Below are 71811 nucleotides of genomic sequence, written 5' to 3' on the forward strand. Positions count from 1 at the left end.
ACCGACAATCCAAATTTTCAACAAGGGTCATATCAACCATATCAAGGCCAACATAATACTTGTCCACCTTATGGTCAACCCCAATATTATAATCCACCACCACTTAGTCAATCTCACCAACCACCTCAAGGACCAACTTTGGAAGAAATTGTTGCTTCAATGGTTAGACACACAGATAGTTTCATCATGCAGAGGAATGACACCCATATGCAGAGGAATGATACCCACATGCAGAAAATGGTTAAGGCCATTGCCAATCTAGAAAATCAAGTGGGGCAAATTGTCACATCTTTGAGTCAAAGGGAAGCTAGGATAATGTCTAGCCAAACAGTGATACAAAATGGGCGTGAGCATGTTCAAGCAGTTACCTTGAGAACTGGTAAGGTAATTGGTGAAATTGATGGTTCTAAAAATTTGATTCACAATGTTGATGAAATGCAGGTTGAGCAAGTGATTGGGCCTAAGGAAAAGGATGAAATCAACAAGGGGGAAGATAAACAAGCAGCATCTTCACCTGAGTGGATCCCAAAGCATGAACTTGCAAGAAGGGCAAGAAAGGAGAAGGTAAGTCGTGAACTTACTGATGAAGATATCTTACATGCTCCTTTTCCTCACAGGTTGATGAGTTCTAGGAAAAATCAACATGCCAAGGACATATTGGAAACTTTCAAGCAAGTGCAAGTCAATATTCCTTCCTTGGATGCAAACAAGCTCAAGGAATGCGAAACTGTTGCATTAACGGAAGAGGTTTCTGCTGTTTTGCAAAGGAAGCTTCCTCCCAATTTGCAAGATCCAGGAAGTTTCACAATTCCTTGTATAGTTGGTGATAAATTGTTTGAGGAACCTTTAATTGATTTCGGTGCTTCAATTAATCTAATGCCATATTCTGTTTTTGAAGTACTAAAGGAAGACAAGCTGAACATCCATGTTCCAAGCACCAATCATATGTTCAATGTCACTCCTTCTACTCAAATGAGAAGGCCACCCGACCCTAAATATGTGCCTCCTTCATCTAATCCACGTATTGAAGAGCGCTTAAAATTGCTTTTGAAACCTACTCATGTGCATAAAAAGAAAAGAATACGAAATGGGTTGATTAGATGGCAAAGGGATTTGAAGAAACTTCATGTTCGGCACAAGGAGGCGATTGAGCCAAAACCCCCCAAGTGACCCAAGTATGTTGGAAGTCCGGCAAAAGACTTTAAACTTAGCGCTTCTTGGGAGGCAACCCAAGGTGAATAGAAGAAGTTTGTTGTCGTCCTAATCGCTTCAAAGTGGAGTTTCTCTAGACTCAAACTTACTTTTATTTTACTTTATTTATTTATTTTCCTTTTGAGTTAGGATTTCAATCTCCAACCAAGGTAATTTCGATTTTCTTGTTGTTTCTCTTTGTTTTTCTTACTTTTACTTTCCTTTACTTGTTTGTGTTTCTATTTTGTTGTTAAGTTTGGGAAGTAAATTGCTTCATGATTGCACACACTGAACTTTGGCTCAAATGTTTATTTCATTCCATACATGTGATTCCAAACACAAACTTGAAAAAAAAAAAAAAAAAAAAAAAAAAAAAAACATAAATTTCTCAATCACATGTTCATTGTTGCATTTTGCACCACCTGAGGCTTCTACTAATTGCCTCTGTCTGTTCTTGCTTGTAGAACCTGCAACAGCTCTACATGATCTTCATTCCTCTTTTGCAGCATCTCTACATGCTGGCTGGCACTGTAGAGCCGCTTCTGCAGGTCCGCCACCAGAGCTTTCAGGGCCGCCACCTCCTCACTCAGTGCCCCGCACTCTCGTGTTCTCGCCAGTAGGCGCATGCCCAAATTTGTGGCCGAGACCGCGTTGAGCACGGTTAGATTGTGGGACTCGTCCACTGCCATCTGGTCAGACCTCTGCGCCACATGCAGATGATCTGCAACTGTAAGTCTGCTGACAGTCATGCCCTCCGGCATTACTGCCCTTCGCGGCACCACCTCAGAGAAGTTTGAGGCCGAGCCATGATGGTATGAGGAGTTTGGGAAGATAGGGTTTGGAGGAGCCCGTATCTGGGCATTTGGTGGTGCAAGCGACAACTCAAGGTTAAGGTCATCAACAAGCATATCTGGGGATGCCATTGATTTTTCTGTCTGGGCTTTTTGATGGTTTTTCTTGAGTTTGCAGGTTGAAATGCAGGATGCTCATTCTTTCAACCGAGAAGTGGTTTAAATAGACTTATTCTCATAGGGGAGCAGACACCACTTTGTATTTCCGGAGCAATTTGCGGATGAGTCAAGTTAAACAGGGAAGCATTTCTGCTTTCACTTTACTTTCTTTCCCTCCCTGTTTTCTGGTTCATTGTGTTTTGATTTCTTTTTAGTTTGTCGTCTTTGTTTTATTTCCGTTGGGGAAGTGTGCTTTGTTTCTTTTTAGTTTGTCGCATTCCCTTTATTCAAGTTTGGGAAGTGTGTTTTGTTTTTCTTCTTTGTCTTTTGCAACTTTCTTTTCTTTTATTTCCAAAAACGAGAAATTGAAAAAAAAAAAAATAATAAAAATAAAAATTTCACCGAAAGGCAAAGACAAACAGGCACACCAATAATACACTAGAATCATTTTTTTCCAGTGCTCGGTGTCTTGACCATAGGACCCTTGAGTTTAGCCCTTTGGCTATCCACTTCCGGGGCTTCACGCACAGCCTCTTGGGGCTCATCACTCGAGCTCCCAAAGATTGCATTCTTAGCTTGAGCGTAACCACTCTCGCGGTCTGTTTTCTTGCGTTTTCCCGGTCGGTCTATGTCCTCCAGCTGCTTTCTCATGTCATGGGCGTAAACACTTACCATCTTTGAGAGATTTTTGTTCTCTTCCCGCAACGCCTCCAGCTGGTGTCGATTTACCTCTAGTATCCTTGCCCTTTCTGTTTTTAAACTTTTAATAATACTCTGGCACTCTTCAACCATACTTCGCTCTGCCGCCAACTGACCTCTTAGCACCTCCACCTCATGGGACTTCGCAATTAGGCGATGACCCACACTTGCGACTGTTGCTGTGCTTTGCACGCTTAGTGCCAGAGCATCGCTCACGACCCGGTTGTCATCCCTTGATCCCAGCACCCGTATATCCTTGGGAGTCACTAGATTTCTAGCAACTCCAAGGGCAACATCGTTGTCCAGCAGTATCGAGTCATTCACTGTCACGTGCCCCCGTGCTGAGGCAAAGTAGGGCATCCACACTGGTGCCACTGCTTGGCCCTGAGTCTGAGTTGGTTGAGCTAGGTTGAGATCCAGCGAGAATGGGTAGGAAGAGGCCATTTGAACTTTCTTTTCTTTTGTTCTTGCTTTTCTCTTTTGTGTGTTTCTGAGTTTTGTGTGTTTTGCCCCAACTCTTTCTCTTCTTCTTTTATAGAGTTAGTTTCTACGTAACCCTAGCCACTGCGCTTTTGGTTTGGCGCGGCCCTTGCGGCCTATCCCCCTCTATCGCCTCACCTGTTCCCCAACCCCTTTAATTGCATTTCCGCCTTTCAGCGCTTTCAAGAAACGAAAGTCGTCACGCCTTCCTATGAAGGCAATAATTCTGGCTTGGGACCGTGAGAGAGACCTCTGCTTGTCGGCACGTCTCTCACTTTGTATCCCGTGACTCACAGGAGCCGAGACATCAGGGCCCACCTTTTTTTTATTTTTCTGAGTCCTCGCTCTTTGTGTTTCTGACTCAGTTTCTTTGTTTTATATACTTCCTTCGCTTTTGGGCTTTCCTTTGGGTTGGGCTTTCATTTTGGTTTGTGCGTTTCTTTGGGTTGGATTTCTGCGTGCGTAGGACTGTTGTTAGGGCTTACTGTTCTGCTTGTTTTGTTTTCTTTTGTTTGGTTCAGTTTGGTTTTGTTTTGTTTTGTTTCGTTTTGTTTTGCAGCCGTGTTGTAGTTGTATTTCTTGTTTGTTCTTGTTTTTACTTGCTTTATTCCCTTTATTTCTTGTTATAACATTGTTGATGCCTAAGTTCTTTAACATTGAGGACAATGTTTATTTTTAAGTTTGGGAAGGGATAGCAAGTCTTTTTCGTTTCACTTAAACTCTTGCTTTCTTTTATTTTGTTTTCTTTTCTGTTTTGAATCTTTTTGTTTTCAAGTCACTTTCCGGACATATACGATGAAATGGCATCGTTCTAGCATGATATGTTTGAAACCCTCTATGCACTTGCCATTTGTTTCATAATTCTCCAGTTGAGGGATTTGCATGATCCAAAGAATTGTATCAAGCATGAATTAGACTTGTATAACCATATAATGTGAGCTTTGAGCCTTTTGCTTCAATTCATGAGTGTTATACACATATTCTTATTTTCTTGTCATCCGAGTTGTTGTTTGATCTCATTATTCATTGATTTGGTTGAGCACTTAAAAGTCACTCATTCTTGTGCAATTTGATTACATGACATTTGAGAAATGATATTGAGGCCCTCTTTGGACCGTTTGTGCCTTTCAAGCTAACCGTATGCATGCTTAAGCATGATTTTCCATTGTTAACCACCTTGAGCCTATATGTATGTAAGCCTTTTCTTTCAAGTAACCAATTTTTACTTCTAGCCTTAGCCTGAAAAACAAGAATATACCTTTCTAAGGAACTCATGAGCTTTAATTTAGATATGTTTTTCATGCTAAGTTTGGGAAGGGTTATTACATTTCAAAAAAAAAAAAAAAAAAAAAAAAAAAAAGAGTACTTCACTCAAAGGGTGAAAGAAAAGAGAAAAGTTGTGGTTAAGTGGCAATGGTTTCAAATCCAATTCCATGTTTCTTGGTTGTTCGAATGGAAGGAAGGAGTGTGAATCATAATTAGTGGAGGTACAAGGCTTTGTGGTCTATTTGATCACCCCTAAAAAAAAAAAAAAAAAAAAAAAATTTGAAAATCTTAAGCGTGATGTTTCAAAGTCTTTTAGTCAACGATTATATGCTCTTACATTGTGAGTTCCTTGGACTTTGTTGTATCCATATCCTTCATTTCTTACTCACCTTGCACCCTTAGCCCCATTACAACCTATAATAAAGACCTAAATTGATCCTAAATGTCATGTGGTTGATTTGCACACATTTTTCAGCTTTTGAGTGTTTAGCATCCTTCTTGAGATCATATTCATGCATGTTTTTCAGCTTGCTAATTTTGAGTTAAGTCCCTTATGGTTTAACTCTATTCTCATGTCTATTATTGAGTGATGCATTGTAACCCTCTCCCGAGTGATTCATTTGTGAGAGGACAACTTTGGTGAGATTTGAAGTTACATTTATGCTTGGTATGATTTTTTGAAGTTGTGTGAAAACTGAAATTGGAGAATGAGTTTCATTTGGCCATCACACTACTACACTTGAGCATGTTGTGTTCTGAACTTTGCCGCCTTGTGACTAATGTCTAAACTAAGTTTTTCTTGTGAAAATTTTTGAGTCATTTGCATAAGTCACTCTCTCTTTGGAAAGTGTTCGAAAAGTTTTGTTTCGAGTCTTGTTTTAGTTTCTGTTTTGCTCGAGGACTAGCAAAAGATAAGTTTGGGAAGTTTGTTCGGTTCATTTTTACACATGATTTTTCATGTTATTCACCCACTATTTTGAGTTAGTTCTTGACATTTTATAGCTTTTTACTTCCTTTTTGTGTTTTCTTAGATTTTGCCTTGGTTGGGATGAAAATGAGCTAAAAGTGCATTATTAGTTATAAATTCTGTTTTTGTTCATTTTCGTAGGTCAACTTCTTGGCCTGGGATCAACATGCTCTGTTGCTCGGATGAGGTCATGATCTTCATGAGACTTGTTCCAATGGATGTTAACTACAACATATCCAAATTTGAGCTTCATTGGACAAGTATTGCCTATCCAACCAATCCATCATGTTACCACAGTTCTGGAAATCCGGATTTGGCCAGCTTTTACCTCCCTTGTGTCATCTTAACTTCTTGTTACCATAACTCTTGGTAACAAGGAATTACATTTGTAAAATAGATATTTTCTGAGCTTTTGGCATCTTTGTGAAGTCAAAGCTCCATCATGGCAAGGGGACAATGGGCTAAGGCTTTATCAAAGGTGGTAGTTTTATATTAAAAGGTAAAAGCTGGAAAGGAGGAGAGAGGGAGGAGAAGTCAAAATTGCAATCTGATATTGGGAGCCTTTTGATCGTGGGAAATCAGGCTATTCCACATTCTACACAACTTGAGAGCAGCTTTTGGGGAGCTAAGAGCAAGGAAGGAGAAGGAGGTGCAGCCAAGGAAGAAAGGAGAAGACTTCCACCATTGAAGACTTCAAGCTTTCATCATTTCCAAATCTGTAAACTCCTTCTAGTTATATTTCGAGTTTGTATTTGGAATAAGTATGAGCAACTAAACTCCATAGCTAGGGCTTAGGTTGAAGCCCTAAACATGATTACCTTATTGTTTTGATGCTTGAGTGTATGAATTTCTAGATGTTGTTGATGAACCCCATTCACTAATTGAATTTTATGATATGTGTTTGCTTCCTTTGCTTAATCACCTTAGGTTGTATGCATGTAGCTAAAGTTGAGAAGTTGTGTAAGATAACCAAGAACACAATTTCTAATTAGCAACAAATGATTGAACTTGTTTAAGTGAGCATCATGTGAATTGGTTTCTTGACAACAATTGATGAATTCCAATTCACCAAATTAATCTATCCTTGATGTGTGTTTTCCTTGATTGATTACCTTTGAAAGCATGCTTCTTGAGGTTGTTGGGATTATGTGTATCTTCATGTTTTCCTAAGCAATAGATGGATGGAGTAAGAACCATCCATGTGAATTGGTTTCTTGAATACCTAATGTAAACACCATGCTATTAGGGTTCTTGTGATGTTCATATTCTCTTTGAACTTAATGGGTTTTCCTTGCAATCGAATTGAAGTACGAACCATACCTAGGTTCGGTTATGAGGAGGGCACAAGTATTGTAGCACGAACCATGCACTTTACGTACATTAGAGAGAATCAATGCGTCTTGAGCCACGACCCATGGTCTTGATTGCGAACATCTTCATCAATACATTTAGAGTTCATCACTTGAGTATCCATGAACATGGGTAGAATTGTTTAGGGTGGATTCCGAAACCCTAGTGTTTGTTACATTTTAATTTCACATTTTGATAATTCATCTCTGCCATTCACATTTAAATTCAAAGTCCATTTACTTTCATGCAATAGAAATAGGTCACTTGAACCAAATCAAAAAACCCCCCCAATGTGTGTGTGAGTTGCGTGTTTGACACGTTTTGTGTCTTTGTCACTGAATTTTGTTTGTTTCCGTAATTGTTTTGGACTTTTGGTCCGCGTTGTGTTCTTGCATTTTCTGTGCTGATTCCAACCGTATAAAGAACGTGAATTTTGGATAAACGGTTGGAAAGTTATAGGTCAAAAACTGGACAGAGGTCGAAACTGAAAAACAGAGAAACGAATCTGTCCAAATGGTGATAAACGGGTGATAGAAAGTGCTGTTTGTGTTTTTCTTTGTTTTCTTGTGTTGTTTCATTTCTTTTATCTTCCTTACTTCATTTTTAGTTTCCAATTTGTATTGTGTTTGTGTGTTGTGTAAAATTAGTGTTCTTTACGTACTCAAATTAGAACTTATAGGAAACCGACAAGTTCTTCGTGGGATCGACCCCGTACTTACATAATCTATACTTCATTAGATTCGTGCACTTGCGGGTATTTTTAATTGGTTGTTTGCACATTAATTTGTGTCCTTTTAGGAATGCAACACCAATCCCCACAAGGAAACTAGGTTAAAATAAAATAATACTAGGATATAAAGTCCAAATTGGATTAGGAGAATCTGCCCCCAATCTGCCCAGCCACATTTTGGCTTCAAATCTGCTCCAAATCCTGCCCAAGACAGCTCGTTTTAAAGATAAAAACATTCTGAACACTTCTCCAGAAGGCCACAAACCCATCCGAGGTCATCTTGGGCTCCAAAAACGCATTAAAGGCCCAAAACGTCACTATTCCAGTACTGCACACTGCTCCTTTATTTTATCGCCAGAAAATAACCGCTTGGTAGAAAAGTCTGAAATTTTGATACGATCAAACCAAGTGACTCACGAACGTCCTCCAACTGGAATTACTCCAAAATTCGTCCATTTGATTATGTTTTGCTTCAGAGGAAGTCGAAAGTCCTATATTGGAAATATAATTCAAAATATCAAAATTCTTCCAAAATATTAACCAAAATATTTTAAGAATGGGGCTAAATATATAATATAAAATATGCCCATCAGTTACAAACGCATTAATAACCTATGATCAGACACATAATGGGCAATAGCATATCTTGCTTTGCCTTGCGTTGATTTAGTTGCACCAAAATCAATTCAGTTGCATCCTCAACTTGTGATACTCGCGCACGAGCTGTTGGTAGTTTAGCATATGTAAGTGCGAGGTCGATTCCACAGGGATTGATGATTAAATGATCCAATTCAGTTTCCCTAAACAAAACAGAAATGAAAACAAAAGAACACAAAACAAGAAAGAAAGAAAAGAACTAAGACAAGATGGTGAGGTTTTAGAATCCACCCTAATTGTTCTAATCATGTTATGGAAGCAAGTAAACAATTTGATTCGCTCATGACGATGCTCACAAATAAGTACATGGTGTTTGGATCAGATTACATTAAACACAAGGACCCCAAGGCATGGTGTTTGCATTAGGAGTCCTAGAAACCAAATCACATGTAGTTCATGAATTGCTAATGGATGGAATATGAAGATGATCCCCAAACCTTCCCAACAAGAGCATAATACATAAAACCTTAGGTGATAAATCAAAGGATGCAAAACAGCTCCATTAAAACAGAGAAGAAGAATTCATTAATGAAATCAAACTTTATAAACTCAAACCATGATACAAGACTAGCAAGATGTTTATTACAACTAATGACAGAAAAACAAAGAAAAGATAAGAAATACAAGAAGAAAATAAAAGGCAAAGGGAAGAGAATAAGATAGGGACAACATGGTAGAGATGGAAAAGCTTCTTCTCCATCGCTGCCAAGGGCCCAAAGCCTCCCAGCTGCTGCCTTCTCTCTTCTCTCCCTTTGTGACTCTCAACTCTCCCTCTCTTTGTGTACAATGTAAGTGTAAATGATGGCTATGAATTTCTGATTCCCTTTAGCTCTTTGGAGACTCTCTTCTCTTTAGGCTTACTGCTGCAGCTCCCACTTCATCTTCTTTTATTTCCTTTGGCTGCTGCAAAACTCCACTTCAATTATAAGTAATGAATTTGCTTCACCTAACTTCCCCACAATCAATAACACCACATGCTCAGGTCAGAATGACCAATCACACTTAGCTCATCTTTAGGTCAGCATGACCAGAAATTTCAAGGGCTCACAAATTAGGCTTTCCTTAAGCAAATGATGACTTTGAGCCCTTCATCTTGAAGTTCAGAATGTCATCTTTCCAACCACATGTCATTTGGGCCAATCTAAGGTCAGAGGAAGAAGTTAAGGCCGAAACAAATTGCTAACTCATTTGGCAGCGCACACAAAATTCATCCTGAGCATGGTTTTGTGTTTGATGGGTGACGAACTTCAGATTTATCCAATGAGACTGTATTTTGGATATGTTATAATGGACACCCATTGGAACAACTTCCATGAAGGATGTTGCCTATTCCGAGCTGTCTAGGTTGCTAAAATAGGGCTGGCAATGTGACCTACGAAACTGTACTAACAAGGGAGTGTAGCCCAAAATGGGTTTGTCTTTAAGCTTTTCTTCCATTCATCCAAATCAGGCCTTAACATGCTTAAATTGCATGAATTATGCTATCTTGCTCTATTGACTTACAAAACACACAAAGAGAGGTAAATGACTCAGAATTCTAAGAAACTAAGCAAAAGGAGTAAGTAAATAGGGCATGTATATGTATGAAATTATGAGTTTAACAACCTTCTGGTCAGTAACGATCATGTGGAACCCCACGGTTCTGTCTAGGTGGTAAAATATAAGAATTTCCAATAATAGAAATAGAAGTGCGTACCTCAGGAATATAGAAGGGAGCTTGATTGGGTACTATTTGAGAATGAGGGGCGGAATCGGTTCAGCACCATTAGTAAAACTAACAGGTTCTTTTGCCAAAGTAGTAGTGTCGGCCAAATCAGGAGTTTTGGCCAAAGTAGTAGTTTCGGGCAAATCAGTAGTCTCGACCAAAACAGTAGGCTTAGTTGGTTCAACCATTGGCCTCCCTTGTATCAAACCATCCACCACAACTTCTCCTTGTAAATCTAGCTAGTCATGTCCTGTACTACTAGTCTCCCTATGAAGAACATGCTCGGGTATATCAAAGAAGAACATCTCATCCTCAATGAAGGTAACATCCATGGAGACATACAGATGTTGAGTAGCAGGATGATAGCACTAGTAGCCTTTCTGGTGAGGAGAGAAACTCAGAAAGACATAGCGGAAAGCATAAGGGCCCAACTTGATCCTCTGATTCTTATGGAGGTGAACATAGACGACACACCCAAACACTTTTGGAGACAGAGTCAGCATAAAACAGATTGAAACATGGTGAGTTAGTACCTACATAGGAGTTCGAAAATCCAGAACTCATGAAGGAAGATGATTCAAGAGATAGACTGCATACGTACATAACAGCATCCATCTAGAACTGCTTTGGAACTAACGCACCAAACAGCAAAGCATGAGCAGTGACAAGGATTTGCCCATTTTTACGTTCAACAACTCCATTATGTTGTGGTGTCTGAGGACAAGTAGTCTCATGAAGAACACCCTGAGTATGAAAAAATTAAGATACAACTGAATTTACAAATTCTCCACCATTATCGAATCAGAAAAGTTTGATAGGGAGCATAAATTGAGTTTGAATCATCTTATAAAAATGTGGAAAGATAGTGACCACATCACTTTTATGTTTCATCCCATATAACCACATCATACGAGTGCAATTATCCACAAATAACATAAACCAGCTTATACCCAAGGAAGTAGAAATAGGGGAAGGACCCCAAACATCAGAATGAACTAAATCAAATGGCATAAGGCGTTTATTACAACTAAGAGGGTAGGATACTCGATGACTCTTAGCTAAAATATAAGTCTAACATTGGAAGGCATAGTCAGAGACTTCACTAAATAATGCAGGAAACAAATGTTGTAAATAACCAAAGGAGGCATGACCAAAACGGCAATGTAGCAACAAAATCTAACGATGGTGAGAAGGCGATACCAGCACGAAGAACCTGAGTAGTGGCCACATCATCCACATAATAAAGCCCCCACATTTTAGTACCACTAACAAAGATATCCCGAGTTTGGAAATCCTCTAGTAAAAGAAAAGATGGATACATTAGCACAACACAATTTAACTGCTTAGTAACTTGGGGCATAGATAATAGATTGCTAGAAAAAGATGGAACCAGTAACACTTTGTCTAATGGTAAAGTAGGTGTCAAAATTATAGCCCCCGTGACAGAAGCAGTAGCATTATTAACAATCAGAACATGATCACGATGAGGCAGCATAGTAATAGAGAATAAATTAGAATTATACGTCATATGGTTAGTAGCACCAGAGTCAATAATCCAACCTGTATCTCGTGGATCATGAGCAAGGAAAGCATTGCCAAAGTTACATGGAGACGACGAAGGTGCAAGAGATGGTGGGGTACTGGAGACTGTCGGCATGGCTGGCGCAGAGGCAGCGGCCAGGTGGCTGTGCCCAGTAGAGAAAGTGGCTGCAAGGGTGGTGGCATCAGCCACATGAGCTTTGCCGCCCAGTTGTTCCTTTTTAAAGCACCTTTGTTCCTTTTCCCACTCTGGGACCCCTATGCAAAGCCCAGCAGGTGTAGATAGTATACGCCTTCAATCACCACAGTGATCACACTTCAGTTTGTCTTTTTCTGTAGAAGTTAGGCGATGAGGAAAAACATCAGAAGAGCCAGATCTTGAAAGCCGAGAAACCAGAGCAGTGTTTTTGGAAGCAAACACAACAACAGGTTCCCCATGCTTGGTACTGAATCCAAGCATAGTAATCTTACGTTGAGCCTCACAATGGACCATAAAAAATACATTCTCAATACTCGGAACCATATCACTTCGTAGAATATCACTGTGCACCTTATCATAAGTATCATCAAGGCCAGCCAAAAAATCATACACATGATCTGCCATAACAGCAACCTGAAAAGTCTTCATATCATCAACACACTTTATCTGAAAGGACATCACTTGTCCAATTCAAGCCAGATCGCCTTGAGTTCGGCAAAATAGGTGGATACAGGATTCCCCCTTGCTTGAGATGGGTAGCCTAGCACCACAGTTCATGGAGCTAGGATATGTTAGAGCCATCATAAAACATATGATTAATAGCATCCCAAATATCCTTGGCAGTAGGGAGAGTATGAAACATACTCAACAAATTGGGTTCCATAGTTCGCAGTGTCCATCTTTTCACAGTAGCATCAACAATCTTCCACTTCCCAAATTGTGGGTCTTGGGAATCCGGGGCATCAGTGTTGCTAGTCATGTAACCCAATTTGCCTTGTGTAGTAGCATGAAGTTCGATCATCGAAGCCCATATCTCATAATTGGATCCATTCAATTTGAATTCCATTCATAGATTAGGGGACAACTTAGTGTGAACCTTCACAATAGGAATAGTAGTAGCAGTAGGTGAATTAGGTGAGAGGATGAAGTCATTGACATCAAGCATGGTTACAAGTGACAGCGATGGAGAGCGATGCGGCGACGACGACAATGGTGGAGTAAAGTGCGGCTAGGTGTGGTAGCGGCGGAAATAGGAGTAGAGCGGCTAGGTATATATTACACAAAATAACAGCGATGTAGAGACGGATCGAAACCCGCTATAATACCAACTCAAAATAATTAGGGTTTAAACTAATGTGTTTATTCTTTTATCTTGGAGGGATATATATACTTATATAAGGAGATACAAAGAAAAATAAAATATATACAAAATCTCCTAATTCTACTCAAATTAGGTAATTACAATAAAATAAAATAATTACATAAGTCTATTCGTAATAGGATAGTTGACTCACGCCAACACAAACTACATGGATATATTATTATATAGCTCTTCAGTCCTTCAAAGTCAACTTTTCCCTAGAAGATGTGTCTTGTTTCTTTGTGTTGTTTGCATCACATATTTGGTTGACTCGTTGATTGGGCGCATGATAAGAAGATAATTCAATTCAAAGCAGCTTCAATTTCCAATTAAAATGGTAATTTCCCTACCCATCATAAATATAAAATTTCTTCGCCGAAATTTTTATTCACCCCGACAAAATGAACTACGGTCATCTAATAGGTTAATTGCAGTGTAAACAGCTACACAGAGATATAGAACACTAGACAAACAGAGAGCATGCATATGTGTATCTATGTGGTTTAAACTGGTCTACATATAAAAAGCGCATAGATTCTTCTTACATTTCCTGCAGCTCTTTGTTGCAAAGCCCTGCACGCAGCATTCGCACTCAAAGTCGCGCATAATCTCATCCACGGCAGCGGGGATGTCCATCTCTATTTTCAAATCCAAAGATTTCATGGCATCCCCCACTTCTTCCATCTTCCTTTTCTGATCCATCTTTTATTTGCCGCATTTGAAATAATATATTAATTGAGTCATTATTTAAGCACCAGCAGCAATGTGATTACAGTATAAGGGAATCTGCAAACCTGATAACAAGTACAAAGGTAAGGCATCTACCATGTTAACAAACTGTTTGGCTAAGAGCTCTTCTATTTTCCTTATCTGTTTCCTGGAAAATAAGTTTGAATTGAGTCATTAAAGCAATCTGATAACAGTAAAAGGCAATTTAAAAACATAAAGACATGAAGCATGCATATATATATATATGTATGTATGTAGGCAGAATCTTTAGTTCCTTTGTTTTACCTCAACCTCATAGTGAAGACGCCTGAGCAACGGCATGCGATGACCATCAAATTGCGTAGCACCGGCCTCACAAGCAACACGTGAATATCGTGGGTCTGTCCTTGTGGCGATCCCAACCGAGCACTGGGTACAATTGAAGAAAAACATGGATTGTTCAATCCCAAAATACCCCTGAAGAACTAGAAAACACCAAAGCTTTCAAAAATAAACAAACCCTAAACCTTCGAAAGAGAAAGCAAAATGAGAGACGAACTGGGCAATTAAGCTTCAAAATCAAAACCCAAACAAGATTAAGATTAAAGAATAATAACCCAAGTACCTAGTCGGAGGTTTCTTTGCAGGAATTGACCTTGGTAGCTTTGGCCATTTCATTGGCACACAGTCTTGTTGCAGCGAATGCTCATGGGAAGCATATAAAAAACGTTCCGGCGCCATCACAACTTTTATGTAATATTTCGAAATCGATTGGGTGTGTATGATGAATTCTGGTATGAGGAGAAGGGAAGAGGTCTGATCTGTTTCTCCATTCCTTCATAGATCTGCCATGGCCTTCCTCCCTCTCCGAATCTGCCATTGCCTCACTTCCCAAATCTTACCATGGTTTTAGTTAATATTCTGGCCATCTGCCATATTTTTGTTGGTATGACCCGTTTCCTCATTTTTATTAGTTTGAGCCATCTTCCACATCAAGCAATATTCGACTTCTCTTGAAATCGAGGAGTTCACACAACCCTTCAATGCTGCAACAGTTTTGCAATACTGACCAAGGAATTCTCTTCTCATTTATATATCGGTGTCGTGGCCATGTACCGATTTTGCACCATTCACAAACACCTCATCATACATTCTGGCTGAGTGAGGCAATCTTCCTAAAGCAAGGGAAACAAACAATGGTTAGCACTCAAGCATTCAAAGATAAGAAAGGCTTCAGGGGATTGGTAAAAATATGTCACACCCCGAAAGCCAAATTCAATGTGTGTAATAGTAAGGGCATACAAGTTGGGGAGGAAGGAGGCCATGGTAGATCTGAGAAGGAAGGGAGGCATGGAGCAGAATTTATTTACTTAGAACTAAATAATTAAGTTAATTCTGGCAAAAAAAAAGGTTTAAAACTTAACTAATAAAAAAAATTATGTGGCATATGACATAAATTGTCATGTCATGTGCCACATAGGTTGGTATCATTAAATTGGTATTTAAGTTGGTGCCCGTAGCAGCACTCATCTGGTCGAATAGGTGCTTGAGATATATATGAAATGTTATGAAATCCATATTAAATGCGGCTATCCAGTTAGAGATATATTCCTTGTAAAACAAGGGATTTTTTGGGCCATCTGTGTAACCCTATAATAGATGTGGTAATTCAACTACAGAGTTTGCCGAACCTTGTGCCTTTATATCACACTTCTAGGCCTATAGAGGATGTCATACCACCCAAGCTTTATTGCCGACTTGATTATTCCTATGTGACCCATATGGGTTGTAAATTTCCACAGTAACTCAATAAATGTGAAAATATGTCTCAATTTTCTTGTTAATTCGAAAAACACAGTTATCAATCTAATTCCCAAGAACTTTTATTGTACACTTATTTGATCACTTGTACCTCGATTTGACATTTACCACTACCACTACCCACCACCTCTACCACCAACTCCACCTCCACCTCCACCTATACCACGATCACCACCTCCACCTCAACCACTACAACCACCACCACATGCAGTAACATCACTACCCCCACCACCCACCACCACCTTCACCACCGTCAGCACATCCACCAACTCAACCTCCACCTATACCACCACCATCACCTCCACCACCACCAATAGACTTATATTAAAATTTACCAAACGGTTTTGACACTGCTTTTTATACTAACAACACTTTAAAAATATTATTTAACAAGCATGGAACTACTTTACTTTACTGCTCATTATTTCCAAAGCTAGCATAAGCATCTTTTTTAAAAAGTGACAACAATCCCAAACTAGCCCTTATTATTGATGAATATCTTCTGTATGACAAAGTGCACCACTTAACATATGCAATCCCAAAAAGAATCCAAAAACATAAAAATAAAACCAAAGAGCCACTTAACAAAGTTGTAGTGGTTAGAAACACAAGCACACCAAATCGCCGATTGACAGAACAACTTATTCATGCAGAGATGTCAACTACTTGTTTTCCGAAGTTAAGACCCTTAAAAAGTCCAACCAGCGCTCTTGGACCACTCTCAAGGCCTTCAACTATGTCTTCCATATAAACAATCTTTCCTTGCCTAATGTAAGGCAGCATAGACTCCACGAATTTCGAATGGAGGTGATAGTGATCTCTTACTGAAAATCCATGGAGGCGGATACGTTTGTACACGAGGTGCATCAAATTCGTTACCCCTTCTGCTTGATCAAGATTGTACTGTGAGATCATTCCACATACAGCAATGCGGCCATGGAGTCTCATGTTGAGGAGCACTGCGTCTAGCATTTTGCCTCCAACATTCTCAAAGTAAATATCAATGCCTTCAGGGAAATACCTGGCAAGTGTATGGTAATTACGAAGAAAATTTATCTTTCACTCAAGAAAGCTCAAGCTTCAAAGCATCATATACAACATATAGGGATCATCATTTGGTCCGCGGCCCCAAAGTGGGTAGTCCGAGGCCTGATGGGCCAAAGTCCGGCCTAGCCGGATGGTTAGGCCCTCTCGGCCCGCCCGCTTATGCCTTTCTTTTTTTTAAGAATAATTGATGCATTCTCTAACCTCATATCAAAATAATATAATATGTACAACAAACTAATAAACTTTTTATTTTGTTTACACATGTTATAAATTAAGTTAATTTTTTCAATGTTGTCTAAAATTTTGTAACAAACAAGCAATATATGCACTATATCTCTTAGTGTCCCTTTTTTGTCAAGTTCAAATTTAATGGTTCAATAAAGAATTTGAAAGCTTATTTTGGGTTTATTAATTCTAAAGGCACAAATTGCTTTAATTTTCATGATGTCAATCCTAATTTGGGATAGAAGTTAATTAAGGCACAAATTGCACATCATAAGATTCATTTTCAGGTATAATATTTTTTAAATATATTGGTTATTGGTCTAGGTTTAGTAAAAAAGTTTGGCTATTATATTTTTGTTTTCTTAAGTTATGTAGTAATCTATACTATTGTTTAAGAGAATACTCTATATCCATCACTTTTGAAAAAACAAAATGTGTAACAAAAAGATTTAAAAGACTTTTTTTAAAAAGTCCGGGCCATTTAGTTGGCCCAGCCCAATGACGAACCCTAACAACACACAAATTCTTAATAATCGTTTTTTCCTTTCTTTTCTTACTGAAGGAAACTAGTATGACATAATAAATATTATTTTACGGAAAATGATAGGGAGATCACATTTATAGACTGCTTTGTATACCACCTGTCTAATAGAGTTGAGACTCATTGTATTGGTGGTACACTAGGGTCTATAAATGTAATTTCTCTATCATTACTCATATGTACCTTTTGAAAGCCGCATTCAAGTCAGCCTCTTCTTTATAGTTAAAAGCCTCATCAAATCCAAGCTTATTCTTCAATAGATCAACCTAACAAGATGAATCCATAAAGGAAAGGAATGAATCACTTTTCATCTGAATAAAATACTCATCTAAAGCCCCCTGTTAATAAAGCATGAAACATTTTCCTGCGTGACACTGGTCAAAATTATAAATTTAGGCACACGCAAAGAAGATGGTTAAGTCAGAGTTTAGAAAAACAACTAAAAGACCCAATTCAACAACACAAACAGAGGCCCCAACCCAAACCAACACCAAAGTTGGCCCAAATAACAACAGCAAAATACAACCGAAACAAGAAAAAAAATGGTGTAGATAATATTAATTTGAAATTAAAAGATTTCTCAAGTTTGTACCTTTTCCTTACTGCCAGCACTTCCAACAACATAACAACCCATTAATTTTGCAAATTGTCCAACAAGCTGACCAACAGCACCAGCTGCTGCTGAAATGAAGACATGTTCTCCTTTCTTAGGAGAACAAATTTCGTAGAAACCAACATAAGCTGTCAAACCAGGCATACCTGAAATGAAACTACAAAATACACTTATGTATCTAAACCAACACATATCATCATGAGCTAAAATTGGTTAGACTTATTACCAAGAATTCCAGTATAATAGGATAGAGGTACATCAGTGTGCTGGATTTTGATCAGGCCTTCGGGTGCAGGGATTCGGCTGTACTCTTCCCAATAGGTAGTCCCCCAAACTAAGTCACCTGCCTTCAAATCTGGGTGCCCAGAGTCCAAAACTTTAGCCACTCCATACCCATATATTGGCTGCACGTTTACACCAACAAAATTAATTGGCTCCTCTCCTCCCAATGTTGTCAACAAAAAAACAAGCACTACTAGAAAAATAAGTGGTAATCATTAATATTTGTGGCATAGGATGTGGTGACGAAAACCACTATCAGCTCCTACTACCTATTAATCACAGTTATTTGTGCTCATTGCGCTGGTAGATGCTAACATTTGGTATATATATTTACAGAAATTGAAAGGAAAAGATATATGATGCGTTTTGCTTACAGAGCCAGGCGTAAAGGAGGAATTGGGTTGGCTGCTGAGGCCTTCGATTCGTTCCATAAGTAGTCGTTGGTAGGGATCGCAAGACAAGTAAAGATTCTTCACTAGAACTAGTTTGTTTGAAGAACCCTCATGCTCAGGCTCAGAAAGCTTCAACTTGATAGTAGCAGTGCTACTCACGTACAAGTCTGACTCTTTGGGAAAGCCAGTGACATACTCCCTCAGTATCACCTGCTTGTTACTCACTTCTGCCATTCCTCTCTCTCTCTCTCTCTGCTTGGTGCTTAAGGGTAGGGTGATCCAAACCTTATATATAGCAGTGGAGGCATTCTGCTAGAACCATGGCTTTCCTTAATATTGATACTAAAAAACCATATTTTACTACGACATTGACTTTCAAATTCACATTTTTATTTTATTATTATTTGTTTGAAAATGTTCGGGGAAGGGGATTGAACTCAGGTGCAAAGGAACGAGCACACTGTCTTGACCGACTGGCCCAATTCTATATGCAAATTTTATTTATTATTGAAGCCTTCAATATAAGAGGGGATTAATTGATATTTTCTTTCAATATATTTTCTTCACTATGATTGATCAATTGAGTTCTTCCTTTTCTTATTTTTTTTCTTTTTTCTATAATAGGATATGCAATGCAGAAGAAATACTTTCATGCAACGGGGATAGCACTTTTTGCTATCTCCAGCCAATAACGCAATGACACATGAGATAACTTTTCCATGTATCATTGTGTTATTGGTTGGGGATAGCAAAATATTTTTATCCCCATTACAATTGCAGAGCCAAGATACATATAATATAATACGACTACCGTAACTGCTTACATAAATCAGAGGCCTTTAGCTTTTACACCAAATCCACGTAATTGCTTACGTGCTGCTTTTTTGTTTTGTTTTTTGTTTAGTCAATGCACTCTTCACTATATTTATTTATGTCAAATTATGTATTAGAGAGAGATCTTGTAGACCAGTAAGTATGTAGCGATAAAGAAAACTTCAAATTGGCAACTACAAGGAATCTTGCTTCGGGTCTATTTTCTTTAGTCAATTAGTGCAAGGTGCCCAACAACATTTCAAGTTAATTACCTAAAGCCCAAAGCTCAAGAATAAGAAACAAAAATGCATCCTGAATCAATGCATATTTAAGATTTATATAAGTCGATTTTTTAGAGCATCTTCAACCGAAATGTTAAAATACTATAATAAACTTTTAACGGATAAATTTGACATGAGAAAATGCTCCAACCAAAAAGTTCATGCGAGAGTTCAAATCCTTTTGTCTCTTGAACCAAATTTTTACCATTTAATGTGTGCTTCCGATTATAATAAAATAGTGAATTAAATTGACATATTGAGTGTAATAGAATATTGAAACCTATGTCAAATACCACATCAGCCATCAAAATCAAATTTAATCTTGTGAATTTAACGTCTCCTGAATATATATAATCTTACAACAGTTCATAACATAAACACCCATCGAAGTCGACAAGTTCGAACAAACTAAACAAATTGCAAGGCCAGGCTCAACGCCACAAGCTCAATCTTCCTATAAATCGTATAATTATCTTTTCATTTGTCCCTAGTAATGGAGGGCAAACTTTTGGATTTCAATAATTCTACAAGCAGCTCATATTTTTCCACTCTACAAACAACTTGTAGGCTGAACCACACCCTCAGTGGTTCCATCTGCATGGCTACATGAAGACTCAGCTGCTTGGTTCTGGTAAGTAAGCTTCACATCCTTCAATTTGATCTCGCTACAAGGGTGCTTGGGACTGCAATCAAATTTTACTGCAACTTCTGTTGCTGATGTACCGTGTATGTCTTCGTATGTCACATCGCTAATTTGAACTCCAGAAACCTATCGAAAAACAAAATTGACAAAAGAAAAAAAAAAAAATACAAAAGTCAGATTTCCAGCTTTTGATCAAACAGAAGGTGAACAAGTATTATAGCATGGGAATTCGGCTTAATGGGAAGTTTAATGCTTTTTTGGCAAAGCTACGATGAAGTTACTTTAAATTTCGAATACAGAGATAAATATTGTTGACGACTTGAGCTACAACCCATTACAAAATACAATCAAGTTATTAATAAGTTACAAAGGTTACAATGGGCAAGGCTTGACCTTTGTAAGTAGTAGGAGAGCAAGCCCATGAAGTAAGGAGTTATCGGGTTTTCTTTGGGTCTAAAATTATTGGCTTAGCCCATATAGAAAAGTCCTCCTTTTTCCCTCTCTTCTAGTTGGAAGCCCATGAAAGCTTTTGATATGTTTCGAAATTAGACAGTTATAATTTGGTTATCCCACGTTTTTATCAAAAACATTACACTACGGAAAATACTTCTCTCCTTATCAGGTAAGTAGAAATTTCTACATTCCTGTCAATAGCAGTGTGACATATGTGCATAATTTTTTCTTTTTGTGTTTTTTATGAATTATTTTTGCACATGTATCAAACTGTGATTCACAATGAGGAATATATCTTTACTAGTAAGGAGGCAAGTAGTATCCTTACACTACACACGTGAAAAAGAGAAAATTTAGTTGTAATTAAACTTTGGGAAGCATGAATGATATCTTACCTGACCAGGGCACCCTTTGTTGTCGGGGCAATAATGTTGATCGATAACAATAGGATTTTCGACATTGACCATTGTCGCATGTTGGAAAAGAATATTTCTAGCAAACCCAGTGCTTGCCCTCCCCCATGACTTGATCCTTAGACCATTCTGAGTACCAGTAAAGGTAACCGTTTTAACTGTTACATTTTGTACACCGGCCTCTTCTTGCTCCTTGCCTAGACTCCCGATGCTGAACCATCAAGTAAAACAATGTTAAATTTACAAGTTACAACTAGAACATCCACCCAAAAGAAAGATAAACTTTTGTATGCAATGGCCATTTGGTCTACTAGCACCCAATTAATTTTCCCTTTATTGGAAGATGTCCTAAATTCAAATATCATTAAGCAACGAAGAAAAAAGGTATACATTTTTGTTAGGATGTACATTATAACGTATATTATGAAATAGTATGCATTTAGCTAGTTTAATCAATCATGGATGCATAATTTTGATGTGGTATACCTAATTCCATGGCCAGGTCCACATGCAACGCTTTCAATCCACAAATTTGAGGTTCCGGGGCCAATTGAGACACAATCGTCACCGGTTGCAATCTTGGAGTTGAGGATTGTGACACCAGATGACATTTGGACATGAATGCCATCGGTGTTAGGGCTATTACCGGAAGCAGAAACCCTGACACCTTGCATTTGCACATTTTGGCAGTCGTTGATGACTATGTGGAACATTTGGCTGTTTAGGGATACCAATCCACTCACCACAATGTTGTTTGAGTAGGAAAAACCCAATGTCTGCACATATACACACGAAATTACTTGATCAAGCTCAATTCAATTGGGGGCAGATAATAAAGCAAATTGTACGTACGTCGACCTTTAAAATTCTCACTAATAATGAAGCACATGCACATGTGGAATTGTATTATCATTATTTCTTTTTCTGGTCATAACTCAAAATAATGGTGTCATGAATTTGATATTTAAAGCAGATAATTAATTACCGTTGCTCCGCTGGGACAACTCTTGCCATGGGAGGCCTTGCAAGCCCACAAGGCAGTGCCTTGGCCGTCAAGAATTCCACCTGATATGGTAACCCCGTTTACATGGTGAAAGAAAATCCAGTTAGCTGCATTACCGATGACCCGGTAATCGGACGGGGCCACAAGGGTTCCGGCAATGCGAAAGGTGATGGCATTGTTCTTGCAAGGCCCACTAAACACCACATCGCGAAGAAAGAACGTTCCTGCCGGCACATAAATGACACTGGGATTCATCGAGGCACAAGCTTTAGCCCATGCAGAGAGGAAGGCTTTTGTGGAGTCAGTCTTGCCATCTGCTTTGGCTCCTAAACTGGCCACATTGTATGTGACTGGGGTGGCTATGGCTGAGTTGATCATGAACACAAAGACAAGTGAGAGAGAAAAGAGGCTTCTACGGTTTGCCATTTGCGGATGACAATGAGAGAGAGAGAGAGAGAGAGAGGTTAATGAGTTGAAGGAGTGAGGAGTCGTGGTGGGAAAGTTGAATGGTTTGATGGGTTATTTATAGCTTTGAACGAAATGAACTTGTGTGGATGATGAGATTAACTACGCCAATAAAAAAGGGAAACGGCGCCGTAGTGACCTTACGTAGGCTAATAATATGTGTAGCAGGAAGAGGATATATACGTACTTTACCAAAATGCCCTTGCGTGTTTTGGTACTTGAAAACATGACCCCCATCCTCATTCTTTGCATCTTATTTTACGGTGCTATTGCTATACAGTGTTATGGCCTTCTCTTGCTTGAACCGCAATATAATCCATTACCTCTCTCTCTCTCTCTCTCTCTCTCTCTCTCTCCCCTTAGTTTCTCATGTCTGATGTCCTGCCATTTTAATCCTTATGTGATTGCTTCCATATTGAAACATTGAAACATCTATATTGTTGGCATCCCATGTAATAAATCTCTATTATTATTGGATCCCCAAAAATGGATTCTCCTCTGTCACTGTTATAAAAGATGAAAATATCAGACATGCATATAATATGGGCCCTCCAAGTTCCAACTCGAGGCATAGTTCTTGATACAAAACACTTTGTTTGAATAATTGTCTGGGTTAGTACATGAGTGCTCAGTTAGGCTAAGTTCGGTTTATATTTGACTCAGTTAAAGATTCTAAACAACTATACTGTTTATTATGTTTGAATTTGCATCTTCTTTCTTCTATTTTGGAACATTTTTGTGTTTGTACGAAATATCGAGATACATCATAACTATCGTAAAATACTGGAGATACATTGCTGACATGGGAGAAGAAATCACCTCACCCTCCTAATTTCCATGTCGACGCTTGATAAAAGGGACATTTTGGCCCAGAAGTTGAGTTGTCGCCCGACATTTTCAGACTTGCCATATTATATGCAAGTTTTATCCTATTTCCCACTCCTATTTCCATGTTAAACGTACGACCTACTTTGCATGCCCTTTTGCAAAACTTGGTGCAATAGTAAAACTGGTCATTTAATCTAAACACACCATGCGCATGTACATGCGCATATGTTGCAATTGATCCAATATATTCAACCAGTTATGTTGAAATGAATGCGTCAGCATTATTCAGAATTCGTGAAAACGAACAGATTTTTATTAATTTGGTTGCTTCAATTGAACGTATTGGCACTAATAGTTGAAGACAACCATGAAAATTTCTGGCCATTTTGTCACCTACTTGTATTCAAGGGCGGAACCAGGGGGTGGGCTCCAGCACAGCTCTGTTTTTTCAAAATGTGCATATATGTGCAATTTAATATAGCTAAGTTAGAAATTAGCTCAAGACTCTCCACAAGTCAGCCCACTAGTTCATTAAGCATAAGGAAGGGGGGAATCAAAACTCTGACCAAACAAATAAAAAAACAAGCCTTGTCTTCCTTCCTTCCTTTCCCTTTCTCTTTTCTCTTTTTTGTTAATCCTTTTCTTTCTGTTTCTTCTTTGTCTTTTTTGTCTTCTCTCTTATTTTTCTTCTTTTCTTTCTCTTTCTTCTCTCTCCTTTCTCTTTTCTTTTTATTTCTTCTCTCTCTTTTCTTGTTTACATATTACTAATGATATATGCTTTATTTTTGGTTCTCAATGTATTAATTAAAAAAGTTTCTCATTGTTTATATAGATCTTCCATACCAAAAACAAAAAAAATTTAGCACATCTCAAGAAAAATTCCTAGTTCCACCATTGCTGTTGTATTGTACCATATGTCCTCTTTTCATGATTCCTTATTACAAACATATACAGATGGGGTGCATTTTTGCTCACCACCCCTCCCAAAAGTTGACACATGTCCATGGGTTTAACTATAGTTAATTCTTTATTTTTTATTTATTTGATGACATTATTATGAGAGAGAAACATTACTTTAATAAGATTTTTCATGATTTACCCTTATTCTAACCTAGCAAACTTTCCACTTTTCTAAATTAATTACCCATGAAGCTAACAACAACCCAAATAAATAATTGGCAATTGGCTTTATGTCTCGTGCTTTAATATGAATCTCAATTCATAGGCTTCAATACGAATTGAACCTAATTCCTTTTATCCACGCCCAAATACTTTTATCTGAATTGAAGACTTAACAGCTCCAAGAGTTACACTGCTCTTCAATTGCAGGCTTCCTCCATTTGTTCAAGTGAAAGATAGGTAACATCTATGCTGCTTTTTTCTTCTTCTTGTTTTAGTACTCTGTATTGCTTGATTATTTTTTTATACTTTGGTGATTGCTCTGCATTATTTAGTTTTTTGAGTATCAAACCAAATTCGAATTTAACAATTCATGTCCTTTTTTTAAAATATGAATAAACTTCCATAAAAACCAAAAACAACAAGCAATATTGGCTATGAAGATTAAGTTCTTTTGTTATGATTGGGATGCCATCAGTTTCATGGGAAGTGGAAGACCAATGAAGATTAAGTTTTAAAAAAAAATTCTTTATGGATGTAGCATTCATTGAATATTCAATTTTTTTTTTTGGTCAATCATTGAATATCAAGTAATATGATACATATGCAGGCACATACTGCTAGTGTCCTCATGGACCATGAAGTGGATGAATTTCATGCTACATATTCCAATGATGGTAAAGAATCTGTTGATTGTATACAAGAAAATTGAAGAGCTCACAAGAAAATTTGGTGACATACTTCCAACACTTGGCATGAGTTTTGATAATGAACATGAGGCATATCAATATTACAATTCATATGCTAGAGGTTGTGGATTTAGTGTGAGAAAACTTAGAGTATATAAGGACAAGAATGGTGTAATACATAAAAGAGAATTTTGTTGTTCTTGTGAAGCTTTCTATAGAAAAAAGACAACTCCAAAGAATAAAAGAGAGCAAAGAAGATTTGGATATAAAGCAATGTGTGAGAGTCCGTTTTTCTTAAATATTGATTAAACAAAAATAATTGTTATCTATTTATATAGTTTTACGTAATAAATATTTATCTAATTCTATTATATATATATGTATTACTTTTATATATATATATATATATATATATATATATATATATATATATATATATATATATGTATTATATATATCTTACGCATGATATGTATTACTTTCATTAGTTAATTGATTCTTGAATAGGTAGTTAGGTGTCACTCTTACATGCTAGTGGCAAAGCTATGTTTACTAGCCTTGTCTACTCATCATTCTAACATGAAAATTGTTAGGATACAATTGGTGGAATTATAATCACCAACGTGTCTTCCTAGCACTATATTCTTATCTATTGTTAACTTGGAGTGCAAGGCCATTTACTTGGAGATTAAGTTCTTATATGTACTGTAGCAACCGACTTCTTCTTAGTATAAATAGGAATAGATGTTCATTCATTTCAAGCAAGAATTATTTGAGAAGAAGATGATAGTTCTTTTAGAGAGAGAGAGAGAGAGAGAGAGAGAGGTGATTATTGGAGGAGATAGGTAGATGGGTTGTCTTGCCAATTTATTTAAAGGGTTCTTATTAGCGAGGTGAGTGGTTTATGTAATGTGTTCTAAAAGTTCTTATTTTGTGATAAAATATGAAAACCATGAATTATCGTGGATTTATTCTATTTACAAATATCTCTCTATTTCAAGTCAAGCATGTCTAATTTGGTGCAATCTTTCACACTATATATATATATTGATTGGAATATGAAGTATGTATTATTCATGGAACATGAGAACTTCAATGTTGGAATATCCGAGGGATAGATGTACCACACGGGTACATAGGGCAGTGAAGCCAATATAGGGATCACGTGGTTGGTTACATGCTATGAAGGATAACCGAGATATGAAGGGATGATGTGATATGATCTGGATTGGTGTATCTTTTCATGATATTTTCTAGAGTGTGTAAAACGGCATTGCTTGACTGGCATATTACATAATCTACTCACTGAGCGGTGGTTGCTCATCCCTCACCATGTTTAATTTTTCAGATGAATTAGTGGGCAAGACAAGGACTAAACCAGTTGAGGATGAATTAGATGAGAGTGATAGAGCTTTATTTATTAATTGTAAAGTTGTAAGATTTTGGAAGCTATTTCTATAATAGAAGTTTATTTCAAACCCATGTTTCGGCTTTCTTTGTATTTCTTTTTATTTTATTTTACTCACGCACCGGGCTCGGGGTTTCCACCTACCCCCGGGTCCGGGGCGTGACACAATGCTTGGGATCAAACTTAATCGAGATGGAAAATATGTTGTGAAAAACTTTGTAGCTGAACATAATCATGATCTTGTTCCATTATCAAGTTCACATTTGCTGAGGTCACAAAGAACAATAGAGCCTTCTCAAGTAGGATTCATCAATCAAATGCATCATGCAGGTCTAAAGCCATCTCAAATCTTCTCATACATGACAACAGAAGCAGGAGGGCCTCAACATTTAAATTTCATTCAAGCTAATTGCAACAATTTGATTATGAGAAAGCGCACTGAATTTCAAAAAAGTGGCGACTCACAATGTTTGCTTGAATATTTCAAGCAAAAGCAAGCTCAAGATAAGTCATTCTTTTATTCTATTTGAACAAACATGGAGAACGAAATATGTGGTTGTTTTTTTTTGTGATGGAAAAGCAAGATGTGGTTATGCTATATTTGGTGATGTTCTGTGTTTTGATACGACATTCAAAATGAACAACTACAACATAGTGTGTGCTCCGATCATTGGGCTTAATAATCATGGGCAGACCATACTTTTTGGATGTGGTTTGCTAGATGGAGAGAGTACTGATCCATGTGAGTGGTTGTTTAAGGTCTTCTTACAAGCTAATGAAGGAAAAGAACCAAAAACCATATTTACCTATCAAGCTCAATCAATTGCTGCTACAATCATCGAAGTATTTCCTATTTGCCATCACCAACTTTGCTTGTGGCACATATATTAGAATGCTGCAAAGAACTTGGGTCATGTTTTTTCTGAGTTTCAAGCATTCGCAAAAGATTTTAAAAGTTGTGTATATGATCCAGAGATTGTTGAAGAATTTGAATCAAGTTGGGAAGCTTTACTTGATGATTATGGATTGAGAGGAAATAGTTGGCTAGAAGGAATATATGAACTGCGTGAGAAATGGGCACAAGTTTATGGGTGAGACCACTTTTGTGCAGGTATAAAAACATAGAAATCCTATTCTTTTAAGTTTTTATTTTGTGAAATATGATTCATTCATGTTAAATTTTTTTCTAGGTATGACAACAACACAAAGAAGTGAAAGCATAAACGCATTTTTGAAATTTTTTTTTTTCTCGAAACCTTCTTCTTCGAGAATTTGTTGTACAATATGAAAAAGCTGTAGCAGACCAAAGAGAAGAGGAAAGGCAAGCAGAAACTGCAACTAAACAAAGATGGCTCAATTTATCCTCTCATTGGAACGTGACCCATGTGAGTACTGACCCATGTGAGTGATTGAAGCAACAACGAAGTATACAAGTAAGTTGTTCTATTGTTTCCTAGATGAGTGTAAGAAACTTTTAGGTTTGAGGTTGAAATTACAAAGTGATGATGGGCTAACACGTAGATATATGGTTATGAATTCGGGAATGAGAGGAATTAGCAGATCACTTACATATGACCTTTCTGATCAAATGGTTAGTTGCAGCTGTAAAAAGTTTGAATTTGAGGGGATTCTTTGTGCACATTCACTAAAATTATACCATGAATTAGAGTTCTCAACTCTACCAGCTAAGTATTATTTAAAGAGATGGAGCAAGGAAGCTACATGTGATGTTGACTTTGATTCGAATGGGAAAGCACCTTTGAGTACTCTAGAGTCATCTTCCATGGTTCAGTATAGCAAGTTATCTCATATAGTACAAAGAATCATAGCAAAGGGTGCAAGGAACAACCAAACATGCACTTTTTTGAAGTCTGAATTGTTATAGTTAGAGGCAAAATTAGAAAAACATCCATACTTTGGAGACGAACACGATGAAATTCTTGATAAGCATGTCAGTGAAGATGAGGATAATCTTAAATTGCGAGATCCAAAGATTCAAAAGTCGAAAGGTAGAGGAAAAGGTAGAATTAAGAGTTGTTTGGAATCAAAGCCATCTAAAAAGAAAGGTTCATCTAAAAGAAAAGGTTAGTAGTTAGTTGATCAACTTTTTTTGTTCATTATTTACTTTATGTCAATCTAATTATTGTTTAATCACCAAAATATAAAAAATAACCAAGCAATACAGAGTACCAAAAAAAAAAGAGAAAAAAAAGCAGCATAGATGTGACCTATCTTTCACTTGAACAAATGGAGGAAGCCTGCAATTGGAGAGCAGTGTAACTCTTGGAGCTGTTAAGTCTTCAATTCGGATAAATGTATTTGGGCGTGGATAAAAGGAGTTAGCTAAAGCCAATTGAGATTCAAAGTATTTGAGCGTGTTATTCAAACTATTTAAGCATGTGAATTGAGATTCAGGTTAAAGCACGGGACATAAAGCCAATTGCCAATTATTTATTTGGGTTGTTGTTAGCTTCATGGGTAATTAATTTAGAAAAGTGGAAAGTTTGCTAGGTTAGAATAAGGGTAAATCATGGAAAATCTTATTAAAGTATTGTTTCTCTCTCATAATAATGTCATCAAATAAATAAAAAAAAATAAAGAATTAACTATAGTTAAACCCATGGACATGTGTCAACTTTTGAGAGAGGTGGTGAGGGTACACCTAGGGTTAAAGTGGTGAGCAAAAATGCACCCATATACAAGTACAACTTTTCCTACGAGGAAGAGTAATTAGCTAATTACAAGGAAATTAGAATAACTAGGTAGCTATTCTAATTAGGTAATGTGAATTACACTAGGAAATCAAGGATCACGGGATCCCTGAATTATGGCTCACGCCAACTGTTCGGTTCATTTTTACACATGATTTTTCATGTTATTCACCTATTATTTTGAGTTAGTTCTTGACATTTTATAGCTTTTTACTTCCTTTTTGTGTTTTCTTAGATTTTACCTTGGTTAGAATGAAAATGAACTAAAAGTGCATTATTGGTTATAAATTCTGATTTTGTTCATTTTCGTAGGTCAACTTCTTGGCCTTGGATCAGCATGCTCCAATGCTCGGATGAGGTGAAGATCTTCATGAAACTTGTTCCAATGGATGTTAACTACAACATATCCAAATTTGAGCTCCATTGGACAAGTTTAGCCTATCCAACTGATCCTATATGTTACAGCAGCTCTGGAAATCCGAAATTGGCCAGCTTTTACCTCCATTGTGTTATCTTGATTCTTCTTGTTACCATAACACTTGGTAACAAGAAATTACCTTAGTAAATGAGAGATATTATCTGAAACAAAGAGCATCTTGGTGAAGACAATAACAAAAGAGCCCATCATGGCAAGGAGACAAGGCTTAAGGCTTTAACAAAAGTAATTGTTTTATATTAAAAGATATTTTGGAAAAGCTGGAAAGGAGGAGAGAGGAGTGCAAAGAGCATCAGCCATTGCAATCAGATTTTATTCCACAATTTGCAGAGATTTTGGAGCTGGAGATGAAGCTTGGAGCTAGGGAGCTCAAGGAGGAAGACAAGGGCAACAAAGCAAGAAGTGGAAGAGATTTCCACCATTGAAGACCTTGAGCTCCCATGTTCACAAAATCTGTAACTTCTTTCTAGTTTTGTTTTGAGTTTGTATTTGAAATAAGTATGAGGAACTAAACTCCATAGCTAGGGCTTAGGTTGAAGCCCTAAACATGATTACCTTATTGTTTTGATGCTTGAGTGTATGAATTTCTAGATATTGTTGATGAATTCCAATTCACCAAATTAATCTATCCTTGATGTGTGTTTTTCCTTGGTTGGCCATCTTTGAAAGCATGCTTCTTGAGATTGTTGGGATTATGTGTATCTTCATGTTATCCTAAGCAATAAATGGATGAAGTAAGAATCATCCATGTGAATTGGTTTCTTGAATACCTAATGTAAACACCATGCTATTAGGGTTCTTGTGATGTTCATATTCTCTTTGAACTTAATGGGTTTTTCTTGTAATTGAATCGAAGTACTAAGCACACCTAGATTCGATTATAGGGAAGGCACAAGTATTGTAGCACTCGTACTGCACTTTACGTACATTAGAGAGAATCAATGCGTCTTGAGCCACTCGTACTGGTCTTGATTGCGAACATCTTCAACAACACGTTTAGAGTTCATCACTTAAGTATCCATGAACATTGGTAGAATTGTTTAGGGTAGATTCCGAAACCCTAGTGTTTGTTACATTTTAATTTCACATTGTGCTAATTCATCTCTGCCATTCTCATTTAATTTCAAGGTCCATTTACTTTCATGCATTAGAATTAGGTCACTTGAACCAAACAAAACCCCCCCCCCAAATTGTGTTGTGTGTGTGTTTGAAACGTTGTGTGTTTTCTTTATTGAATTCTGTTTATTTTCGTAACTGTTTTGGACTTTTGGTCCGCGTTGTGTTCTTTTTTTCTCTGTGCTGAATCCAACCGTATAAAGAACGTGAAATTTGGATAAACGGTTGGAAAGTTATAGGCAAAACACTGGACAGAGGTCGAAACTGGAAAAACAGAGAAACGAATCTGCCCAAAAACGACCGGTCGTTACTGTTCAGGCGACCGGTCGCACATGAATCTGTCCAAAACGACCGGTCGTCACTGTTCACGACCGGTCGCACTGTTCACTGTTCACGGCACTGTTCACATGTGATAAAGTGGTGATAAAATGGCGATAGAAAATGCTGTTTGTGTTTTTGTTTAGTTTTCTTGTGTTGTTTCATTTCTTTTACACTTCTTTACTTATTTTTAGTTTCCAATTTGCATTTGTGCATTTGTGGTGTGTTAAATAAGTGTTTTTTACGTACTCAAACTAGAACTTATAGGAAGCCGACAAGTTCTTCGTGGGATCGACCCCGTACTTACATAATCTTTACTTCATTAGATTCGTGCACTTGCGGGTATTTTTAATTGGTTGTTTGCACATTAATTTGTGTCCTTTTAGGAATGCAACAATTTTTGGCGCCGTTGCCTTTGCCGACACCACATGTGTTAAGACATCCGCCAGCTGTTCTTCTGACTTTACAAATGGTATATCAACTAGCTTGTCTACTAGCATCTCTTTAACAAAATGCCTATCCACTTCAACATGCTTAGATCTGTCATGTTGAACTGGATTATTTGCTATTTTCTTAGTAGCTTGATTGTCACAGTAAAGCTCCATGACTTTCTTGGGTGGAAAACCAATTTCAGACAGGAGCATCCACTACTACAAAAAACACTTTGCGCGACGAAATAATTTTGTTGCGCAAAGTACAATTTCGTCGCGCAAAGTTTGCGCGACGAAATTTTGGTTGCGCAAAGATCGTAAAGAAAGGTTTTGCGCGACGAATTTTTTTTTTTGTCTCGCAAAGGTACTTTGCGCGACGAACGATAACAACTTTGCGCGACGAATACTAACGTCGCTCAAAGATACTCTGCGCGACGAATTATAACTACTTTGCGCGACGAATACTATCAACTTTGCGCGACGAATATTAATTACTTTGCGCGACGAATAATAAACTTTGCGCGACGAACACTTTGCGCGACGAATAATATTATTTTGCGCGACGAAAGTTAATGTCGCTTTGCGCGACAAATCCTAATGTCGCACAAATCTTTGCGCGACGAAATATTCAATTTTTTAAAATTTTTGTTTTTTTAAAATTTTTAATTAAAATAAACTTGTTTAATAGTTTGCTCGACGAAATATTTTGTCACCCAAGGTTTTTGACCTTTTTTTTATATTATTTCTCTTATATCAATTTCATTATATTAATTTTTCAAATTTTTACTTTTTAAATTTAATTTAATTGTATGATTTTATTTTTTTTAATTACTTTAATTTAAATTGAAATATTCAAAATAAAATTACATATGAAAAATAGTGGTCAAATTATCCAATATATATAATATTCAAAATGTACACATAAATTAACAAAGTACAATAATAAAATCTACAAGCCTATTGTGGTGATAGTGGCGGAGGATATGTTTCGATAGCGTCCAAATCCTCAACTTTAGCCGTCAAAGTCTCGACGATTCCCTACAAAAAAAAAACAAATATTGTCAAATAACAACAAAATAACAAAAAATTAGAATAAACTCAAAACTAACTCCAAAACACATATTAATGAAAAAAAAATTAAAGTTTGGAGAGAATATACCTTTTGGCAAGATTTTGAGTGAGTGAGAATGAGAGGGAGAAGTGAGTGTGAGAGAATAGAGAAGATAGTGAGAGAGAGATGAAAGAGTGAGTGAGAGTGAGAGATGATGAAAAGAGAGATAAGAGAGTGAGTGAGAGTGATAGATAGTGAAGAGAGAGATGAGAGATTAAGTGAGAGGTGTGAGTGTGAGAGAAAGGGTAGGATTTGGGGAGAAGGAAAGAGAGAGGAGAGGTAAGAGTAGAAGACATTGATAAAATGGTGGAGGTGTTATTTTGGTTTTAAAAACCGTATCACTTTGCGCGACGAAACAATATATTGGTCGCGCAAAGTCTCGAAAATTTTTTTTTAAAAAAAATTCCAATTTTTGGTGCGCGCCCAAATTTTTCGGGTATACTTTGCGCGACGAACTATATATTGGTCCCGCAAAGTCGTAATTTTTTTTTTTAATTCCCATTTTTGGTACCCGCCAAATTTTTAGAGTATACTTTGCGCGACGAACTACTATATATTGGTCGCGCAAAGTTGGAAAAAAAAAAATTTTAAAATTCGCATTTTTGGTACCCGCCCAAATTTTTCGGGTATACTTTGCGCGACGAACGACTATATATTTGTCCCACAAAACTTTGCGCGACGAACTATATATTCGTCCCGCAAAGTCGTAATTTTTTTTTTTTATTTATAAATTCTCATTTTTGGTACCCGCCGAAATTTTTAGAGTATACTTTGCGCGACGAATTATTATATTGGTCGCGCAAAGTCTTAAAAAAATTTAAAGCTACTAATAAATATATATACTATTCAATTTCTTAAGTGTTATACGTACAAAATAAACAATTTTAAGGCTACTCAACGATCCAACCGTCAAACTTGTTTGTTTATAATTCGAGATCATATACGCCAAAATTCAGAAAAAATAAACATTAAGAGATCAAGTAATGGGACAAAACATTTCGACGGTTATAAAAGAAAAATCAAGATTTAACGGTTATTTCAACTCTGATTTTGATGATTTTTTACAGCTACACTCCTTGACGCTATATGAATACAATGACTGCATTCGATCATCAATTGAAAATATATTACACTAGTGGATACCACAAAATCTTATGTTATATTTAATGAAAGTATAAATAAACTCTTAATTGTTAGTGAATATATTGTTTTGATAGCATACACATTCTACGAAACTAGTTTCAACGATCCAACCATCAAACTTGTTTGTTTACTCATCGAGATCATATACGCCAAAAATCAGGAATTTTTTTTTTTAGAGATCAAGTAATGGGACAAAACATTTTGACGGTTATAAACGAAAAATCAAGATGTAACGGTTATTTCAACTCTGATTTTGATGATTTTTTTACAGCTACACTCCTTGACCCTATATGAATACAATGACTGCATTCGATCGTCAATTTAAAATATTTACACTAGTGGATACCACAAAATCTTATGTTATATTTAATAAAAGTATAAATAAACTCTTAATTGTTAGTGAATATATTGTTTTGATGGCATATGCATTCTACGAAACTAGTTTCAAAGATCCAACCGTCAAACTTGTTTGTTTACACTTCGAGATCATATACGCCAAAAATCGGAAAAAATAAACATTCAGAGATTAAGTAATATGACAAAACTTTTCGACGGTTATAAATGAAAAATCACGATTTAACGGTTATTTCAACTCTGATTTTGATGATTTTTTACAGCTACACTCCTTGACCCTATATGAATACAATGACTCCATTTGATCGTCAATTTAAAATATTTACACTAGTGGATACCACAAAATCTTATGTTGTATTTAATGAAAGTATAAATAAAGTCTTAATTGTTAGTTAATATATTGTTTTGATGGCATACGCATTCTACGAAACTAGTTTCAAAGATCCAACCATCAAACTTGTTTGTTTATACTTCGAGATCATATACGCGAAAAATCGGAAAAAATAAACATTCAGAGATCAAGTAATATGACAAAACTTTTCGACGGTTATAAACGAAAAATCACAATTTAACGGTTATTTCAATTTCGATTTTGATGATTTTTTACAGCTACACTCCTTGACCCTATATGAATACAATGAACCAATTTGATTGTCAATTTAAAATATAATACATTTAAAATATTATATTTTTCTAACAAAATAATTTTTTTATTTTATTTATTTTTTTTCTAACAAAATAATTTTTTTATTTTATTTATTTTTATTTTTGTAAAGACTTTGCGAGACGAAGTTTAGAAATTCGTCGCGCAAAGTCATGCAAAGATTTTTATAAAAAAATTATTTTATTTATTTTTGTAAAGACTTTGCGAGACGAAACACACTTCGTCGCCCAAGATTTTGTGCACCGAATTTTATTTTTTCGTCGCGCAAAGTCATGAAAGATTTTTACAAATAATTTTTTATTTTCTTTATTTTTGTAAAGACTTTACGAGACGAACCACACTTCGTCGCGCAAAACTTTGTGCACCGAATTTTATTGTTTCGTCGCGCAAAGTCATCCAAAGATTTTTAAAAATAATTTTTTATTTTGTTTATTTTTGTAAAGACTTTACGAGACGAACCACACTTCGTCGCGCAAAGGTTTGTCGCGCAAAGTGACTTTGTGCGACGATTTGTGTTTCGTTGCGCAAAATTTAGTCGCTTAAGACTTTGAGCGACGAAGTTTAATTTTCGTCGCGCAAAGTCACTTTGAGCGACGAATTGTGTTTCGTCGCGCAAAATTTGGTCGCGCAAGGGGTTTTTTTTACTAGTGATCCTTAGCCAAATAAACTCATAAACTCGTTGTGCCACACCCTTGTATTTTGCCTCAGCTGCAGATCGAGCCACTACCTTCTGCTTCTTACTATGCCATGTAACTAGATTACCCCCAATGAAAGTGAAGTAACCTAATGTAGAACGTCTATCTGTTATATTTTCTGCCCAATTTGTATCAATATAACCCCTGACATCCAAGTGTCCCAATTTTCTGAATATAAGGCCTTTGCCTGGAGCTTTCTTCAACTAACTTAAAATCCTCATAACTACTGCTAAGTGATCCTCACTAGGAGAATGCATGAATTGGCTAACACTAACTGCATATGCAATGTCTAGTCTAGTGTGTGAAAGATAAATTAATCTTCCCACTAACCTTTTATATCTCTTCATGTTGGTTGACACTTGATCAGGATAGATTGCTAGGTGATGATTCTGCACAATAGGGGTTTCAGCTGGTGCACCATATTCATTTTCGCCATGTAGAAAGGAATTCTTCATATCAAATTGCTTGAGAGACCAATCAAAATTATAGCTACCAAGGACAATAGAACACGCACCATATTCATTTTCGCCACTGAAGACCAATCAAAATTAGCTACTATGTTGCATATTGATTTTTTACCACGAAGGCTACTTTGTTTTCTTGGCTCGAAGCCTCTGTTTGTTGAAGACTGTTGTTGTTTACTCAAGACCAATACTGCAATTTTGTTCTTTTACCTTTCAATTCTTGATTTTGTGAGCATTGTTAAGATGATGTTTACACAAACTGAAATTGATTGTTTGACGGGGTTGCTTCACCTCAATGATAAGCACTTTTATCAGGTGGAGTTTTCTGTTTCAATATATGTTCTCGAAGGCAATGATTTTTTCGACTATTTTGATTGTTCAAAGTTGTGTCTTCTAATTCAAAGAGGCGAGAGTAGTACTTGTTGCGCATTAAGAATGCTAGAGATGACCTTAAAGCTTCTGGTCTGAAGATTTCCCACGAGGATGTGATTATTGCTTCCTTGCATGGTTTGCCTAAGTACGAAGTATGACATGATCTGTTACTGTCGCTTGAGACTCCAATTGCGCTGAAAGAATTTCGTTATCAGCTGTCGGCTGCAGAGAAAACTGTTGAACAAAAGGCTTTGTGATCTCTTACACACTCTCTGTATGCCATGATAATGGTGAAGAATCTTCTTCTTGGAAGCTTCATGTTGGTCCTGGTTTTTCAACAAGCTCATTCTCTAACTGCTATTAAACCTTGGTTCAGTTTCATCTATTGCCCCATTGACCTCTGGTTCCAACAGTATGATTTCTTAGTCAAATCTTGTATCTCAAGATTGCTATGGTTTTGTTGGTACAAGATTTTTCGATAGTCATGGCTCTAGTGGTTATAATAGTGCATGGTAAAAACTACACTAATCCATATAATTTTGATTGTGCGCAGGAAATATGGAAATAAGGGTTATGCCTATAACAAGGAGATACAATGTCGAATTTGTAACAAAATACTGTGATGGCAAAATGTTATATAGAAGAATGGTTCCTTGCACTTTCAAATATAGAGGGTCTTTTCAATGAGACTGGTGATTGGAAAACCGGTATGCATACCCCGCCGTAGTTCTTGGAAGAGGTATTAGTCATAGTTCCGACGAGAATAGAAGCGAGTCGCTTCCGGTTGGCTTGTAGTGGTAGTTTTCGGAAGAGGTTTTAGAGAGCAGAGTAAGTTTTTTTGTTTTTGTTTTTAGGGAGAAGGTCAATTTCATTTGTTCCTTGCACTTCGATACGATTTATCCTTTTATTTTATTATATCATAAAAAAGCTAGAAATAAAAAATAGAAATGCATCTTCATACTCCATGATACAAACACCCATCGAATTCGAGGGGTTTGGAGAAATTAGCTGATTACAAGACCAGGCTCAAAGGAAGACCAATAATGTGCTTCCAACGCCACAGGATAAAGCAATGACTTCAATTTCATTGACCTAACACTAAAAATTTCCCTATAATTTCGTACAATTCTACTTCTTTTTGTCCATTGTACTAGAGACAAAATTTTAAATTTCCTTCTATGCTTCACGATGATTCAGACTTAATACAAAAATTTGTATTTGCCCTCTACAAACAACTTGTAGGTTGAACCGTACCTGCAGCTGTTCCACCTGCATGGCTACATGAAGCTACAGCAACTTGGTTCTTATAAGTAAGTTTCACATTCTCCAATCTGATCTTGCTGCAAGGGTACTTGGAACTACAATCAAATTTAACTGCAACTTCTGTTGCCGATGAACCGTGGATGTCTTGGTATGTCACATCGCTAATTCGAACTCCAGAAACCTGCTTGAACGAACACAAAAATGATAGAATGAGAGCAAGTGGTTATGAATGCTTTTGGTACGTTCTAAAATTAGACATGTATTTGTCAAAGAAAATGGCATTGTGTTGATATCTTACCTGACCAGGACACCCTTTTTCTTCTGGGCAATAGTTTTGGTCGATAACAATGGGATTTTGGACATTGATCATTACGGCATGTTGAAAAAGAATGTTCCTAGCAAACCCAGTGCTCGGCCTCCCCCAAGACTTGATCCTTAAACCGTTTTGGGTACCGGTAAAAGTAACCGTTTTAACTGTTACATTTTGCACACCAGCCTCTTGTGGATCCTTGCCTAGACTCCCAATGCTGAACCACCAACCAAAACAAATGTTACATTTACAAATATAAACCCCCAAAAGAATATGTACATTCTGTAAAGTATATATATATATATATATTATTTCATACTAGGCAGGTTGTTAGTTTTATCAATCATAGATGCATATTTTGACTTCATACCTTATTCCATGACCAGGTCCACATGCAACATTTTCGATCCACAAATTTGAGGTTCCTGGGCCAATTGAGACACAATCATCACCAGTTGCAATCTTGGAGTTGAGGATGGTAACACCGGATGACATTTGCACGTGAATCCCGTCGGTGTTGGGGCTATTGCCGGACGCGGAAACCCTAACACCATCCATTTTCACATTGTGGCAGCCGTTGACGACTATGTGGAACATTTGGCTGTTTAGGGATATTAAGCCACTCACCTTAATGTTGTTGGAGTTGGAAAAACCCAATGTCTGCACAAACATACTTCATCAGGCTCTTGATTACATATATCATGTGTCTTTAATAACTTTACGAAATTTGAGCTTGCTTATATCTCTAAACCCGTGATGCAAGCAATTAACAAAGATAACCCAAATGGTCCCTGCGTTGACCTTTGAAATTATTACTAAATATATATTATATAAAGAGCCTATAAGCACATGCATGGGAAGCATATTATATTCATGATCTTAATCAGAGAGATAATGGTTTGCATGTCATCAATAATTTGATAAGTAATATAGTTAAATACCGTTGCTCCGCTGGGACAACTCTTGCCCGAGGCCTTGCAAGCCCACAAGGCGGTGCCTTGGCCGTCAAGAATTCCACCCGATATTGTAACCCCGTTAACATGTTGAAAGAAAATCCAGTTATGGGCATTTCCAATGACCCCGTAATTGGATGGGGCCACGAGGGTTCCAGCAATGCGGAAGGTGATGGCGTTGTTCTTGCATGGCCCGCTGAATACCACATTGCGAAGCAAGAACCTCCCTGCCGGAACGTAAATGACAACGGGGTTCACAGAGGCACAAGCTTTGGCCCATGCGGAGAGGAAGGCTTTGGTGGAGTCAGTCTTGCCATCTGCTTTGGCTCCTAAGCTGGCCACATTGTATGTGACCGCAGTGGCCAAGGCTGAGTTGATCATGAACACAAAGGCTAGTGAGAGAACAATTAGGCTTCGAGGGTTTGCCATTTGCACACTGCTTGTAGATGAAGAAGGAAATGAGTTGGAGTGGAGAGAAATGTGGTTGTGAGGAAGTTGAAACGGTTTGAGGGTGTATTTATAGGTTTCAAATAATGTAATGAGTTCGCAAATTAAACTGACAAAAGCAAGAAAGTGGCGCCGAAATGACCTTTTTCATTATTATTTTGAAGCTCTCTTTTACGAAAATGACCTTACGTAGCTTGCTACTTGCTACATAGATTATACAAATAATATTAGCAAAACATCACATGACCTCCCATCCTCGTTCTTTGAATCATGTTTTAGGGTGCGGTGCTAATCCTAATTTTATGTGTTTCGTTTCCTTGAACCACAAGTTAATCCATTGCCTTTAGTTTGGTGTTCTCTTCCAATAAAAGCGCTTTTAAATATAAAGCTATGATATTGTCCTCTTCCAATAAGAAAAATATCCAAATTAATGGTCCAATACATAAAAGATTAATCTATTATATGTGGGTAAGTTCAAATCAATCCTATTGCGTGGTGCGATACATCAAATATTTGTACCAAATGCACTTAATTTTATAGGAATATGCATTCCTGTTTTGTAAGTATCCAACCACATAATTAACAACTTGCCAAAAAAGCAAGTTTGAAGAAAGCTTTGAATCAAGACAATTTTGACACATTTATATATCCATATTCTTTGGTTTTTTTTTCTAATTCTTCCCCTTAAAAATAAGTTGGTTTAGTCAAAGGCTACATATTGTAGACCAATGGGTTGTTGGTTCGATTGGTCCAGGTCTTTGGTGTGCTCCCAAGAGGTCCTGAGTTCAAATCCCCATGGTATCCGTGTGTGTGAGTCCCCCTCCTCCCTTTCCTAACTTCGGCTGAAAAAAAGGGGACTATTAGGTGTTGGGGGAGTCTTTGTCTTGGACGTCAGTTAGCTAGTTACTGTTAATTCAGACATAATTTGTCTTTGACGTCTCTGAAGATTCTAATAAAGCACAGCCTAACGAACTGCTTCTTACGTCGTATATATACTTATTTTTATTTTTCGCCCCTTTCTTGTGCAAAGTTTGGGCTAGCGCATAAGATGCAAGAAAAGCTGGTTGTTTGATTTGAACACACCACATCTTCTACATTGATCCACATGATTATAGCATCATGTGCGTGTATCGGTGTTCAATTATTTATATAATTTGTACCCTTGAATATTTCGTTATTTAAGCCACGATGGTTTTCATTCCGATTTTTGACAATTTAGTAAACAATTTAATGGAAATCGGCTCCATTTTCTTTTCGCTTTCATCAGATTACTCCAATTCATACTCACTCCGATTTATGTTCGCTCCAATTTATGTGAACTTCGATTTCAAGTTGGTAAACATACTACTAATTCAGCATTTTTTTTGCATGCCGGCTTTCATTAGTTTAGGGCATGATTTGGGGCTTTTCAAGGTCAGAACTTTGGATGTGTTAAATAATTAGTCAAGCCGAACATGCCAAATGTGAGCCCCCATTATTCTGGCTCAAAGCCATGTTATGATAATAATAATTCTTGGATAAACTGTTTAATATATTTGATCAAACAATTTTTAAAGAGCAGCACATTCTATTTGACAAACGCTTGTATATATAATTGACTTGAGCCGAATTATTATGCTTAGCATATGTTGATTTCAACGAAATAATTATTCTCTCTACAGTTTAGATCTAAAGGTTCAATCCCTTTCCAAAATAGAGTCTTAATGAGTAACAAACATTTCTCCATAAACTGCTGCAAGGGCTTTCCAAACCAGATAACATTACCACACCAAACCATTGGACTATGTATGTTCTCGTGGAAGATAATTGTGCTCATTTTTAGTACTTTCATATTACATCATGTGAGGGCCGAACGTTAAGTTTCGCACACGACTCTGAAAATCTCATAGCCGACCCACCCATAATTGATATACATGTATATGATCAGGAAAATTAAGAAGATCAGCTACGCAATCGTCGTATGAACAAGTAGCTATCAATGTCAAAATTCAATATGCAAATCCCATGTGCATTGTGGTGTTGGCGTGAAATGATTGCTATAGTTGTTGTTGAAAAATGTACTATATGTTTTGTTGGTGTATATGTACGGTGTACTATTAAGATAAGGAATTTAATTTTCTCCTTAATTTATTTTCAATTCAATTATTGCCTCGTTGCCTTTTTTGAAGATGAGATATCATCACAAGGAAGAGATATTGAGTAATTTATACTAGTGCATCTGCATCTGCTCCGTTTAAACGGGATTCTCACATGACCATCGATAATACATTTTGTTTTGTCTTTGGCCTGAAGTTTTTTTTAGCACATGAATATGTCTCGTCTTTACTAATGGGGTGTTAGTTGGATTGGTCCATATCTTTAGTGTGCTTCCAATTGGTTCTGGTTTCACGCTCCCGTGGTATCCGTGTGTGCGAATTTCTCCCCTCCCCCTTCCTATCTTTGGCACCAAAACAGAATAAGAATATGTCTCCCCTTTCCTATCTTTAGGATGTACATATTTTCATGCTATGCAACAATATTACTCATGAAATGCAGGTTGCTTGTTTCAGGGATTCCCTGTTTCGCGCAAGTTTTGTTTGTGGAGATAGCCATGTGATTGGGGTTGACCATTATGTATATATGCACACCATCAGATCAGTATGGGGTTTGTACATATCTTGAAAAATAAAAAGAAAAGAGTTATAGCAGAAGTTTGTTGACGTGTCATGGCAGTCAATGGGTTTAAATCAAAAAATTGAAATTACGTGGTTTTTTCCTAATAACATTGGGTCTATATATACCTAAATTCCTAAATAGAAAAAAAATGAGAACATTCTACTTAAGACTATCCCCCCACAATTTAAATGGCTAAACCATTTATAGTTTATCCAATTTTTTGCATGGATTATCTTTGAAATATAATCTACAACTAGACCCTTCTAATCATTAGATTACACTTCACAAATGAGATGCCGTTGTTTTCTTAAATAATATAATCCCTTCTATTGAGGGATACCTTGTAGGGTCCATTATGAATTTTACAGTAATTGGAGTTTTTCCTAAAGAAGTCGTCCAATAATATGAACGGTCTATTTTTTAAGTCTTCGTTCAAAAATCATTCTTGCATAAAAATTACACAAATTGAAAACCATTAAGTCGGAGGCATAGGGGGTTTCGCTAGGCAACGGGAAAAAATTGGGTTTAATGCTGGATTAAAGGTTTTCAAGGAAAAGGAAAGAGTTGTGGTACAAGTGAAGAAGGGTAAATCCCGGAATATATATATTATTAAAGTATTGTTCTCTCATGATATTGTGATCAGAAACATAAATAAAAAAAGTAAAGAATTAACTATGGTTATACTCATGAACATGAATCAAGTCTTGAGAAAAGTGTCAAAGATACACATTAAATTAAAGGTGGTGAGTAAAAATGCTCACAACAATAATATGACTTAGTACTTTTGATACAAATACCCATGGACTGATTGCAAGACCAGGCTCAAAGGAAACCCAATGTGGGCTACCAACGCCACAGGACCAAGCAATTACTTCATTAATTGACCTACGTAATTCACTAAAAATCTTGCTATAATATTTTTGTACAAACAAAAAATAAATTTGTTCGCATTTTTCGTGCCTACAAACAACTCGTAGGTTGCACCGTCCCCGCAGATGTTCCGGCTGCATGGCTACATGAGGCTTCAGCTGCTTGATTCTTGTAAGTGAGCTTCACATCCTCCATTTTGATATTGCTACATGGGTACTTGGAGCTACAATCGAACTTAACTGCAACTTCTGTTGCCGATGTACCATGGATGTCCTGGTATGTCACATCGCTGATTTTAACTCCAGAGACCTGTTTATAAAAAAAAATTAAACAACTATCTGCTGGGCGCATAAAAGAAAATAATATTTAGTTGTAATCGAATTTACCTGACCAGGGCAGCCTTTGTTGTCCGGGCAATAATTTTGATCGATAACAATCGGATTTTGGACATTGAGCATTACAGCATGTTGGAAAAGAATGTCCTTAGCAAATCCAGTGCTAGGCCTCCCCCACGATTTGATCCTCAAACCGTTTTGAGTATTGAAAAAGGTAACCGATTTAACTGTTACATTTTGCACACCAGTCTCTTCTGGGTCCTTGCCTAGACTCCCAATGCTGAAACACCAACCAAAACAATGTTAATTTAACATAAAGAACATATATAATTCAATCATTCATGCATAATTTTGACATCCTCTACCTGATTCCATGGCCGGGTCCACATTTAACGTTTTCGATCCACAAATCTGAAGTACCGGGACCGATTGAGACACAGTCGTCACCGGTTGCAATCTTCGAGTTGAGAATCGTGACGCTCGATGACATCTGGACGTGAATGCCATCAGTGTTGGGGCTCTGTCCGGAGGCAGAAATTTTAACACTTTGCATTTTCACATTATGGCAGCCGTTGATGACTATGTGGAACATTTGGCTGTTTAGGGATATCACGCTACTAACCTTAATGTCGTTGGAGTTAGAAAAACTCAATGTCTGCGCATGTGATGTAGCACGCAAAATTGATTAGCCACAAAATTAATTCTTAAGCATACTTATTATATAAGGCTAAAAGCACATGCATTAACTTGATAGTTAAACTAGCTAATTAATTACCGTTGCTCCACTGGGGCAACTCTTGCCTGCTGCCTTGCAAGCCCACAAGTCGGTGCCTTGGCCATCAAGAATTCCACCGGATATAGTAACCCCCTCCACATCCTCAAAGGAAATCCAGTTATCAGCATTTCCAATGACCCGGTAATCGGATGGAGCTACAAGAGTGCCAGCAATGAGGAAGGTGATCGCGTTATTTTTGCAAGGCCCGGCGAACACTACATTGTGCAGCAAGAACCTCCCCCTCGGTACGTAAATGACAGCTGGCTCCGCCGAGGCACAAGCTTTGGCCCATGCAGAAAGGAAGGCTTTGGTTGAGTCAGTCTTCCCATCTCCTTTGCCTCCTAAACTGGCCACATTGTATGGGGCTTTAGCGGCTAAGGCTGAGTTAATCATGAAGAAGACAAGAGCAAGTGAGAGAACAATGAGGCTTGTGGAGTTTGCCATTTGAACACTAGGACTTGGTTTTTTCCAATTTTTTTTCTGACAAAAGTGAGAGAAAAAGAGAGATATAGAGATAGAGAGGTTAATGAGTTGGAGATTGACGATGTGATGGTTTGTATTTATAGGCTTGAAATCTAATGAATTTGTTAATGAAAATGACAAAGCAAGCAAAGGGCGCCGAAATTAGTTTACTTAGGTTGCTACTTATATTACATGAGGAAGGGATATAATATGCTTTTCATTATTTCTTGTACGTACAGGTAGGTTGTTGCTTATAGTTGCCCTCACATGGCTTCCAATATTCATTGTATATGCCCCTTATTTTAGACGTACGGTTCTTATGCTAGCTATTTTGTTATCCCCTTCTCTTCCTTGGAACTCAAGTTAATCCATTACCTTTATAAATATTATGTGTTCACACCTCTCTTCTCTATTTTTTTTTTTGTTGGTTACATTGGGAGGAAAGACAACCCTGGAGTTTCGATCATGGGTACCAAGTAGGAAAGAAGGGTAAGGGCCACAACCACTGTGGTAACCCGCATTGGGCACCTCTCTTCTCTTTCAATCTTCCATTATCCCATATATGTTATCTTGATATACAAGAGCGATTTGGGGAAGGGGGAATCGAACCTAGGACCTTGAATACAAGAGTAAATGCTCTTAACCACTTGAGTTTCAATCACATTGCCTCCTTTCAAGAAAGCATAGTATGAGTTGGTACAAAATTAATGCCCCTTCTTGTAAAAAACAGTTAAAGAAAACCAAAGTAAATTACGTTGGGAGTTGATGCAATAACGGACCAAACAGAAGAAATGGTATTCAGTGAGTCCAAATATGAGGATAATTAATGCACTTTTATAAGAATATGCATTCCTGCTTTTGTAAGTAGCGACCACATAAAGCTAGTCTGGAGAAAGCTTTGAATTAACATCAATAGAATATGCGCTCTCTCAAAAAAAAAAAAAACAAAAAAAAACAATAGAATGGGCAGGTTCATTCGTAATGACAACGTACTATTTGTTTTTGTTGATATGTACGTTGTACTAATTGGGTGTTGGGCCCACTACTTAAACTATCCTTAATCCCTACTGGGACAAACAAGGAGGGCTGACTTCTATCGATAATCTGGCAGTCTTCTTTGTAATTGGCACTAATCTCAAATTTTTACATGTTAACATCACAATAGCATAGTGTTAGTGTACTAGCTATGTGCCGTACAGTACTTTTTTTTTTTTTTTTTTGAGGACCTTTTCTATTGAGAGGGGCGATAATATACTAAACTCACACGTACTACACTAATGCTAATGAGCTGTACAGTACTTAGTGTGCTAGCATAGCATCGTATATTACTCATTTAATTAGTTAACAAGTATTGAAAGAATTCAAGTTTCTGAGACCACAAAAAATAATAATATATATAATAAACAAGCACTACTCAGATAACTAAAGCAAGCACCAGCCGCAGTTCTTCTGACTTGACTATCAAGTATAAAATGGGTTTGGTCCAAATCCATGTCAAAATTATGAACCGAGAGTGCATTACTTTGTGTTTATGACAAACAGTATTTCTCAAGCCATTTTATCTTGCAAATAAAGGAAAAAAAACAAGTACAGTTAACTGTACTTAACGAAAACTAATTGTTTGGGCTTTCCATGATTAGGGACAAGCTTAGTTCACGGCATGGCTATTTCAACTGCTCAAAGGGCTATTTTACTTCAATTAATAGTGATAAGACCTTAATTCTAACTCAACTAATAAGATATTATATTATTCAAAGCAACATATTGTTTGAATTATGGTTAACTCATTATATATTAAACAAAAGAGGCTTCTTATCCACTCCTCTATTACTAGTCAAACATGCATGCATGCATGGCCCCAACTTAATAATTATAACTATACAAGATACCATTGAAATAAATTTCTTTTTGTTCACATTTCGTAATAAATGTTGACAGCGTCTTTTCCAGGTAAACTGATTCACTATAATATTGATTAAGGTTTTTATCACAAATGGTCTCTTAGGTTCGTGAAATTATCATCTTTGGTGCTTTATGTTTTTTTGTGATATGGTTGGTCTTTAACGCTACTAAGTGTAACATCACAAATGATTCCTAAGATTCCATCAAAAATTCTATTAAATTGCTGACGTGGCACATATGTAGAGCCCTCACATCTAATGATATAAAGCCACATGGCTTAAATATAAAACATAATAAATTCAATATATTTTAAAACCTAAAATCCATAATAAAAAAAGTTTTAAAATTTGAAAAATCATTATAAAAAAAAATAACCGGAGGTTGAGAGAGAGAGAAGGGAAGAGAGAGAAAGAGAAAGGGAGAGAGAGGAAGAAGGGGGAGCGAGAGAGGCAGAGAGGTAAGGCTCGGAGGTGTGGAGTGGGAAGTACGGGTTGTGGGTAGGGGTGGGCATCTAAAACCGAAATACCGAAACCGTACCCTAACCGAACCGTACCATACCGATTTCATACCGTTTCATTCGGTACCGTACCGTACCGTACCAATAGAGTATGGTATGGTAGCGGTATCAAGTATTTGGTACCGATCAATACCGTACCGTACCGAATACTATTCAGATATATAATTTTCTATTGAATATGTTGATAGATATTGCATATGTTGATTAGGATTTGGTTGATTTGGATATTGAATATGTTGATTAGGATTTGGTTGATTTGGATATTGAATATGTTGATGGATATTGAATATGTTGATTAGGATTTGGATATTGATAATTGAATATGTTGAATCTTTGAATTTGTAACTTAGGCATCACTTATTTTGGTAAATGAATATGTTGAATATTGAATTGGTTCATTTTTTAGTTGTCATTTTTGTACCGAAATGGTACCAATACCGTACCGATACCGACACGGTACGGTATGGTACGGTACCAATTTTGACAAATGATAATCCCATACCGTACCATACCGATTTAAATTTTCGGTATCGGTAGCGATACGAGCTCAATACCGTACCATACCGTACCGTGCCCACCCCTAGTTGTGGGTGTGGGCATTGGGTCACATGTAAGGCTCAGAGATGTGGGGTGGGTGGGTGTCGCACAGGGAAGAGAGAGAGAGAGAGAGAGAGAGAGAGGGAAAGGGGAGACGGAGGGGGAAGGGTAGGGATGCTACTAGTTAAATTTTTTTTTTTTGCTAAAATAAATTTTAAAAAATTGTTTTATGAATTTTACGTTTTAAAATATTTTAAATATATTATTTTTTTTATTTAAAGCCACATGGCTTTTTATCATTAATTGGATGCGTCGGCTCCACATATGTGTCACATCATCAATTTAACGGAATTTTTTTATGGAGGGACAATTTGATGTACACAGAGTAACATTAAGGACCAACCATATCACAAAAAAAAAAACATAAAAGACTAAAGGTGATAATTTCGTAAACCTCAAGGACCATTTGTGATAAAAAGAAGCAATCACCTGAATTTCCATAATTTAAATTAAAGGGCTTGTCAAATATAGATCCCTACATTTTCTATTTCCTAGACATATATCCATCACTCTATAAATCTATGTGTAAAGCCCAATTTCAAATTTAAATGACCAGTAGGATATAAGAGGTCGTAGTATTCCTATATTTTTACATCGTTCCCACCAAACTTCATATTTTATTTATAATTTATTTCAAGTATTTCATTAACTGTCATAATTGTAATTAACACTCCCTATTAATAGCATATCAATCACCCCATTTCTTTTGGTTGTCATTCCCTCTCACATACCGCCCCCTAAAATTGCAAACCAAAAAAAATATATGTAAATTACATATCCAATAATGTACCTATAAAAAAAAATATAAATATAAATATATATGTATAAAATATAAATATATTATTTAAATAAAATATAGGTATATTATTTACCAAATTATTATTATTTTTTAATAAAAAAAAAACTAAGTCAGTTACTTTGTAATTGAAATTTCCGTACATTTTTCATAAATTAAAAATAGGTACACAATAATTTATAGAAAATATAGGTACATTATTTACCCATAGGTAAATTATTTTACAATATACCTATAAATGTGTATAGGTATATTATTTGGAAAGGAAAAATAGGTTCATTTAAAAAAATACGTACATTGTTTTACTAGGTATATTATTAGAGGAAAAAAATATGTACATTATTTGGAGAGAGAAAATAGGTTCATTTTAAAAAATTGTTTTTCATAAAACAAATAATATGTACTTTATTCAGAGAAAAAAGGGTACATAATTTAGAGAAAAAAAAAAAGGTACATTATTTTGAGAAAAAATAGATTCATTTAAAAAATTTATTTTTCATAAAACAGACAATAAATAGATTATCAAAATATTTTTCAACATAATTAGAATGTACACTATTATTCATAAAATTATAATAAAATAGATTACTAGTAGTATAATTCATAAAAGGAAAACAACAACAAAAATTTATTTAATAAACCAAAACGTTTTTTTTTTTTTGTCATAAAATAAACCAAAACATTACTAATATGTTAATGTTGAATTTAATATTTAATTTCAAATAAGTTTCTAAATTAATTCCTACATCCATTACAACCATTTGAATATCTTTCCAAATTCAACATGTGTCATTAGTTACACCTCCATATAACACGTTAACTTGTAAATAGTAGTTTTGGAATCCGAAAAATAGAATAAATCAGATTTTAAGCTAGATTAGGTAACTTGCTTACTTGGATCCTAGTCAGCGGGTTTTACTTGAAAAAATTGGGTATTTTAAATAGAAAAATAAAGGAAAGAGTTGTAGGTGATTACAAATGAATTTTATGGGTCTAAGCTCAATTTACTATAAATTAAAAGACCTGAATGACCTACCTTCAAAGAAATGTTTGAGTTGCTAGAACACTGGGGTGGTGTTAGTGAAAGAATCTTTCATGCTTAAGACTTCAAATAAAATTCAAAGGTTTGAATTTTGGGTTAATCATTTTATTAGTCCTTGAACTTAGACTCAATTTGCATTTGAGTCCTTTAATTTCTTAAATCGTTCTTGTGGTCCTTTAACTTCACTTTCGTCAGGACAAAATGGTCATGCCGTCAATTTTGTTAATTTTTTCTGTTAAATGCACGGTCAAAATGGTATTTTTATATTAAAACAAAAAAATGAATAAAAAATCATATCTTTAAAATTACAATAAAAGAAAATCAAATAAAAAACCAAAAAAAAAAAATTCAAGTTTGAGGGGAGTAGAAATCAGGATAAAGGGGGAGAGAGAGTGTGTGTAATTTTAATTTTTTATTCATATTTTAATCAATTTAAATACAAAAATACCATTTTCCCCTTGTATTTAACAGAAAAGTTAACAAAATTGATGGTAGGACCATTTGTTCTAACGAAACTAAAGTTGAATGACCATGAGAACGATTTTGGAAATTGAGGGACTGAAATGCAAATCGAGTCTAAGTTCAGGGACTAATAAAACGATTAACCCTTGAATTTCTAATGTAGATCATATACCTCAAACTAATAGGATCTTTAGTTTCGTTGGGCCATGGATTGATTCAACCTTCTAAGGACATGTTACCCATCCTCGTTGGCTGTGTTAAATTAAAACTAGCCTCTCCCATAACCACTAAGAGGCAACATGACCCATTTTGAGTCGGCCCATTTAATAAACGGGTCATGCCAGGCTCATCCATTTATAAAAATCATCAATCCCAGCCCGAGCCCATCTATGCTCAGGTCGTAGCCGTATCGGGCTACTAAATGAGTCAAGATGGGCCCACGCCAAATTTGACTTATGTATTGAATTTTCTTTTTTGTAATTTTTTTCAACTTGGTATCATATTAATAGCCCATCGTGTATGCATAGGCCCCAATTGGTTCACATAAAAAACTTGATTGGAAATCAATTAATCCCCATATCTTCTTTTTCTAGGGGAAGGGAGAAGATTCTTTTTCCATGTTTGGTAGGTAATGCTGAGAAAGTAAGTAGGAAATATCATTTTATTTCCTTTCCCATGTTTGATTTGTGCATGAATTAACTACACATCTTTTTAGTTTTTCAATTATACCCCTAAATTAAAAATATGCAATAAAAATTGTAATTAATGCAAACCTTGGTTATTTTAATTGTTAATGAGGGTAACTTGGTTATAAAAAGATGTAATCAATCCTTGCTTTGGTTTCCCATGGGAAGGGTAAAATGAAACCTAAGGTGGATGAAGGGTTTCAATTTCCCCCTATTTTTCCATGAGCTAGGAAATGTTTTAATATACCTAGACTTACCAAACAAATGATTTCCCATTACAAAAACCCTTTTGTTGCGAACCAAATGTAGCCTTAGCAGTTGATCCAATTGTGATTCATTAGGTGATCCAAGATCAATCATGGTTGTGGCCCGATTGACTTGCTCCACGCCCTGCTATCCATCAACCCGTCTTTGCATCCTTAAAAATGATAGGCCCATTTTTGGCCTTTTTTAGAATTGAATTGGCCTGTCAGAGGCTGGATGCGTCTTTTTATTTATTTATAGTACAAGTCTAAACTACAAGGAGGGAGGTTTTTCACACAGACACAACCAAGATGTCATGGAAATTCGAACTTGAGACCTCTGGTTTGCACGTCAAGACCCTTTTCCACTAAATAAGACCTCGTTGACTAGAAGAGTCTTTAAAACAGTGTTGATGTTGTTACACCTAATTAATGCATAATTTGGTGTGAGCCCTCCTTTATTTCACGACAGAGGGTAAATCAGTCTTTTCTCATATGCAGTTGATGAATTTATTTTTCATTGAGCGCTTATCAAGAATTTCCTATATTGTATGCTTCATCCATTTCTAGATACATTCCATCTTTATTTTATGAGTATTTATAGCTCTTTATTCAATGAATTTCATCCGTTACTTATAAGTGTCATGATCATTACTTGTAATTAAAGAATTGGCCCATATCCTAATCCTATGATAGGGATTGATCTTATTTATCAAACCCATCATTTAGGAGCTCCACTTAGTTTTCAATAACAATATGTAAATGAAAACCCTAAACCATTGTAAAAACCTATAATATATGTATGTTTGAGCAAAATTCCACACGGGGAATATTCGCGTGTAGAATCTTTGACCTTCAAACTTCCTTATCTTTCTTCTCCCTCAATGCATGCAAAAAAGACCAGAGTAAATAGACCACACCCGGGGGGTGTTGGCCAAAGGCCCTCCGATTCCTAAGTGAGTTAAATGATCTTGAAAAAGATGCATGGATAACAAAAAGGTTGGAGTTTTATCTATAGTACGAGAGAACTGGGTGGGCGGAGCCATGTGTAGTGGCATGAGAGAGAGAGGGCTTTGGCTAGAGTTTTGAGTATGATTTTAGAATTACCTCAAATGCCTTGTATGACCATGTATATATAGTGCTCTTGCCTTCTAGGTTTTTTAAAGAATAATTCCTCTAAGGAAGGGAATTATTCTTTCCCTTAAATTGAGAGATTGAGTCAATTAGGGATTTTAATAAGAATCAAATCCCTAATTGATGATAATATCTCTATTTTTCGTCTAAATAATTGGCCAATTAAATGAAGCACAATTATTGACCTAAGAGATATTCCCATTGTCCACGTGGCGCCTCATGATTGGTTGCCAAAATATTTGTTCCCACAAATGCCCCCAGTTTCTGCATGGCACATGCGTGGCATGGAAGAGGTGAGAAATATTTATCGGGCTTTCCAACTGTATATGGGCTTCCTTTCGCGAGGCTTTTGATTTCTTCTTGGAGTTGGGCTCCTAATTGGAGTAGGCCTTTGATTCCTTCTTGTCCAAGGATGCACAACCAATATAAATGGACGGCTTCTCTTCACTCCTCTTCAAATTGCAAACTTGTTTTCCTCTCCTTTCTAGCTTGTGAGAGAGATCTTGGAGGATTGTGCTGCTTGTCGAGGAGAGGAGTTGCCGTGCACACCAAGGTAAGTCACACTTGGGTTTTTTTTCTTCGTTGTCCTCCCTAAACCCTGTTGTGTCGATTCAGGTGCACCAAAATGGATTCAGCTGCATCCTTGACTTGTGGTGCATGAGCCGTTGGTAGTTTAGCATATGTAAGTGGGAGGTCGATTCTACAGGGATTGGTGATTGAATGATCCAATTCAGTTTCCCTACACAAAACAGAAATGGAAACAAGATTTAAAGATGATTGTGAAAAGTACAAGGATTGAAAACAAGAAAGAAAGAAAATAACTAACTCAAGCAAATAAGTTCCCAAGTTCAATTCAGATTCACGGATTGATTCTAACTAAAGTCTGATTGAGCCATGGTGTTTGGTCCTAACCTTGTATTCCCGATTCCCTAATTTGTTCATCTGTTGTCTAACCTAAAATTAAGCATTAGAAATCCATTAAGCATAGAAGAATGTTTTAAACAACCAAGTATGTATCTAATCCCTGTTGTCGAATGTCCACACATACTCTTCCTATTCATAGTTCCAATTCGAATTAAAGCATGGTGTCTACTCTTAATTCAAACCAAGATAGCTAACATACAAGTTTTAATGGTGATCAATCATTCAAAGAAGCATATTAACTTATAAGCATAATGAATAAGAACAAGAACCATAATTGAAACTTGGAAACTAATCAAACTTGAAAACTTAAAATGAGAGACTACATTACAATGAAAAATAAAATACAACTCAGAAAAACAATAAGGAAAATTTAGCTACAGGGATTTGTTACAACAATTGAGAACTAAAAAGCAAAACTAAGAGAATTTGAGGGAGAGAAGGAAGGGGAGCTCTAGAGAGGTGTTTGAGAGCTCCCCCCTTGGGGTGTGTTTGAAAGCTTGGAGAACCTCACTATTTATAGGCCTAAGGGAAGTAAAAATCTGAATTGAGTATTGCTTCTACCTACAACACTCACTTCACCAACTTTGCCTAATTTCCCCACCAAAAATAATTAGCTCATGCATATGTCATGCATGACAATACATTGCAGTCTGCTTGTGGGCTCGTTTTGGGCTTGTTGCTTCATTGATAAAATTCTGGAAAAATATGGGTCTTGAAGCCCTTTGTCTTATATTTCCAACCATATGTAACCCAGCTCAAGAAAAAATCGGAAATGCCTTCAAATGTCATTTTTTGCACAGTAACGCAGATGTTGCTAAATTTCACCTTAAGCTGCCAAAACTTGCATAACTTCCTTTAGAAAACTCGGAATCATGAACCGTAAAATGCTCTAGAAACTAGACTTCTTCAGCTTTCCAATAATGTATGGCTCATTATCTGGTTCTTCCTGAGAAAGTACAATCCAAGCCATAAAGTTGACTGATCTGCAGACACAATTTTGAGCTAACTTGACTCCAAAATACATTAAATGAGTCCCAAAGCTTAATACACTGAAACAAAGATAAAAGAGATTAAAAGCACAAGTTTAACTCAAAAACATAACCAAATCATAAGCTAGAAGGGTACAAAATGATATGTCATTATGCACCGATCACCCCCTCCCCCACCTCTGACGTTAGCGTCCCTTCCCCCTTTCTATGTACCTAGTCTACGAAATTGGGCTTCTCCGTTTGGATACATGGTACCATGTCCCCGTATTTGGTGAGGGAAAGGATGATGAGCGAACTCTTTCGAGAGATGAGCTAAAGTATGATTAAACCATGGCCAGCCTGCTGGTTGTTGCCATGACCGTTGGCGGTTGTTGGCATGACGGCAGTGGCTGTTGAGAAAGCATAGAAAGAAGGCTGGTGGCTTGGCCCCTGCCAGGGATGTTGAAAAGTGGAAGTAGTGTGATCCTGACTCGGATGATCAGCCTGACAAATAGGAGGAATCCTCGATTGAACTTTCTAGAAAGAGGAAGGTGGCTCCTAAGCTTTCCAGGGATGAAGCTGAGACCTCACAAGCTAGGGAGACATCCCTTTGAAGAAGAAGTGTCGTCTTTCTTCAGCTGTGATAAAGACTTCTGAAGAAGTCTTGTCTATTAAGAAAACTCAAATGAGAATTGCTCCTTCGTTGTCTGTTAGAGTCAAACATGATGTGGGTGTTGATAGCAACAAGGTGCACGACATGCGAGACATCAATGATGCCATGCTCAAGTCTTCAGTTAAGAAGTCAAAGATTGGTGATTTGCCCTGTAGAGATGCTTGTGCCAATTTTGATTACCCTACTGAGCAGCGAAGAGCAATTGACCTTCCTCATAGGAGTTCGAGTCGTCTGTACCATTCTCAGGAGGAGGATCGAACCGAGAAAGTTGCTTCTTCACTTGTCAGGTGTACACCATCTACTGAAATACGAGAGACCAAGGGTGAAGAAGGTGCAGCCTTGTTGACTCCCTTTCTAAGTGAGGATGACGTTAGTGCATTCGACAAAAGAGTCATTTGCTTGAGCTATAAGTCATGATTATCTACCCAGAAAGACCAAGTTTGTTCATGCTACGGATGTGTGCGCGTCTAATGTACTCAAGAGTAATCTTCAGGGACCCTCGTCTGCTTGTGCTAGTGATCTCGGTCTTTTTCAAGTCTTTCTCCAAAAGAGCAGAAGAGTGAAGCTCTTGCTCTGCTTCAAAAGGAAATGACTTATGCCTATGAGGTCATCTGGCATTCATCTACCGTTGTTTCTCCTTCTACGGAACTTAAAAAGCTGGAGAAGAAGAATGCTGCTCTGATTGACCTGCTCTTGACTGAGCGAAAGCGCCACAAGACTAAAGTTTGAGCTGAAGAAAAACTTGTCCTTGCTGGAGAGTTCCCTCACTCTAAAAGATGGGGAATTTGACTCCGTTGTTGCTACCCTTCGAGAGAAAAAGGATGCTTATAACCGTCTTGATTGTGAGCTTGCTGACATGATCCACAATTATGATAAGCTATTGGACAAGTTCAACGCCCATCAAGAAGCTGCTAATGTGTCCAAGTTTGAAGCCATTGCTGATGCTTATAGGCTGGGCTACTTGGATTGCAAGAGAGGAGCTGCTTCCTATTCACCCCATTGAAGATGGAGATATGGAATTGTTTTGCCCAGAGGTGCCTCTTACTCGGGATGAACATCTTACTACAATGGATAAGGAGCAGGTAGCTGATGAGGTGGTGGCCATTGAGCTGGCTGTCGAGGTTGATTAGACTAAGGACGGTGCAGTCAGTGAGGTGGTTGAGGCGGTCGAGTAGGTGATCGAAGCTGATGACCTTGCGGCTGAAGTTGATGAGTTGGTGATAAGTCTATAAATTTACACATTTATGTACTCTTTATACTTAGTTTTTGTAGGAGAATTTGATTTAAAAAGGACTTATTACTTTATTTTCTCAATTTTCAGCTTCCTGGAGCAAGTAATTGGTTTTCAACGGAATTACGACCTTTTGGTGGAGTTTTAGTACGAGACCCATTGGAGATGAAAGCTAAGATCTTGAAGATGATTGTGGAATTTTCCTAGAATTTTCAGAGCAGACAATGAAAGAAGTCTTTGAAGTTAAGTCAGCATAAGGTGCAATCCCGTCAAAACTGTGCTGCTGTGGAAGAATGACGATTTGAAGATTTTCTTGATTTTTCGTCAAGGCGTGCGATATATGGCTGGAAAGATAAGACACATATCTACAATTTACATATTTTTCTAGAATTTTCTTGGAGGAGGAATGACCCCAAACGTGCGTGCAAAGTAACTGACGTGTTATCCCAATCCAAGTAGGAAGATGAGTCAATTACTTACCCATTTTGGAATTATGTTAATTAGGTTTTTATTTATTTTTGGGCTGCTGTAAAAGCCCAGCTAGGGTAGGAACAGACATGTGGGGATTTATTTAAGAATGAGAAACAACTCTTTTGGTTGTTACACACGCAAAGACTAGGAGAAATTGGAGATGCCAGAAGAGTACCGCAATTGGCTAAGTTTATTGTTTCTTCCTTATGTTTTTGTTATGTCGAATTCTATGATTATCTTTTGCTAGGGCATGATGTAGCCTTAGTATGATAATATAGTTTTCTAATTTTACCTATCCATGGATTGCCGTTTGATGTTGGATTCTTAATCATTGTGCTTAATAACTTGGCTCATTTTCTTGATGCTTAATCATTGTGCTTATCAATTTGAATTTCTCATCCTTGTGTTTCGTGACTTTCTATTTGTTTTGTCTTTTAATTTGGTTGTTAATTAAATCATTTTTTCAAAAATCCCTTTCGTGTTTATGTGAGTATGCTACGTGTCTAATTTCTTGTTTATATAATTAGAGTAGTTAAAGTATTTTGTGAAGTAAATTAGGTTAGACTATTGGAATTTGAACTCAATCCTCGTGGGAATGACCTCGTATTTGCCATACTATATTACGATTGACCTTGTGCACTTGCGAGTATAATTTGTGTTTAGACTAATCTTTATAATCTCCATTTTTTAGTTTGTCTAAAATTCACAATAGCTGGTAGCTGGGGTTGGTGAGCAAGTGACTGCAACTGATGAGCAGGCGGCTGAGCAGGATGATGCTATGGAGGACATAGCTGATTAGGCTGAAGTTGAGGAGGTCGACTCTATTACATAAGTGGATTCCTAACTTTTATCTCATATCATGACATAAGTAAGCAGTTCTTATTGTATCCGACCAAAACCTCGCGAATTGATCTTTACGGCGCTTCCTCCATCAATTAAATCCTTTTTGGGAAAAATTGTAAAATAAGGATATATATATATCTATTCATGTTTGCGAAGATGGTGTTTCCGCCCTTTCTAATATGTATACCGGATTAATCACTCAATTGAAACGAATCCAATGATCGATATATTTTTTTTAGACCGTGTTTAATGGATACCTTTAAATCATGATTCTATTTAGTTTACACTATTATTCAATTTTCATAAAAATTATAAAATTCCTTCCAGTTTTAGAGTTTTCAACAACAAATCTTTACTCCAACTTCTTAACCCATAAATTTATTCCAAATTCATGGGTTTGATTCACACTCCATGTTCTGAGAAACATTTACCATCCAAAAGAACTTATTGTCAACCTCTTTCAGATATGAATCTGTCTGATTCAGAAGGGAAGGACTTGCATCGGTATCTCAATTTCAATTCAAACATGGGTTTGATTCACACTCCATGTTCTGAGAATTTTGTCTACAGAAATGCCTTGAGAAAGGGCAAATGTATAGAACCTTTCAACGGGATAGTGCTTTTTCAACTCTCTCAAAATGGAATATATTCCTAACATATATGCCATGGTTCCTTTGACATGACCCAACCCAAATTCCACTTTGGAATCCGAGCTGAACCCTGTGTGTGTCCGACACCTGGCGGGTGCCTTGCACAAATGACCAAATTGCCCTTCTAACTACAATCTAAACTTATTTCAAGTTTGACTTTTGTCGGAAATCCGGCAGAGTCTCCCCTGTAAATTGCTTATTTCCCAAAAATTTTACCTGTCAAATAAGCATATATATGTATATCCCAACTGCCAGCATGCATTCAATTTTCATATAGACAAACCAACTACAAATAAACGGCCTCAAGCCTCTCGTAGACAAATAAAATGTTCTGCCAGTAGCAATGGATTCAAAGATACAACACGAATACATTCATAGGTTTCAAAATAACTTAACTCAACCACTTTTCAATCACTTGGTCTCGTGGCTGCACCTAGTAACTCTAGGTTGCCTACGTACCCTTAACAAGGGATCAAGCCACACGTAGTTCTTTCAATGGGTTTGCAAAACCATTCTTCACAAGCTCTAAAGTACATACTTTTCAACTCACTACTACAAAAAACGAAACAGACGACGGGGATCCACCGTCGTTATAATGCTTTGAAAACCGTTGTTAAATTGACCCCCGTCTTTTTAGGTGTCAAACTACGACGGCTTTTCACCGTCGTTGTTTATCTGTAAAGACGACGGTTTTTAAAGAAAATAGTCGTTGTTTAGAGGTAAAGATCGTTAATTATAGGAGGAAAGACGACAGTTTTATTAAAACCGTCGTGGAATGTAGGTTAAGATGACGGTTTTTTATGAAAACCGTCGTGGATTGTAGGTTAAGACAACATTTGTTTTATAAAAACAGTCGTTAATTATCTATAAAGCCAACGGTTGGTTTATAAAAGCCTTCGTTAATATCTGTAAAGACCATGATTTATTATGAAAACCGTCATCTAATAAGTTCCCAAACTGCTACATTTTAGTTCTTTGTGATTTCATATGATGTTGTACAACAATTTTAACTGGAAAACCAACCATAATGCTTTATTAATGAATATATACACTCAAAAATAGTTTCTTTCATAAAACTTGAAGATTCAATAGTTATTACATAGTTAACCAATCTTTATTCTACAACAAACATAATTCCTACCAATTAAATATAATCAATTGATACATATGGTAATTAAGTAGTACAATCTTTTCCTAACAAGACCTACGTACTCCTAATTCAAGCCTTCCTCATCCAAACATACAAATGATGCACAACTGAAGTCTCATCCATCATCCCTGTAAATAAATCAAAATGACAGAGAGAGAAAAAAAGAAGCTAAGATTATAAACATATAAAATTAGGTGGAAGAGAAATTTTACCATTGGACCATATTTCCATAGAAAACTTGTAAAATGAGCATAAAAAAGACCATCGAGAACCTGCACAAGGAAAAATATATTAATAAAATGATGGTGAAAAGAGAAGGTAACAAATTTTTGTCTGCCGCGCAAATCTCACGGCCTGGAGTTCCGGGCCGAGGGGATGTGCGTTAACACGCGGTTTTCTGCTTTTGGGTGCGGTGCGGTTGTGCGCGGGCGTGCCAGCACGGTCTACCGTGCGTCGATGTGTTGATGAGTGTTGGATGGATAAGTGGTGCGCCTGTTTGAACTGTCTTCCTAATCAAATGATTGTAGCCGAGAGAGGAACTGGTCTCGGCTGTTAGGTTCACGGCCTGAACTACAAGGCCGTTGTGTGATGGTGTTGTTGGTGGGTTTTAGGCGGTGCTCCGGCGCGCTGCTCAGGGAGCGACGGTCGTGTGATATATGGGGTGAGTGAACGAACAACAAGGATGGTGCTCCGGCGCCTTGAAAATCAAGGGTCGTATGATATATTGATGAATGGATTTTCCTTACAATCTAACACTACTCCTAGGAAAGCAAGTAAAGATATTGAAAGTGCATTACAGGAAAAAATAAGTTGCTCCGTGGGAGGCTTTGTTTTGGTGTTGAACCCTTTGAATGTAGCTCGAGTCTTGTATTTATAGGAAGAGTCTCTGGAGGAGTAATCGATGCTAAAAATCCGCATGGTGGAGCTAGCTTGGAGCAAGTGGGCAGTCCAATCGACATTTGGGATCGTGAAGTATGGTGGTGTGACCCCAGAAATCCTGGTGAATCTCGACCGCCGCTCTTGATCGTGGGTTCTGAGCTTCTGGCCGTGGAGACGCATTTATGGCCTGGATAGCTGGTGAACCAATATCTCAGGCTGTCAGAATTCTTGTGACAATGTCCACGTCTAATCACTCTGATCCTCATCACCAAATCCTGACTTCAGTCACTTCCCACCTTCCCTCATGCATTAAATGCTTCTTTGTGATCAGTGGGTTTGCTGCATTAAACAGGCACTACTTCATTAAATGAAGCCTGGGTCCCTGCTATCATGTGATGATCTGACTTTAATATTTCCGGCCGCGATTTTGTTCGGCCTCGGCCTCGGCCTGCGCTTGAGGCCGAGATGATCATGCCTTAGCATTTCTTTTTTTGTCTTTAGGAAGGCGAAGTACCCTGGCTAAACGCTGCGTTTCAGTTTTTACGAACAAGTGCCAGGGCCGAGAGAAGGGGCTCCTTCGGCCAGCTTATGGCCGTGATTTATCGGGCACAAACAATTTTCAACAACAAAAAAACATACGACTCACATAGAAAACCTGCAAAAGAAAAAGTTATAAATCTGCAAGCTTCCTCCTCATCTCCTTAGAACCAAATCAAAAAATCTAAAAAGAAACCAGAAATAAAAAAAATATGTAAACAAACCAGACAAATCAAGAGAGATAGAAAATCTGAAATCAGGGAGACAAAGAACATACCAGAAACGCAAAGAGATTAATCCAGAATTCAGTAGCAAGATATAGAAGGGTATTGAGAGATTAGGTGACTTTCAAATCAAACCTTTCATGAGGGTGTTTTAGAGAGCTCAAGAGGGTTTCAAGGAGGAAGAGATAAGGTTTTCAGAGACGGGGGAAAATCTGAAAATTTGTCGAGCGCGAATTCACTTAAGCGGCCTTTTTTTAGCGTGTTTTAAAAGACGACGCTTGTTAATGAGAGATAAGGTTTTCAAAGATGGGGGAAAATTCGAAAATTTGTCGAGCGCGAATTCACGTAAGCGGCCTTTTCTTAGCGTGTTTTAAAAGACGACGCTTTTTAAAAAACAAACCGTCGTCTTTACATATAATAGACGACAATTTTTTTTTTAAAAAGCGTCGTCTTTACATATAATAGACGACGGTTTTTTAAAAAAACCAACCGTCGTCTTTCCATATAATAGACGACAGTTCTTTAAAAAAACCGTCGTCTTTACATATAATAGACGACAGTTCTTTTAAAAAAAACCGTCATCTTTACATATAATCGACGACAATTCTTTCAAAAAAACCGTCGTCTTTACAAAAAAAAGGCTACTTGATTTTTTTTTTGTTCAGCGTGTTTTAAAAGACAACGCTTGTTAGTAACAAGCGTCGTCTTTTAAAAATCAATCTAACGCTAGTAGTGTATAAGATGATATATCATGACGGTTTTAAAAACACCGTCGTCTTTTAAAACATAACGACGGTTTTAAGATGCACCATTGTCTACTTTGTGTCGTGGTTGAACTATTTTGTAGTAGTGACTTTCCCAAATCCTCAGAACATAAGTAGGCCACTCATTGAATTTCCTCTAGTTCATAAATCCATTCATATATATAATTTATATGTTATTGGCTTAAATTATATATATAACATAATAATAAAAAGATAAAGATAAAATAAAGTAAAATAAAATAAAAATCAAAAATCAAAATAACAAACTCCGAAGACACTTTTATCTTTGCTTCGAAACTCACGTAAGGCTCATATATATATATATTACCATTATTACCATTATTACCATTATTGCTTTGAAACTGATCCGTCAATTCCATTATTACCATCAATTCCGATATTTTTTCGTCAATTCCGAACATCCCGTCAATTCCATCATCGCAGGCCTCAGAAACACAAAGTTAACCGAGCCACATTCCTCGCAGGCCTCGGAGACACCAAGTCAACCCGAGCCGCAATCCTAGCAGGTCTCGTAGACATCAAGTCAGCCCGAGCCGCAATCCTCGCACCACACGGTTCAGAAGTCCCCGAGACTCATGGGGCATTATCATAAATAACCAAATTGTTTCAAGGCCATTGGGAGGTACTCCTATGGTGGGTTTGTAAAACCATATCCGAAACTTATCACAGACTTTCTCTTTATTTCACAATTCTACTTTCCAACCTTTATATCAACTTTCCAATAAATTGATTCTCAACTGCATTTAAAATATATATCTCATATTCTGATAAAAACCAAGGTCCATGATTCATCTTTTCCAGCTACTGAATATATGTATCAAATATAGAAACACACTTAAATATTTAATTAATTTATTAACCACATCGAACTTTGACTAACAAACCATCCAATACTATAACAATAATCTTAATGGCAGTAAATACTAAATAAACAAATAAACAAGCGGATAACTAAATAAATAAATAATCACTTTCCCAAGAGATTCCATCAGTTCCAATAGTGTATAAACTCTAAATATCGAGAATAACATTTAAGTATACCATCAATTACTATAAAAACTTTAAAAATAACAATAATAGAACTTTGCACAATTTAGCTATTTATAAATATTTGTCTATGCTCATCCCATAATCATAAAAATCCATAATACAATCCAAATAACTAAATTTTCGGTCAAGACTCCTCTACATGGTCATTCTAACACTTCTCAAAGGATATAACTATCTCGGAAGACTAACGGTCAACCGAGGGTTCAAACCGCCTAAACTTGGTCCACTGGGCTCACGGGGCCCATGACCTCAAATTGTCTATCCGAGAGTTCCTATGGGTTCTACACATTTTAATAACCATATCCTGTAAGTTTAGTCCAAGTCGAACGGTCGGATTAATCTCGATCGCTCGATCGGACGGTTATCGTTTATCCTAAACTTTGAATTATTGAATCGATACATCCGTGGCTCTGATTCACGATCCGTCGAATCCTACACAATCCTAGAAATACGGGGTGCAACATACGTGAATTTGAGTTCGGTCCAACTGTCCGAACCTATTGCACCCGGACATCGCACAATAGGCGAAATCCGTTCGAGGCTCAAACAGTATCCGAATTGGAATCCGAGCACGCCCACACGGGCCGACAGCACATGGGTATCCTAAGCGATAGCGGCTGCTGGAAAAACCTCAAAATTGAGGGCCAAGATTCCTACCCTAGGTTCATAACATCGATTGGAGACACTTTTGTTCTTGGACCTAGCCTGAAAAATGGCTGGAAGTGGCCGGAATTTCAATTCAAAAACCGGCCAAACTTTGGGTTCTAAATCGAACCACCTAGGCTAGAAATTGACTAAAATCCTAACTAACCATCAGCTAGAGCACAAAAAATACTTGAGAATCCATACCTCACTCATCGTAATTGGTGGCCGGAGGAGGGAGAACGAAGCCGGAGAAGTTTCTGTCAAAACCGGCTATTTTCTTCAATTTTCCTACGACTTCCGGGGATTCCAAGGGCGGGGACCAGTCGAAAAATGATGGGGGAGAGGCGGCGGTTCCATCTGGACTGGTCTTGTGGCTGGTTGTGAGTTGTGGCGGCTGTGGTGGTATTTGGAAGCTGCCAACCGTGCTGAAAAAATACGAAGGGGGAGGGGGGGCTTGTGACGGGGGGAGAGAGAGAATGAAGAATCTGACTATATTTTTTTTTATAACCAATTTCGAAAAATTACAATTTTTTCCCCTACATGAATTTTGATACTAACTTTCTCGTTACAACTCGAATTCGTGCCCACTACGTGTCTACGGACTCATCACGACATGGTCTATGCGACGGTCCCATTGAAATCTCCAAATTCCCTCCTGGTCAAAAAGTCAACTTTTATACTAATAAAATATTCTGAGGTAAATTCGTCTTTTTACTTGAATAAATTAATAATGAAAAATTTATTTAGGTTCGGGTTATTACATCCTTACTTTGACAGGATACAAATATCTATATTTTATATTTTTAGATACTTTTTCAGACCTATTGCCGATACTAAGTAGCAGCCAAAAATTTGTATCCATTTTTCATGATATTATGCAAGGATCAGATATATCATGGCGAATTCTTCAGAAAAAATTATGTCTTCCACAATGGAATCTGATAAGTGATATTTTGAGTAAGTGTTTACATAATCTTCTTCCATCCGAAGAAATGATTCATCAAAATAATGAGTTCATCCTTCGGAACCATATCACATCCCAAATCTAATGAAATTGGATGAATTGAGACGGTATTTTGTAAATACGTAATTATCTTGAATATATTAACTATTTCATTATTTTCCGATGTAATCATAAGAAGCCAGTTTTTTTAGGAATTTTAGACCAAGCTTCAAATTAACTTTGATTTTCACCTAACCCAGCACCAATTCTGCGATATATTTCTTGTTGGAAGTATCCTTGATCCCATTGATAACGAGTGGGACAAAATAATTCAATTGGGGTAGTTATTGAACCATACCACATAGTTCCAGCAACTACAAAAGCTGCAAAAAAGACAGCAGCAATACTACTGGAAAGGACAATTTTAATATTTCCCATACGTAATCCTTTGTAGTGTTGTTTTATTGAAGTCATTGGATCCTTTTTCTCGTTCGAGAATCTCTTCCCTTATTCTGTTCCAAAGAGTAACTAGGACCAATTCAGTCACGTTTTCATTCATTTTGAATTTGGGCTCTTCTACTTCATTTTTATTTTTACTTATTTTTTTATTATTTTTCCCACTCTTTTCTTTTTTTTATTTCTTATCGCAAATATTCACTTGTAGCATACCATATCCCAATAGATTGGTGTAATTTTTCTACCCCGTGTACATTCCCATAATGATGGTGCTTTTCCAAAATAAAACTTTGTTTGTTCAATTACTCTTTTACCCGCAAATGCAATGTAAGCATTGGGTTCGACAATAATGATATCTTCCAACATACCAAAACTGGCCGTCACCCCACCTGTGGTAGGTGATGTAAGGATTGATACATAAAATAACTTCTTATTTGATTGATAATCATATAAAGAAGAAGATATTTTAGCCATTTCCATCAAGCTCAAACTTCCTTCTGGCATGCGTGCTCCTCCGGAAGCACACACTATAATAAGAGGTAAAAATTGATTGGTAGCATACTCGCCCAAACGTGTGACTTTTTCGCCCACTATAGATCCCAAACTAAAAAAAATTAGAGGATTCAATTAGATTCTAAAATTTTGAAGATACTTTTTTGAATGAGTCGAGCCAATAGGATGAAACTAAAAGAGTTCCGGATCGCTGACCGTACGTTGCCTACCTGAGTCTCACAGTAGATAGAGTCTTTTTCATGCTTTGTAGCTTTGCTTTTCTTTTGTAATAATTGATCTCGGTTGACCATCTTCCTTTGTTAATCTCGGCCAGTTGGTCACCTTGCTATGGAATTTTCAGCTATTTTTTAACATCAATTTGCACTAAGTCTTGTGAACTGCTTGAGTAGTTTGTTGGCATCTTGGTTGGGCCATGTGAGTTGTCTCTTGGAATGCTTGAATGTTAACCAACCACCTTCTTAAGGGGTGCTCTTCTGCTTCTCTCTTAGGATGCTTTGAATATTGTCCCATGTCTCCCTTAGGACATTTTTAGACATTGTCTCATGTCTCCCTTAGGACTTTTTGGATGGTGCCCTACGTCTCCCTCAAGACGCTTTGGACGGTACCCTACATCTCCCTTAGGATGTTTTGGGTGGTGCCCTACGTCTCTCTTAGGACATTTTGGGTTATGTCCTACATCTCCCTTAGGACGTTTTGGATGGGGTCCTACGTCTCCCTTAGGATATTTTGGGTAGTATCCTACGTCTCCCTTACGTTTTGGATGTCTTCATATGCCTCCTTTGGGGCGCTTTGGAATAACTTTTCTTGAACACTTCTTTGAATAATCTGGTGATCTGCTTGCCAATGAACTGCTACACGTTGTCAGTGACCAGTGACTGTGGGCAACCAAACTAGCAGATGATGCTCTTATAGATGAATCGTTCCATGTCAGCTTCTTTAGTAGAGGATAGAGCTTTGACCTCGATCCATTTAGTACAGAAGTCGGTGGCCTATTGTATGAATGGTGATGGGTTGTTCTACGGATGATACGCTTCGATAGGTAGGTTAGGAATCAGCTTGTACCGTTGGCATCGATCACATCTTTTGACATACTACGTAGAGTCATGGTGCATGGTAGGCCGGAAGTAGCCTGTGCTTAGAGCTTTCTGGGTGAGTGACTTGCCTCCGAAGTGGTTGCCGCATTCGCCATCATGGATCTTGCTGAGCACCTCAAGGTTCTGAGGGTACTTTTTACAGATGAGATGAGGACTGGGGTATGATCTCCAAATGAGCTTGTTTCCCTACATGTAGTATCTCGTGGCTTTTTGCTGGACCTTCCTGACTTTAGACTTGTCATTTGGCAAATTTTCACTCACCAAGTAGTCAATAATGGGGTCTTGCCAGCTAGGGTCCTCATCGATCTGCATTGAATTTGTTTGCTCTGCCTCATCGATGCTTAGCTAATCAAGGTGTTTGATCAGGATGAAGCACCTGAAATGGGTGTCCAGTGCCGATCCTAGGCTTGCCAACGCATCTACATGAGTGTTCTCTGCCGAGGAACTTGTTGGATGATGAAGGTAGGCAGTGCCTTCAAAATTTCTTGGACTTTATTGAGGTACTAGATCATTCTCGGGTGTTTTGCCATGTACTTGCCTAAGGCTTGATTAGTGATCAACTAGGAGTTTGAATAGATGGCCAACCTTTTGATCGACAGTTCTTTTGCTAAGCGCAATCGAGCCAGTAATTCCTCGTATTCTGATTCATTATTGGAAGCTGGAAATCTAAGTGTGATAACTTACTCCAAATAGTTCTGTCCGGGGTGATTATGACGACGCTTGCTCCAGCTCCTTTGTGATTTGACGCTCCATCTACGTGTAATTGCCACATGTCTCCAGGCAAGTCAAGATCGTGGATGAGGTCTAGTCAATTTTCGGACATTCCTTATTTTTGTTGACCATCTTTTCTTCTTCGACTGATGGAGTAAACTCTGCAATGCTAAAACTTGAGCTTTTATAGCAGTCTTCGACCAGTAGATGAGGTCGTACTAACTCAATTCTATAGTCCAGTTCATGAGTCACTAAGAAGCGTCGGGGCTGTGGAGAATTGATCTCAAAGGAAAGTCGATCATAACAATGATTAGGTGAGCTTGATAGTAGGGTCTTAACTTTCTTGCGGAAACTACAAGGCCCAAAATGAGCTTCTCCATTCTCATATAGGGAGTCTCTGCATTGAGGAGAGCTTTTGATGTGTAGAATACCAGATGTTGGGCCCACAACTCTTCTTGGATAAGAGCTGAGCTGGTGGCTGAGTCGGACACTGCCAGGTAGGTGAACAGGTCTTCTCGTGGCAGAGGTATCAAAAGTAGGGGAGGTGAAGTGAGGTACGCCTTCAAGTTTTGAAAGGCTACTTCTCACTCCTTGTCCCATTTGTCATTTTGTCCTTTCTTGAGGGCTTTGAAGAATGGACTGCATTTGTGGGTTGATCTAAAAAGAAATCAGTTGAGAGCGGCTGCTCTACCCATCAGACTTTGGATTTCCTTTATGGTGAAAGGTGACTTCGTGTTGATGATGGCCTTGATTTGATTTAGATGAGCCTCGATGCCTCTTTGGGTGACTAAGTATCCCAAAGATTGGCCAGATGAGACTCCAAATGTGCACTTGCTCGGAAACTTCATGAGGTATTTTCCTGAAAGTTCGACAAGATTCTTGATTTGATTTGCTCACTAGGAAGCTTTGACCAGCATGTCATCGACATACACTTCCATGGTTTTGTTTATGAGCCTTTGGTAGGTTGCTCCTACGTTTTCAGCCCAAAAGGCATGACTTTGTAGCAGTATATACCCTTTTCAACAATGAATGAGGTCTTTGGTTTGTCGTCTCCATGCATCATGATTTGATTATAGCTGGAGTAAGCATTCAGGAAGCTGAGCAGCTAATTGTCGGAAGTTGAATCTACGAGCTAATCAATTTTGGGCAATGGAAAGTTGTCATTTGGGCATGCCTTCTTGAGGTCGGTGTAGTCAACGCAAACTCTTAACTTGTCTTGGTCTTTCTTTGCCACTAGAATAACGTTGGCCAGCCACTCCGCATAGGAGACTTCTTCAATAAAGTCGGCACCTAGGAGTTTGTCAATCTCGGCTTCAATGATTGCAACTTGCTGGGGAGCGAAGTTGCGTCTCTTCTACGCTACTGGTTTGCTGGCTCAGTTGACATGCCGTCTGTGATAGATGATTTGCAGGTCAATTCCAGGCATGTTGGACGGTGACCTCCACCTTCTCTTTTGAGCTTAGGCGCGAGCTAATCCTCGCTTTTCTCTCTCGCTTATCAAGATCAAGGGGTACTAGCTCAACGTCCTCCTTGGGCTTCCATCCTTCTTTAGGAGAGACCTCCGGACGGATTCCCTTGTCTTGGTCCTAACACTTTGATTGCTATTGGCAGATGTCTATTCCCTTTCCCGTCAGGCCTTCTCAACTGTCAGGAACAGGATCTACCTCATCCCCTGCTTGTTTTGTCCAGCTTACTGGTATGAACTAGGCTTGCTTGCTTTCTTCAACCCTTGGACTGAACATCTTCTCGCCATCACCTGATCGCTATTGATTTGCCCGACACCGCCCCCAGGAATTGGGTAGGGAATTTTTTGATGCATGGTGGAAGCATGCTTAGTTGAAGAGAAGAATGAAGAAATATTGGGTTGTTGAGGTTATATAATCACTCAGCTAGGTAGATGAGGGAGAGACGATCATTTTGTGGGGTGGATGACCGCATGAGGTGGCCGAAGCTGGGAGAAATTGCCGGCCAAAGTGGTCGGCCTGGTGTGTGATGCGAGAGAGGTGAGAGAGAGAGAGAGAGAGAGAGAGAGAGAGAGAGAGAGTGTGTGTCGGGCGAGTAGAGAGAAGCGTCTGCGAGGAAGAAGGGGCGCTAGGGTATTTCTAGGGTTTTTGAACAAATTCCAGAAAAGCTTATTTACTACGTGCCCCCTGAAACTTCAGTCAAATCTCACTTTACCCCTCAAAGTTAAAGTGGCCCACTTAACCTTCTTGATCGTGATTTTGTGTTTCACTCTACCCCCCACCCATTAATAACTTTGTCAGTTTTTGTTGCGTAGATACAGCTGCACCAAAATGGATTCAGTTGCATCCTCAACTTGTGATACTCGCAAGTGCACGAACCGTTGGTAGTTTAGCATATGTAAGTGCGAGGTCGATTCCACAGGGATTGGTGATTGAATGATCCAATTTAGTTTCCCTACACAAAACAGAAATGAAAAAGAAAGAAAATAAATAAAACAAGGAAGAAAGAAAATAACTAACTCAAGTAGATAAGTTCCCAAGTTCAATTAGATTAACGGATTGATTCTAGCTAATGTATGATTAAGCCATGGTGTTTGGTCATAACCTTGTGTTCCTAATTCCCTAATTTGATCATTTGTTGTCTAACCTAAAATTAAGCATTAGGAACCCATTAAGCATAGAAGAACAATTTAAACAACCAAGCATGTATCTAATCCCTGTTGTCGAATGTCCATACATACTCTTCCTATTCATAGTTCAATTCGAATTAAAGCATGGTGTATACTCTTAATTCAAACCAAGATAGCTAACACGCAAGCCCAAATGGTGATCAATCATTCAAACAAGCATATTAACTTATAAGCATAATGAATAAGAACAAAAACCATAATTGAAACTTGGAAACTAATCAAACTTGAAACTAAAGAAAAGAATTTACATAACAATGAAAATTAAAGTAAAACTTGGAAAGACTTAAAGGAAAATTTAGTAAAAGGATTTTTGTTACAATCAATTGAGAACTAGAAAGGAAAACTAAGAGAATTTGAGGGAGAGAAGGGAAGGGAGCTCTAGAGAAGTGTTTGAGAGCTCCCCCCCTTGGGGTGTGTTTACAAGCTTAGAGAACTTCCCTATTTATAGGCCTAGGGGAAGTGAAAATCTGAATTATACAATAGAGTTCACTAACCACACTCACTTCACCAACTTACAACACTTAATTCACCTAACACACTATTGCATTTGAAAACAATTCTTCTTGTCATTAAGCTTAGTGTTGCATCATCCACTTCAACTTCAATTAATTCATTTGGCTGCTGCAAAATTCCACTCAAAAATAGGTATTGAATATGCTTCACCAAACTTTCCCACAATCAACAACACTTCATCATGCATATGTCATGCATGACAATGCATTGCAGCCAGCTTGTGGGCTCGTTTTGGGCTTGTGACTTCAATCTGAAAAATCTGGAAAAATATGGATCTTGAAGCTCTTTGAATTATCTTTCCAAGCATATGCAGCCCAACTCAAGGAAAAATCGGGAAGGCCTTCAAATATAATTTTTGGCCCAGTAACGCAGATGCTGCCGAATTTGACCTTAAGTTGCCAAAACATGTATAACTTTCTCTAGAAGACTCGGAATCATGAACCGTAAAATTATACAGAAACTAGACTTCTGTATCTTTCCAATGATGTATGGCTCATCATCTGGTTCTTCTTGAGCAAGTACAGTCCAATCCGTGAAGTTGACTGATCTGCAGACACCGTTTTGAGCTAACTTGTCTCCAAAATGCAATTAGTGATTCTCAAGCTTATCGCACTGAAATAAACACAAAACTTATTAAAAGCACAAGTTTAACTCAAAAACATAACCAAATCATAAATTAGAAGGGTACAAAATAATATGTAAATATGCACCGATCAGTTTTCATGACGTGCCACTTTGGGGATACGGATTGATCTTTGGGGAGAGTGGGATCTAGGTAGTTTTTTTTTATATTAATTTTTTTTAAAGCATAGAGAAAAAAGATTTTTATTTTTTCATTTTTTCATTTTTTTTATATATTTTTTAATTAAACAAGTAATTACACCTTTAATAGGGTATACTAGTGATTTACCCCCTGAACTTGTACCTAGCTTTCAATTAACCCCATATCATTTGTTTTTTTTATAGAAAATTCAGGATATGAACTCTTTTTTTTTCACCAATTTCCCCCCTACCATCTAAATCCGCAATATTTCATCCAATTTGCGATTAAATATGAGGATAAAGTGGTCATTTTGTACGTTACAAATAAATAAAAAATGAAAAATATACTAAAAAATAGAAAATTGAAATAAACGCTCTTTCTCTCTCTCTCTCTCTCTCTCTCTCTCTCTCTCTGGTAATTTTTCACAGAGGGTCTAGTTGCCCAGAAGCTCCAAATGTTGCTCCAATCTGCCTTCCATTGCTGCAGCAACAACAAGCACATGGGTTAAGCCTATTACTATTAGAAGACACCACCTTTCTTCTACAAACTCATCAAATTTAGCTACAAACCAATTGGGTTTTCCCCCCTCTTCTCCTCAAGCTCAGTTTTCTTCAGCAGAAAACCCATTCACAGAAAATCAACCCAAACACACTCACTTGCTCTCTCCAAGCCTCCTCTCTTCTCCAAATCCCCGAATAGACCCCTTCATATCAGCAGCCTTTCTCATCTTCATCAACCACCCTTTTCACTCCCTCCACCACTTCCAACCTAAAAGAAAACACGACCCAAAAGTCCCAAATTTCTTCTAAATCCTCAAAGCCAGTGCCCCAGTAATGGAACTTCCTACAGAGAGCAGCAACCATGGCCTTGGACGCAATGGAGAGTGCTCTGCTATCAAAAGAGCAGCAACACCCACTTCCCAAAACAGCTGACCCAAACACCCCCACCACTTCCCCCTTCTGTATTTTTCATCCTCCGAACCTAGCCAGCCCACCTCTCCTCAAGGTGTTTCTTCTCCTCCCATTCCCCCATGACCACCACCCTCCACTCCCAGAACAATCCCCCACCCACAGACCCCTCCCCTCACCTCCCCCCTTCTGCAGCAGTGGAAGGCATAGTTTCTCTATTTTTAGTAAATTAAACAAGGAAATAAAAAAAGCCTGCACAATAATAGTAAGACTAGAGAATGGTGGCTCTTGATTGGCTTTGAAGGGCATGTAAATTTGTGTATTTTGTGCTTGTTGTGTTGAGAGA

The 71811-nt window shown here is 37.4% G+C and overlaps 5 protein-coding genes and 1 pseudogene across 5 annotated transcripts; 1 reads left to right on the plus strand and 5 right to left on the minus strand.

The window, feature by feature from the left end:
- Nucleotides 1-10610: 10610 nt before the first annotated feature.
- Nucleotides 10611-12580, minus strand: LOC148294892 (uncharacterized). Its single transcript, XM_088252292.1, has 4 exons — nucleotides 12379-12580; nucleotides 11838-12131; nucleotides 11209-11792; nucleotides 10611-10739 (listed from the first exon to the last, which is right to left on the minus strand). The coding sequence occupies exons 1-4, from the start codon at nucleotides 12578-12580 to the stop codon at nucleotides 10611-10613; spliced, it is 1209 nt and encodes a 402-aa protein (XP_088108418.1).
- A 3266-nt stretch (nucleotides 12581-15846) lies between these two features.
- On the minus strand, nucleotides 15847-18786 carry LOC110750569 (2-alkenal reductase (NADP(+)-dependent)-like). Its single transcript, XM_021950912.2, has 5 exons — nucleotides 18486-18786; nucleotides 18056-18233; nucleotides 17809-17975; nucleotides 17400-17482; nucleotides 15847-16424 (listed from the first exon to the last, which is right to left on the minus strand). Exons 1-5 carry the CDS (start codon nucleotides 18735-18737, stop codon nucleotides 16049-16051), a joined length of 1056 nt encoding a protein of 351 aa, XP_021806604.1. The 5' UTR covers nucleotides 18738-18786; the 3' UTR covers nucleotides 15847-16048.
- Nucleotides 18787-19900: 1114 nt separating this feature from the next.
- On the minus strand, nucleotides 19901-22598 carry LOC110750559 (polygalacturonase). Its single transcript, XM_021950901.2, has 4 exons — nucleotides 22092-22598; nucleotides 21593-21882; nucleotides 21089-21317; nucleotides 19901-20366 (listed from the first exon to the last, which is right to left on the minus strand). The coding sequence occupies exons 1-4, from the start codon at nucleotides 22533-22535 to the stop codon at nucleotides 20148-20150; spliced, it is 1182 nt and encodes a 393-aa protein (XP_021806593.1). The 5' UTR covers nucleotides 22536-22598; the 3' UTR covers nucleotides 19901-20147.
- A 2597-nt stretch (nucleotides 22599-25195) lies between these two features.
- Nucleotides 25196-28707, plus strand: LOC110759066 (protein FAR1-RELATED SEQUENCE 5-like; annotated as a pseudogene).
- An 8701-nt stretch (nucleotides 28708-37408) lies between these two features.
- Nucleotides 37409-39422, minus strand: LOC110750672 (polygalacturonase-like). Its single transcript, XM_021951033.2, has 4 exons — nucleotides 38948-39422; nucleotides 38377-38666; nucleotides 37995-38223; nucleotides 37409-37877 (listed from the first exon to the last, which is right to left on the minus strand). Exons 1-4 carry the CDS (start codon nucleotides 39386-39388, stop codon nucleotides 37659-37661), a joined length of 1179 nt encoding a protein of 392 aa, XP_021806725.1. The 5' UTR covers nucleotides 39389-39422; the 3' UTR covers nucleotides 37409-37658.
- A 3599-nt stretch (nucleotides 39423-43021) lies between these two features.
- Nucleotides 43022-44485, minus strand: LOC110750695 (polygalacturonase-like). Its single transcript, XM_088252495.1, has 4 exons — nucleotides 44042-44485; nucleotides 43632-43921; nucleotides 43318-43546; nucleotides 43022-43240 (listed from the first exon to the last, which is right to left on the minus strand). The coding sequence occupies exons 1-4, from the start codon at nucleotides 44483-44485 to the stop codon at nucleotides 43022-43024; spliced, it is 1182 nt and encodes a 393-aa protein (XP_088108621.1).
- Between the last annotated feature and the right edge of the window lie 27326 nt (nucleotides 44486-71811).

This window comes from Prunus avium, chromosome 4, assembly GCF_965620075.1.
Source record: "Prunus avium chromosome 4, drPruAviu1.hap1.1, whole genome shotgun sequence".
Lineage (NCBI taxonomy): Eukaryota > Viridiplantae > Streptophyta > Magnoliopsida > Rosales > Rosaceae > Prunus > Prunus avium.

Excerpts from the sequence above, each read along its gene's own strand:
- LOC148294892 (XM_088252292.1), bottom strand. The coding sequence starts at position 12,580 with ATGGAATTCAAATTGAATGGATCCAATTATGAGATATGGGCTTCGATG. Across the intron at positions 12,132-12,378 it reads TATGGAACCCAATTTGTTGA|ATCATGTGTATGATTTTTTG; the intron begins GTATGTTTCATA and ends CTGTTATGGCAG. Across the intron at positions 11,793-11,837 it reads ACTGAAGTGTGATCACTGTG|GGGTCCCAGAGTGGGAAAAG; the intron begins GTGATTGAAGGC and ends GGCTTTGCATAG.
- LOC110750569 (XM_021950912.2), bottom strand. The coding sequence starts at position 18,737 with ATGGCAGAAGTGAGTAACAAGCAGGTGATACTGAGGGAGTATGTCACT. Across the intron at positions 18,234-18,485 it reads CCTCCTTTACGCCTGGCTCT|CCAATATATGGGTATGGAGT; the intron begins GTAAGCAAAACG and ends GTAAACGTGCAG. Across the intron at positions 17,976-18,055 it reads CTATTATACTGGAATTCTTG|GTATGCCTGGTTTGACAGCT; the intron begins GTAATAAGTCTA and ends GTTTCATTTCAG.
- LOC110750559 (XM_021950901.2), bottom strand. The coding sequence starts at position 22,535 with ATGGCAAACCGTAGAAGCCTCTTTTCTCTCTCACTTGTCTTTGTGTTC. Across the intron at positions 21,883-22,091 it reads GTTGTCCCAGCGGAGCAACG|ACATTGGGTTTTTCCTACTC; the intron begins GTAATTAATTAT and ends GTATATGTGCAG. Across the intron at positions 21,318-21,592 it reads GGACCTGGCCATGGAATTAG|CATCGGGAGTCTAGGCAAGG; the intron begins GTATACCACATC and ends TTGATGGTTCAG.
- LOC110750672 (XM_021951033.2), bottom strand. The coding sequence starts at position 39,388 with ATGGCAAACCCTCGAAGCCTAATTGTTCTCTCACTAGCCTTTGTGTTC. Across the intron at positions 38,667-38,947 it reads GTTGTCCCAGCGGAGCAACG|ACATTGGGTTTTTCCAACTC; the intron begins GTATTTAACTAT and ends ATGTTTGTGCAG. Across the intron at positions 37,878-37,994 it reads AAAAAGGGTGTCCTGGTCAG|GTTTCTGGAGTTCGAATTAG; the intron begins GTAAGATATCAA and ends TCGTTCAAGCAG.
- LOC110750695 (XM_088252495.1), bottom strand. The coding sequence starts at position 44,485 with ATGGCAAACTCCACAAGCCTCATTGTTCTCTCACTTGCTCTTGTCTTC. Across the intron at positions 43,547-43,631 it reads GGACCCGGCCATGGAATCAG|CATTGGGAGTCTAGGCAAGG; the intron begins GTAGAGGATGTC and ends TTGGTGTTTCAG. Across the intron at positions 43,241-43,317 it reads ACAAAGGCTGCCCTGGTCAG|GTCTCTGGAGTTAAAATCAG; the intron begins GTAAATTCGATT and ends TTTTATAAACAG.